This window comes from Gobio gobio, assembly GCF_949357685.1.
Source record: "Gobio gobio genome assembly, chromosome: 20".
NCBI classification, from domain to species: Eukaryota; Metazoa; Chordata; class Actinopteri; order Cypriniformes; family Gobionidae; genus Gobio; species Gobio gobio.
The window spans coordinates 33,599,173-33,671,261 of NC_137113.1; the positions used below are offsets into that span (position 1 = coordinate 33,599,173).

General features: G+C 40.3%; 3 protein-coding genes across 7 annotated transcripts in view; 1 reads left to right on the forward strand and 2 right to left on the reverse strand.

Annotated features, from left to right (window-relative positions):
- Positions 1-995: 995 nt before the first annotated feature.
- atp2a1l (ATPase sarcoplasmic/endoplasmic reticulum Ca2+ transporting 1, like) lies at positions 996-16,989 on the reverse strand. Of its 3 annotated transcripts, XR_013815403.1 has the most exons (25): positions 16,545-16,973; positions 15,310-15,327; positions 15,138-15,220; positions 13,585-13,689; positions 13,337-13,475; positions 12,673-12,753; positions 12,224-12,309; positions 11,595-11,892; positions 11,226-11,392; positions 9,634-9,722; positions 9,428-9,530; positions 9,203-9,334; positions 8,996-9,112; positions 8,481-8,699; positions 7,845-7,956; positions 7,508-7,731; positions 7,181-7,401; positions 6,150-6,352; positions 5,965-6,050; positions 5,740-5,873; positions 3,787-3,904; positions 3,584-3,701; positions 3,207-3,249; positions 2,746-2,780; positions 1,845-2,327 (listed from the first exon to the last, which is right to left on the reverse strand). XR_013815403.1 is itself a non-coding variant. In XM_079801708.1 (24 exons), exons 1-23 carry the CDS (start codon positions 16,660-16,662, stop codon positions 3,245-3,247), a joined length of 2,976 nt encoding a protein of 991 aa, XP_079657834.1. In that variant the 5' UTR covers positions 16,663-16,989; the 3' UTR covers positions 996-2,327; positions 3,207-3,244. The 3 variants fall into 3 exon arrangements, 2 of the variants coding, with proteins under 2 accessions (XP_079657834.1, XP_079657833.1); XM_079801708.1 differs by lacking the exon at positions 2,746-2,780 and having other exon boundaries at positions 996-2,327; positions 16,545-16,989; XM_079801707.1 differs by lacking the exons at positions 2,746-2,780; positions 3,207-3,249 and having other exon boundaries at positions 16,545-16,989.
- Positions 16,990-56,745: 39,756 nt separating this feature from the next.
- Positions 56,746-68,962, reverse strand: ppp1cab (protein phosphatase 1, catalytic subunit, alpha isozyme b). Of its 2 annotated transcripts, none has more exons than XM_079801195.1 (7): positions 68,651-68,962; positions 66,045-66,176; positions 65,723-65,953; positions 62,607-62,711; positions 61,266-61,489; positions 58,617-58,751; positions 56,746-58,324 (listed from the first exon to the last, which is right to left on the reverse strand). In XM_079801195.1, the coding sequence occupies exons 1-7, from the start codon at positions 68,703-68,705 to the stop codon at positions 58,208-58,210; spliced, it is 999 nt and encodes a 332-aa protein (XP_079657321.1). In that variant the 5' UTR covers positions 68,706-68,962; the 3' UTR covers positions 56,746-58,207. The 2 variants fall into 2 exon arrangements, with proteins under 2 accessions (XP_079657321.1, XP_079657322.1); XM_079801196.1 differs by having other exon boundaries at positions 57,092-58,324; positions 68,221-68,944.
- Positions 68,963-69,278: 316 nt separating this feature from the next.
- pelo (pelota mRNA surveillance and ribosome rescue factor) overlaps positions 69,279-72,089 on the forward strand; it is a 15,187-nt gene continuing 12,376 nt past the window's right edge. For both annotated transcript variants that reach the window (XM_079846162.1, XM_079846163.1), the window contains exons 1-3: positions 69,279-69,483; positions 70,907-70,999; positions 71,121-71,271. In XM_079846162.1, the coding sequence (XP_079702288.1) occupies positions 69,443-69,483; positions 70,907-70,999; positions 71,121-71,271 (285 nt within the window). In that variant the 5' untranslated portion in view covers positions 69,279-69,442. The remainder of the gene's footprint in view (positions 69,484-70,906; positions 71,000-71,120; positions 71,272-72,089) is intronic.

Genomic DNA, 72,089 nt, shown 5'->3' on the forward strand with positions numbered 1-72,089 from the left:
TTGTATTCAAAGATAACTGTTCTTGTGTTATGTGCTTATCAATTTAATGTCTTGAACTGCCGATCTAAGTTACCTTGCTGTTAAATAGTGTTTCACTATTGTTCGGATATTAATATCTGCTGCAGAGTTGATATTTACGGCCCGTTCAAATGAATGCTGGAAGAGTCATTTGCTCGGCTTTAAAATAAATAGACTCTCAAAATTCCCTATGAATTCATTAATTCATTCATTTGAGCTAAAGAGACCTGTTTCCCTTTAACATAGTCCCCTCTAAATTCTTACATATCGGTGGACGAATGAGTTAAGGTGTAAACATTAATTCTGAATTATTTATAAATTATAGTGTCATTCGAGTCTCTTTCATTTTAATTCAATTCCCCATTGAGTTATTATTTTATCAGACTCATAGCTACATTTTGTGTTAAAAATATTTCAAAATTTGTTTTATAAACACTTTACAACAGAAATGAGACCAGAACTATGCTTGTAGTCCTCATAGGCTTCATAAACTATATCTAATTTGATCATGCCATTTCTTGGGCAAAAAGGGGACGCAAATTAACAGGTTAATACAGTGGTGGGCAAAATTATTAGAACACTAGGCATCTGGGAGTCGTCTTATTGGGCCTGGATTTAGTTTCCAAGAGGACAATGACCTGAAACATTCTTCTAACTATTGCCGGAACTACCTATGACGGAAGGAATCTGCTGGAACTTTGAAAATGATGGACTGGCCCCCTCAAAGTCTGGACCTCAACCTCATCGAGCACATCTGGGGCGAGTTGGAAAATAAACTGGACAGATCTATTGTACATTCAAAGGAAAGCCTTTGGCATCTTTTGCAGAAGGCACGGGATAACATTAGTGTTGAAGTTTTCAGAGCAAATATATTGACACTATGCCAGTGAGATGTGCTGCTGTAATTGCTGCAAAAGGTGGACATACCAAATATTAAAGTTAAATGTGGAGAAGAAACAGTACGACTCACTTCCTCTGATATTTGATGGTCAGAGCACCCATCTGAATGTTTAATGAACATTATGAAATTAATTCTTGTTTTGGAGGCAGAAAAAGGTTAGTATTTTCAGATCTGTCAGGTGTTCTAATAATTTTGGCCACCACTGTATGTGAAGTGATTTTTTTTTTTTAAATGCGACATCTTTGCTTCACCAATTTGTATAGAGTTGTGCATCCATTGTGTCTTCCATGAACAGAATTCATATCACCATGCTTATAAGTTTCTCTTCAAAGCTGAGAAAAAGCTAGACTGTTTTGCAACAACAAAAAAAAAATATCCATACCTAGCTCACTCCATATGTGAGTAGCATTGGTTATGCGGTTTCAAAGAATCAAGAAATGCTTTTCTTGTAATGCTAGCTATAGTAACAGGACAGGTTTGAGTGTCATTGTTTGGTCAAATATTCTAAAAATCTAAGAACTGAAGATGAAGTGAATACAAAGTTCTGTCATGAAACTAGATGGCGCAGTCTGAGGTCCTTAAAGGGTTAAAGCTGCTGTGCTGCGGGCGACTAACAAACAACTCTTGCTTGTGTTTACTCTTGTGTACTGTATGTTCATTTTTTGTCATCTTGGCTTTATTTTTCGTGAAGCATTATTTTGCTTCGCTTCTGCAATGAAAAGTAGACATCCCCTTTTGTATCGCGTGTGTAACAGAGGCCAGCTAGTGAGGGCTGTGCAGGTAAACCCCACTCCCCTGATCTCAAGAGGTGCGATGGCGCCTGACGCTAGAAAATGCGGTGTTTAGTGTCCTTGTTAGCGTGCCGCAGGGTTCAAGACAAGGTCAGAGCTGGCAGTAAAGTGTTTATGAATTTTGGAGGCAGAGCAATGAAGAGAGGAGTGGGTTTATTTGGTTTGATTGCAAATATTAACAGTGTTCAACAACGATTTTGGGAGATTGCATAGCTACTGCACCTTTAAAACACAAAATGTGCTGTTATATGAAGAGGTTGAATGAAGAGAAATAAAAGACTATAAAATGGTATACAAACAAAAAATGTTTAATACACTTATTAGTCATTTTAAGAATAAAACAATTCATCATTCAAACACTAATTTGGAAGGGCTGACCTATATATTAATCTCTGTTCCTAAACTTAGTATTGTTTTGTTTTTCTTTGTTTTTCTTTATTATATTTTCCAATAATGTTGTGCTCTCCATTCTATGAATGGGCTCATGAGAGCTTCTGTCTCAATAGATGTAAATACTCTCTTCTCCCATGTTTCCCCATTCATTCTCTTGCCATTCTCTTCTTCGTCTTCTGTTTTTTTTCCCTCCAACATCTTTGTCTTTACACTTCACGCTTTACCTAGGAAGCACAAAAGAGGAGTTTCAATAAACAGGTCAACACTGAGCAAATATTAAGTAGCAAAACATGTCGTTGTGAAACCCTGTTCTGGGTGTCATCCACTACCTCACAACACGTATGTATCAAAATACATGCATCACGATACCATATACCGTATTCCGATATATCACAGAGCATCATATTCACATTGAAAACAATACAAAAACAAAATAGCAAGTGCTTAAAAACCTTTGTCTGAAACAAATCACAGTAAACTTTTAATTGGAGCTCAACAGCCACATTCCCTTACATTACAATACATATTATTGTACTATAAACAAATGCATTCATTCACAACACTGTATCTTGAAACTCCAAATAATATATTTGAGTTCAACATGAATTACACAAGCAAACTTGTTCGCAGAACACGATTTACCCAAATAGGACATTCCTGGATCATCCTTAATGGTCCTGGAACAACATTCCTCTCAGTTAATCAGATTTTAGGGTTATGTTAGGGTTGTCAAAATGCACACTGCATATCCACTGTGTAACATGCCATTTAACAAGTAGTTAGTTTACATTATGGAAGTTAGTTTATAGTGTATTTGATGTAAAATATAACTTCTCACTTAGTAGAAATAAGTACATTTTAAGATTTGCAATCACAGGTTGGTGCAAGCTGTGAACTAGATTAAACCCTTGTCAATGAGGAAGACACATGATAAGTTCAGCATATATTTCACAGGTACTCCATGCATGGTTAATAATTACTGACCAATGTAAAACCGCATGTTCTCTCAAAGCAACACCAACCAACCCAACATGCACAAGTATAGAGATAGACGTGTATAAAGACAGGTAAAGCACAACAGCTCTGACAGGGGTATTGGATACCTTGCTTCTGTTACTTGAAAACTGGGAGGTGGGACTGTTTAGACTAGAAATGAATAGTAGGTTAGTGGGAAATAATTGAAAAGAGTGTGAGAGAAAAGGTAAAGTATAGAAGAATAAGTGTGGGATTAAAAACTAGCTTTTTAGTGCAACCAAGTTGAAAAAGATTTATTAATAGAAAAGAATTAATAGAAAACTTTAATTGAAATTATGTTTAAGGAAGAAATTTAAAAATCAGCATAAACAGTATAACATATTAAGTTTAAATAGTATAAGTATGAATGTAGTTTGACATTTAAAATGTGTTTACTTCAATGCATGTTATTTTATAATTATGTGAATTGTGAAGAATGCATATTTACATTTGTTTGAGAACTTACCATCTATGTAGTTGCGGGCAACGAACTTCAACACCTCATCAATGAGGATAACAGGGAAAGAAAGTTTCAGTACCACCATCCACTGTTCCAAGTTCAAGGCATTCAACTTGAAAATCATCTGTAATAGGAAAAGAAAGATTGTGGCCAGTGTAGAGACAAAGTCAAATTTAAAGAACAAGATGAAATAAATGTGAGAGACGTACAGGCAGGGGGTCCACCAAGAGGATCATGAAGTGGAGGGACATGGAGAGGGTCATGGCAGAAAGGAGCCAGAAATTACTCCATGGGGGCATACGCAAAAGGGACTGGTTCTCAGACAAACTAATGAGAAAGACACAGAAACACAGAGAGGAATCCTTATTACCACCATCAATGTCAGGGTAACATTAGCTCTGTTCCAAAACCTGACAGCATTGTAATGCATCTTAGGTTCCATTAACACTGGGCAGTAACATGCATCTCCTCTGAATTTCCTTTTTTTTTATTTTAATTTATGCTGATAAATGAAAAAAAAAGAAGAAGGAAATTCAGAGGAGATGCATGTTAGGTATTAACTCTATTTTTAATGTCTATTTTCGTCATTCAAAAAGACAACCCAAAACTAGAATTCAGATATACAAACCGTAAACAAAGCAGAGTTTGCGTGCCATTTTGAATATCAATCATGCTGATCACTATCTCCATTCTAGGCAGCTCATTGTTATGAAAATATTCACAATTAGAATGCTCAGGTAATCTGACGTAAAATTTGTACAGCCTTCCGTCCTTGACTTTGCTTAGTTTCGTCACTTTTGTTTTTTTTTCACATACATTGACTTAAAACTTAACAGCCAATAAGAGCGATCTCTTTCACCGACGCTCCAGACGCTGACTCAACATGCTGCATCAGGCAAACTCCCGCTGACATGAACCCGACTAGAGCTGATGTGTGGAACACACCGCAAAACCTAGACCGACAGACACTCACAGATGACCTGACTGTCGGCTTGGTGTGTCATGACCCTCAAATGAACCAACACCCCCCATGTTTTAAATGATAGTAGTGAGTTCCAAAGGAATAACAGTGAGATAAATGCAATATTCTGGGTGGTGTGTTGTGGGAGCCTCAAAGAATATCCTGGTCAGAGCAAGGGAAATTGTTATTACACTGCACATATACTTAATTAAATACCGAAAATCTACTGCATTAGACAAAACTAATTTTAGTGATACATATAGGTTAAGTTGCTTCCTGTGTAGAAATCAGTTATGAGGAATATTTTGGTTACCATACTGCCTATAAGTTAGACTGGCGAGGAAGTTCTCTAGATTTTTAGATTCATAAGCCCTAAGGGTGCTTTCACACCTGAGCGTTTGTTTCGGAAACTGGTGCGTTTTCTCCCTTGGTTCAGTTCGTTTAGGCATACCTGAACAAGGCAATTGCGCTCGGATCCGCACCAAAATAATCGTTCCGAGACCGCCTGAATGAGGTGGTCTCTGCCCCATTGCAAACAAACTCTGGGGCGGTTCACTTGAGGTGTGAAACCAATCCGACACAATGGACGAACAAACCAAGTGGTATTATAATTCATAAAAGGAAATGTGCTATGATAGCAATAGTGTCTGATTCTGTGAGTGAGCACATTAGTTGAAGCACATCACAGTTGAAAACCTAAAGAGTCCCTCTTCATCTTAAAATGTTGTGTAACTGCACTTCTCTTTGCGAGAATGATGTCCCGATGAAGCCTTATTTGTGTGTGTCTTGAAACAATTAACCTCTAGACAGTGCTGTGAGATCCAGAGAGAGCTTGTTTGAATTTGCTGCAGTATTAATATGAATGTAGTATATAATTTAACAGCCGGAATGACTGCTTCATTCGAATTGTTTGTGTGTCTCGACGGTTAAAAATAAAGCCACAATAAGCTCAAGCAAGCGCGGAGGTAACTCTGACCAATAAGAGGACAGTTGTACTCGCATGTGGCTTACATAAACGCATTTTGGTACACTTTGAAATGTTGCCTTGTGAAAGTGAACCAAACCAAGAAGAAAATGCAACATTCTAACAAATTAAGTCCCTGTTTCTGAACAAAACAAACAATCTATACATGTGAAAACGCCCTAACTTCATGTAAGACAAAATCATATTTGATGTTATAAATTGAAGTGAAGATGTAACCTGTTAAGGGCATTGAACATCTCAATTGTGACCAGGACAGACAGAGCCATGGTCATGGGTGGACAAGCCTCAAACACCTCACATTCAACACCAGCAAAGTCCTCATTCTCTTCGTGGCACTGCATGAAGTGAGACTATAGCAAGAAGAGAAATTAGCAGGCATAAACATATAAGATAAAGAAGCTTTGATGAAAATAATAATGATATGATGGAGATATTGCTCACCAGCTGGTAGTAGGTGACATGAGGACCCTCATCATCAAACATAAACCAGTGGGCGGCAGCACCCACAGTGGCAGCACCCACATATCCTGAGGACATTCAAGTCTTTAGTAACAAAACTAGAATACTAGAATACGTACTAGAATACGAGTAAGCAGATATTCCACAGAAATAACAAAGAAACCAACCTCCAATGGCCATGTATCTGAAGAACAGCCAGCCAGAGATCAGGGGCTCTTTGGGAGAGCGGGGAGGCTTGCCCATGATATCAAGATCAGGGGGGTTGAAGCCCAGGGCAGTGGCGGGCAGACCATCAGTCACCAAGTTCACCCAGAGCAGTTGGACTGGGATCAGAGCCTCAGGCAGACCAAGAGCAGCAGTCAGGAAAATACTAAAAGACAAGAAACGAGACGAATGTCACATGTGAGAAGGGGAGTAAAAGTGCAGAGAAATTGTACTTAAGTTAAAGCACAGATAATTCAATTAATTAAACATTTTGAAATGTATTAAAAATAATATGAATTAATTAAAAATACCCCCAAAAAATGAGTGAAAGTAAAAAAAAAGTATTTAAAAATTTCAAAAAGAGGCAGAAGAGATTTTGCCATTTTAGTTTTTTTGATGCAAAAACTTTGTGAAGAATTTTAGATAACACTTTATTTTACAGTGTCATTGTTACATATGTTACATGTAGTTACTGTAGTAATAACTAGAAATTATGCATAATTACATGCAACTAACTTTAAACCAGACCCTAATCCTAACCCTATAGTTAGTACATGTAGTTACTTATACTACGCACAGTGTAAAAAGGCAGCTTAAAATAAAGTGTAACTGAAATTGGTCAAAAATGACTATTTTCTCATTGCTCTGACTATTTTTAGCAGATGATTTTACAGTAGTTTGACATTTGAATATAGTGAGTCTAATAATCAACACTTATCATGAACCGTGTTCACACTTGACTCAAGTTCATCTCACATTACTCTAGTTCACCCTTCTCTTTAATTGAGAAACGATTAAGTCGCATGACATGTACTTTGTACTTTGTACTTTTAAGTCTACATAAAATTGTAATGGATAATTTTTTTTTTTTTACCATGTAAATGTAACAAAGTACAAGTATTTTTTTAACAGAACTCAAAGTAAACATATTCCCCAAAATAATACTCAAGTATAGTAGTGAAGTATTCAAATCCACAAGGTCATGGATTCTTACCAGACGACCTCTCCAACATTGGAAGAAATCAGGTAACGGATGAACTGCTTCATGTTGTTGTAAATAGCTCTGCCTTCCTCAACAGCTGACACAATGGAAGAGAAGTTGTCATCGGCGAGGACCATCTCAGAGGCTGACTTGGCAACGGCAGTGCCAGAGCCCATGGCAATGCCAATTTCTGCCTTCTTCAAGGCAGGGGCATCATTGACACCATCACCAGTCTAGAGCAAAGATAATGACATTACTGTATCATCTTAAAGGCAGGTTTTCATGTGATATAGTGTTGTGGATGTTGGCTTGTAAAGTGCAAGTGTACTTATGTCTCACCATAGCAGTAATCTCATCATAGCTCTGCAGGTACTCAACAATCTTAGACTTGTGGGCGGGCTCAACACGGGCAAAGCAGCATGCCCTACAGACAGCCTCACTTTGCTCAGCATGGGGCAGGTCATCAAACTCACGGCCAGTGTAAGCCTTGCCAGTCACATCCTCATCCTCAGTAAAGATGCCAATACGACGGCAGATGGCCACAGCGGTACCCTTGTTGTCCCCTGAGGGTTTACAGTTGTTATTCGTTTTTTTAGTTATTTGGTGGACATGTCAGGTGTTGCAACAATCAAATATTGAAAGAGATGCCTGATGAAAGGATGGATAAAAAGCATACCAGTGATCATGATAACACGAATGCCAGCAGCCCTGCAGAGTTCAATGGAGCTAGTAACCTCTTTACGGGGGGGATCCAGCATACCAACACAGCCAACGAAGGTCAAGTCAGTCTGAACAAGACAAGGAAGTAGCAAGACAAAGATTTTATGTAGTTTAGCCTTTTCATTTAACCCATCATTCTTGCTGGACCACCATAGCTGGAGCATATTGTCGCTATCTCCACATTTCGTCATTTTAATTTTTTCTCTCTTCATAAACCAGTGCTGTTTGTCACCTTTTATGAGTTTTACAAATATTTAACCAATTAAACGTTTTTGTACAAAAAAAATGTGTTACTCCATTGGATTCTCAAACTGTAGGCAAAACCTCAATGCTTAACAAATACGGATCTCCATATTCGCCAAACAAATTGAGCTCTGTTTGAGTTAGTTTTGGTAAAATGTTAATACCGGTAATATAATGACACATTCAAGTATCTGACCATATTTAAAGTAACGATACCAACACTTTTCCCCCTAAAAAGTAACGGTTTTAAACATACAAAGGTTTCTGTCTGACAGCGACAATATGGAATGCTTTGGATGCTGGCCTCCAGCATGGGTTGGCAGCCTTCTTAGCTAGATTTGATGTTCACCTCATAGTCAGCAAATTTAGTAGCATCCTCAAGGACCATTTCCTCAACTTTCAGGGGAGTGTCCCGGGTGGCCAGTGCCAGGCAACGCAGAGTGTCACGGCCAGTACCCCACTCCTTGATGGTGGCCAGGATCTTATCCTTTACACTTTCAGACAGGGGTACACGAGTAGCACCAACACGTACATAGGCACACCTGTCAATCACACCCTCTGGTGCACCCTATTTTAAAAAAAATAGAAGAAGATTCACAAGATGGATCTATTATTAGGGGAAGATCACCATCAATATTTACCATTTTTTTGACTATTTATTTCTTAAACCCTTGCAAAAAAAAAAAAAAAAAAACTGTGATGGTACCGTGGTACCATGATGCACTAGATTAGCAATGCACCATGGTACCATATCATATACCATGGTATTTGCAAGGAACCTCCAAGAAACCATGAAACATCTAGCAACTTCCAAGAAACCATGAAACTTTTTTGAGTGAGAGACATGATGGTGAAATAGCATACCTTCACAAACATTTTGCTGCCTGCATCACCCTTGGTAGGGGTACAGTACACAGACATGGATTTCCTGTCACGGGAGAACTCCAGAGTGAAGCACTTCTTCATTAGCTGCTTAACAACCTACACGAGATGGAAATGGAAATTTGAGTTACATTACAATCAGCTCCAAGCTACATTACTGATGTTTTAGGAAGATACTCCTCTACTTACACTACAGCAAGCATTTGCTCTCTCAATCTTGGACATGTTGTTGACGTTGGACTTGAAAACATTCATCTTCTCAACCAAGCAACACAAAGCAGTTTCAGTGGCCTCACCAACCTTCTCAAAGATCTTCTTGGACTGTAACACAAAGGAAGATAACAGTTTTTTTGGGGGGACAAAAATAGATAAGAGAATAAAAGAATGAAGTGTGAAAGAGTATGTGTCTCTCACCTCATTGTAGTCAAGGGAGGAATCGTTGCACAGGGCACAAATGGTGGCTAACTCAACTAAACCGTCAATCTGACTGCAGTCAACACGAGCACCCCCCTTTGTGCTGAGAAAAAGAAGGCACTCAGATTACATTTATGATTTTAACTTGTTGATAGCCTGATAATAAAAAGGAGCATTTTAGAGGAAGTGTTTAATTGTGTACTTACACCTCACCCTCAGGTGTGTACTTGGAGCCAGAGATGTCAAAGCAGTTAAGATCAACGTGATCACCCTCAATTCTATCAATGATGAACATCTGTAATGATATACAATTTCATCTTAGTCTGAAAGTAATAATATGTCCATATTAATATAAATGTATACATGTGAAGACTTATAGGCTACTTTATGTTCAAAGGTAAAGTGTGTAATTTCTGCACCAATTGCAGCAGCCAATGACAATGCAAAAATAATGTGCTTTAGAAAAAGGCTTCCAAACATACCTACTTCCTTTTCCAAGCTGCCATTGTTCAAAATATAGTAATAGCTTCCACAAACTCTTAACACTTGGTTGGCAAACCAGACTGTTTAAAGGTATAAAATGTCATCTTAGCCTACAGGTTTGCAACTCTCATACATTTGGCCAAATTGGAAATCCTACTTTTGATATGAAAACCTCAGCTTTCAAATTGTGTAAGTTTTCAAAAAAAAGAAAAAAAAGAACAGAAATTCAAACAATAAACACCGTCCGTTTTGATGGTTTAAGCTGGTTTAGTATGCTGGTCCTTAGCTGGCCATGAGCTGATTTAAGCTTTTTTTCTTATATATATTTTCTAATATATTTTTACTATTTATATTAAAATTAGTGTAGTATTTAAGGTTAAAATAGAGGGAAAAGAAATCTCACTCCAACCTGAACTTAAAAGTTGGCAACACGAAAGTGAACTGTTGAAGTCAGCCTACTAATGACTTGTTGTCGCAGCAGATAAAAGGCGAGTAGGTATTTTTTTTCCAGAAACATTTTTGTTATGCTGGTTGAAAGCCTCTTCATATCCTGATAGCAATCATTAAGTAAAATGGTCTAAATATATTTCTATTTCTGTGGAAGGCGTAGGACCATAACATATTTGTCCTATAAGATGCCCTACCTGCCTATCAACGTATGTATTTGCATACCACCATGCACCCTGTTTGCCCAGACATCACGCTTCATAATCGTGTTTCATGCTATGCAGAGTTAGACAGACGTCACTGAGTACCACAAACAAAAAGCAGCCGCCTTTTACAGTTCCTCCTAAACCAAACAACGAGCTTATACTGGGTTCATGTGCATAACTACCATAAGTTAAGAGATGGAAACCCATGACATTCTACTGGGAGCTGTTCACATCCTCAGAATGCGTTTTAATGGCAACACTATCAACGGCAAAATGAAACTACAGCAGTCAGGTGGTACAGGTCAGTGCTCTAAGTTGTTTACGTTCATTATTATTGTAATGTTATGAAATTTAAGATGTGAGGTTGTTTAACGCTGTCTTTAGCGACACTTTGTAGACTCTGCTCTGGCTCTGTGTGCGCATTGCGTTTATGTGTTTTAGAGGAGGCGGGGCTTTGGACAACGTACTAAAGTGAGGGTAGGATCTTATGCTCTCAAAGCTAGCTTGCTTCTGCTAGCCGCTCCAAAATTGCTTACCCTACCTTTAAATTGTGACGAGTTCAAAACTGGAAAAGTTACACACTTCACCTTTAAGATAACAATATACTGTATCTGTATTAGCTTCATTATTTCTTAGTGGATGCGTGTACATGCAACACCTACTTTGGTCACACACATCTGATTGGTGGTCAGGGTGCCAGTCTTGTCAGAGCAGATGACAGAGGTACAGCCCAGGGTCTCCACAGAGGGCAGTGAACGGACAATGGCATTTTTCTTGGCCATACGTCTGGTACCAAGAGCCAGGCAGGTAGTGATGACAGCAGGCAAACCTGATGAGAGGAAAGGAGTTTATGGATGAATTAATATCTTGTCATAATCTTGATAGATTTAGAAAATAACTATGCTTCATGTAAAGTATAGACACAAGGATAAGGTTTTGTGGGCATAATGTGTTGCATAGTGGGTATTACATAATAAACCATGGGGAAAAATAAACTTTGAGATATGTGTTGCACGTGTTATCATGCTCACCCTCAGGGATGGCAGCCACAGCCAGAGCAACAGCGATCTTGAAGTAGTAGACAGCACCACGGATCCAGGATCCACCATGGACGGGGTCATTGAAGTGACCAATGTTGATCATCCAGACAGCGATGCAGATCAGAGTGATAACCTTAGAGAGTTGCTCACCAAACTCATCCAGTTTGGCCTGCAGAGGGGTCTTCTCCTGCTCTGTGGCAGCCATCTGGTCACGGATTTTACCAATCTCAGTAGATACACCAGTAGCGACAGCAACTCCAATAGCCTTGCCAGCAGCAATGTTTGTGCCCTGTAGGTGGGAGAGGAAACTAATGATTTACCCAAATAGTATTTTTTTCTGGATCAATTTCTTGTTCCTGGAACAATATTGCTCTTGACCATTAAGATATTAAGATTAGGCTGGTGTTGAGGTATGGACAACTTTCTTATCTGCTTAACCTTCCAAAGACACATCCTCTACTGGGCGAAATCGTGGTCACCAGCTTGGGTTAAGGTTAGGGTTATCATTATCTGAGAGGAACTTTGTTCCAGAAGCTTGTGTGTATGGAGGAATATAGCTAATTGGAGAGGTATAAAACAAATCTGTATATAGTTGGAAGAGTGTATTGATGAAAACTCACAGAGAAAAGCATGTTCTTTTTGTCCTGGTTGACGGCTCTAAGGTCGGGGACAACATCGGTGTGCTTGATCACACTGACAGACTCACCTGTGCAAAAATATAACAATATTTACATACAAATACAATAGAAAAAACTTGAAATAACCAACTGCATCCCAAAAAATGCAATACGAAATTATGGGGATCATCTTCCTATGATGAATATTTGTGTTACTCAAATACATTGGGATATTGAGTTCTCGATACATTGGAAAACAGAGGAACTGCTTCTAAAGTAAAGCAGCAATTATTTTTCATTAAAAACAAACTACTTGTAATGTTTTTAGTGGTAATATAGTTTTAATGTTTCGGACAATTTTGACACTAGTGGGCCAAATTGCATGATCTCACCCAGGGCCGCAAAAGGTATATTTTCAAAATCCATAGGTATAAACTGTTAAAAGCACTAACCAGTAAGGATGGACTGGTCAACGCGAAGGGTGGTGGATCGGATAGCAGTGATCCTGATGTCAGCAGGAACCTTATCACCGACTACGGAAGAGGAAACAGAGAGAGTTTTCAGTATGGAATGATAGTGGTGATTCATGACCAGTGCATAAACAAAAAGAGCCTGAAGTAAAAATTAGACCTACAGGGAACTTGAAATTACTAAAAATATATGATTCGAATATATAGCCATGGACCACAAAGATTATAGTGTATGTACCCTCTGTGCCAGTGGCAGCAATAAATCAGCAACATGATTTATGAAGAACTACTCTATCATAATGACCTAGACATGCTACCTCAAGCTATAAATGTAATGCTGTAAGTAGTTCTTTAATACACAGTGTGTAGCCCTATAATATTTCACATCTTGTAGCTTCTGTCAATCAAACTGGCCTTGCAGGGTTTTTAGTGTGTTCCAACAAAGACGGACAGCATCAATCTCACCTAACCCTAACCCCTAACCCTAACCTCAACACTCCAAACAATAATTTCAAATCCATTTGGTGTAATAGAGATACTGGATACTAGATAATGAGTCATTGGGGGTTTCTATGCATAAAGAAAATATGCAAACTGTGCAAAGTATATTACAAACTAAAGATTCAACGACATCAAAGAGTCTTACCAGACACCTCCACAATGTCACCGGGGACAATCTCCCTGGCCTTGATCCTCTGGACACTCTTTCTGTCAGAGCGGTAGACCTTACCGATCTCAGGTTCATACTCCTTCAGAGCCTCAATGGCGCTCTCAGCATTACGCTCCTGTATGACAGACAAGACATATGCTTGGTTTGCATACAGGTGCCCATGAGTTATGCATTCACGTTGTGAAAATCAATAATCAATAATAACTGTGCATTTGGCGCATTACCTGCCACACACCGACAATGGCATTGGCGATGAGAATGAGCAAAATGACAAAAGGCTCAACAAAGGCAGTTACAGTCTCTTCACCCTCCTCAAACCAGGCCAGGACCTAAAAAAACACAAATACAGACATTACAAGCCAGCACAAAATACATATTGATCTTGATTTCCATTCAGGGAAAATATTTCCACTTTTACAGCAGATCATGTTAAGACTTTTCAGCTTGGTGCTATCCTCTGAATATCCTGGTAATTATTTCAGAAGAAAAATATGTAATAAATAAGATTAAAAAGAATAAGATTCTTACATCATTAATGGAATATATTGAAATAATCTGGAGTCAAATTGTAGTACAATTTCTCTGCAACTATTTAATTAATATAAAAATTCTAGAGAAGATAAAAAAGACATTTCACAAGTACCTGTATCTGCCTGTATAAACTCTTGATTTATTGATCAGTGGCTTAAAGGCTCACTGGGCCAACCGAAAATATTATTTATGAACATGAGAAATACAATTCTTACATCATGATGCTGTTGGTTGGCCTAATTTCTATTCTTGTGCAATGCATGCATACAATAAAAGCCATCAAAACATTATTTCACAATATTGTTGCACAACAGGCCTACAGTTATATCCTCTCTCCCTTTACTTTCTCTCATGCATCTCCCTTGACCTTTTTAAAGGATAGAGTTTCAGTTTTCAACTTGAGTCCTGCTTAAAATAAACCCAGTCGCCCTTTCACACGTCTTGTGAGCACCTCAATATTTTCCTTCTAAGGTCATTCGAACAGCTGGTTGAGGCGCAGTATGGTGGGGGTTGGACATTAATACCCCCCATCTTCACCTTTAACCCTAATACCCGCTAAACCTTCCAAACATCCACCTTACAGAGTCTTTCCTGCTTAGAAAACTATGGGATAAATGACACCACTCGTATGGCTTCCTTACACAAGATCAATCAACTCTTTAGCAAACTGTTTGATGCTACATTGCAATATGTAATACTGCCATCATATCTTAAGGCGGATGCTATACTGTTCACAGTACTATGTAGACCTTTGCACATTCCCTTAACGCTAAATAAAATGGCAAATTAGCATGTGCACCTTAATAAATGACCATACGTGGCCGTGGTGTATGTTACAGCATTAAGTTCAGAAAGGCAACCAACACTATGTTACAACAGCTGTTTACACGACACACCACTCAAGTTTAAAGGGTATGTTTAAAAGTGTGTGACATGCTGTATCTATATGCTGACAGATCTGATTAAATCACACGAAAAGTGTTTGATATGTTTTGTATGTACATCACTATGACAACATACTCATTAATGTCTTTGTTGGGTATGTAACTATTTTGTTCTAAAAATGATCAGTCTTTTTTGTAATGTTCTCTTTATGTTCAATATATTTTGGGACCAAAATATTTTTTTGTTGGTGAGATATTAATATTTAGGTATGTTAACATCTCAGACATGGACATGGATATTTCTCTGTGGTGGCAGATTTATTTGCAGCTTTTTTGTAATTGTTCACTTTTACGTGACTTACGAAAGAGATGCAGGCAGCAAGCAGCAGAATTCTGACCAACAGATCTTCAAACTGCTCAACGATCAGCTCCCAGATGGATTTTCCTAAAAGGAACAGGATTTTAGTTCAATTCTTACTTAGTAGATTTTGATATTCAATTGATGACTTGTTAATATGAACATATTGAACATACCCTCCTCAGCTGGCAGCTCTGAGAAACAAAGTATAGAGAGAGAAAGAGAGAGAGAGAGAGAGAGAGAGAGAGAGAGAGAGAGAGAGAGAGAGAGAGAGAGAGAGAGAGAGAGAGAGAGAGAGAGAGAGAGAGAGAGTAAATAATTGACCAAAAAACAAGACAGCACAACAATATTACACTGGCCAATATTGTACTGTATCCTAGAGGAGCTATTATGGCATAACTGTTTCTAAATGATTTCATATGAAACATAAAAAATGAACTTGAGGCATTTCAATAATTTTGCAGACGACTGACAGGAAGTATTAGTATGGTGTATCTCACACAGGAACAACTATTGGACATGAAATGGACATATTTTTAAACTTTAAAATATGAACAGTTTTAAAGCAATGCTTACATTCCATCCCAGCTTCAATATTCATATTCATATTATATTATATTTTAATATATTTGAGTACACATATGAGAAATATTTCAATGTTTAAATAATGAACATATTCATTTTAATAATGAATTTAAAAAACGCAAACAACAACTGATATTAATAATAATAATATAAATTACAATAGTAATAGTAATAATAATAATATTAATAATAATAATAAATGTAAATAAACCCTGAACATTAATGTGAAACCTGTTTTCTAACAAGGGACATTTTCCAACACTTGGAATCATTATATTTGAATTTTACAAAGAGCTTGTGCATGCTAAATCCTCTCAGTACAAGTGGTCATGGTTTTTAAATCATGACTTTGTAATTACAGTAACATATCTGATCTCTCAGGCCAACTTCAGCCAGCACCTAAGAATTCCCTTCCCCCATCTGCTTGAAATACTGCTAATCTAATAAGACCTCTCAAATATCCAAGCAAGGCCGTTGTGCCATCACCTGTCTTTCTTCCCTTCTCCTTCTCTGCCAAAGTCTATTTTCAATCCCAGCTTCTCAGCTTCTGTGCCACAACCTGTTGATGTTCCTTGAAATGTCACTGAAGAGTCTGAACATTTCAGAATATACTAAACCATCTATTATCAAGATTGTCTAAGATCTGTGCAATTGTATATACTATTTTCGCTATTTAAAAGTTTAACCCAAAAGCTCTGTTGTACTATCTGTATGTGTCTATCTATCTGTGTGCCTTCCTAAAAAGAAATCTTTCCACCATTTAGAGTGTTTGGTTGTCTTTCTGTGAAACCCTGCATGCATCTTTAAGACATATCATTAATCTCACCATTGTAGCCGTACTTATCCAGGTTCTTCTTGAACTGATCAGGGCTAAGACCGGTGGTCTCATTAACCGAAAAGTAGGCCAGACATTCAGTCGTGCTCTTGGCGTATGAGTCCTCCATCCTGTCAGGGGTGAAGGATCTTTAGGAGTGGCGAAAGCTTAGTTAAACAGGTCTGTCCGTTCCTTTTAGTCTTTATTGCTCTTTTTGCTCTTTGTACTACAAAATCTGCCCCCCGTTACTTGGACCCCCTCCTTACAGGAGTGATGGACTGACAGAAAGAGCGAATAAATTCACACATGTGCAGAGTTTTATACTGCTGCCAGCTGCCCTATTGGTCAAAGTTGCCCATCGCCACACCCCGAAATTCCAGTCAGTTGCGTATGGCTTGGCAGGACTGAGTTATAGTCTAGGGGTTGAACGTCTTCGGCGTCTCAGACTTGAAAGTGTGGGGGGTTATTTGGTGGGCATGGAGCATGAGGGGATAGTATACGTAGGGGGTAGCACTGAAATGAAAAGTTGATCTGTTTTTGGAACATGCATGGTCAGTGGAATAATGAGAGTGGAGAAGGTGAGAGAGTTAGAATGAGTGATGGGCCAAATGGCCTCTGATAGGAGGGGGGAGTTTGAGGAGTGCTGGAGGGTTAATTTGGTACAAGCATTAGAGGAGTGTGGTTACATGGGAGGCTTAAATAAGAGAGTCTCACACTGACCACACATTGGTTTGGCATGAACAAGAACACCATCATTTCCTACGATCCTTTTCAGATCTATCTTAGCACTCATTTCGAAACTAAAATCAAGTAGTGTATCGACAGGTATTTAGCAATGTGTTCACGACTAAACACTAATCACACACTCTTAAACATACACCATATTGCCAAAAGTATTGGGACATTGAATTCAGGTGTTCCAATCACTTCCATGGCCACAGGTGTATAAAATCAAGCACCTAGGCATGCAGACTGCTTCTACAAACATTTGTGAAAGAATGGGTTGCTCTCAGGAGCTCAGTGAATTCATGTGTGGTCAAGTGATAGGTTGCCACCTGTGCAATAAGTCCAGTCATGAAATTGCCTCACTACTAAATATTCCACAGTCAACTGTTAGTGGTATTATAATAAAGTGGAAGCAATTGGGAACAACAATTAGCAACTCAGCCATGAAGTGGTAGGCCACTTAAATCACATTAGGGTCAGTGCATGCTGAGGCGCACAGTACGCAGAAGTTGCCAACTTTCTGCAGAGTCAATAGCTACAGACCTCCAAACGTTGTGTGGCCTTCAGATTAGCTCAAGAACAGTGTGTAGAGAGCTTCATGGAATGGGTTTCCATGGCCGAGCAGCTGTTCCCATCGTTGTGGGAACGGTTTGGGGATGGCCCCTTCCTGTTCCAACATGACTGCTGACCAGTGCAAAAAGCAAGGTCCATAAAGACATGCATGAGCGAGTTTGGTGTGGAGGAACTTGACTGGCTTGCACAGAGTCCTGACCTCAACCTGGACACCCATTTTTGAATGAATTAGAGCGGAGACTGTGAGCCAGGCCTTCTCGTCCAACATCAGTGCCTGACGTCACAAATGCGCTTCTAGAACACTACTAAACCTTGTGGAAAGCCTTCCCAGAAGAGTTGAAGCTGTTATAGCTGCAAATGGTGTGCCAACTCCATTTTAAACTGTACGGATTAAGAATGTGATGTCATTAAAGTTCATGTGTATGTAAAGGCGGACGTCCTAAAACTTTTAGCTATAAAGTGAATGTATGTCATGTCCATCACTCTCATAGCAATTAAATACTTTTTTATCGGCATTGACCTCACAGACAAATTAGGTTTAAGGTATGAATACAAATTCATTTGAAATCACCAACTTTTCTCATGAGATTGGGTTGGTCATGTCATTATCATCCCTGTTTTTGGTTGGCTGCCCTTCGAAACAGTTGATTGTATTTTACACACATTAAAAGTTTATTTTTTAAAAAGAAAGACAATTAAATAATTTAGAGTATGAAAGTTCTCAAGTGTCTCTATAATTTAATAAGCACAGTGTCTTTGTTTTTAGACCCGGTCAAGAGGGGCATCACTGAAATGAATAAGAAGTTCATTAATTGCAGTTATTAATATTTCCATCTGAGTATACTGAGTAACCGCCTTAACGATGCAAACATATATTAATAAAAGGTACAAGTGGAGCCTCTGTCAAATTGGTCCCTCAATAAAAAATTTTTTGACAGACTCATAAGAATAATTGTTTTGGTTTGATACCCCCACCTAGTTGATTTCTAATTGAAACATAAGTATCATGAAGAGGACTAAAAGGTACTGATGGAGAAATTCTGCATCGAATTTAGTTTTATCAGGACATTCAACCAATTCATCAATTCAACAAATGGCTTTTTTCACAGCCACCCCTTGCTGAAGACAACATATGGGCCAAGTACCCAGAACTTTCTGGTTTTCCTTGTTTTTTTTATTTCAAACCTCAAATTATCTTGAGGTTAGACACTTCATTAGCTTGATCTTGAATTTTCTTTTTTATATCTATGAACATTTTCATTGCGGATTCAGACCCCATCATAGAACAGAAACTGTGCTCGTAAAAATGACAAATGGCTTACTTTTAGCTTCTGACCAAGGCTGTATCTCAATACTAGTTTTACTTGATATTAGTGCTGCATCACTATAGATCATAAAATACTCTTAGATCGACTACAAAATTACACTGGTATTTAGGGACAGGCATTAAGGTGGTTCATATCATACCTATCAGATGATTATCATGTTAATCATGTCATATTTAAACGGGGAAAAATCGAAGATAACATCAGCAAATTATGGTGTGCCGCAAGGATCTGTGTTCAATTCAAATAAGACTCAGATGTTACTTGTTGGACCAAAAACCTGTACACAGAATCTTTTAGAATACAATTTGCATTTAGAAGGATGTACTGTTATTTCATCCTCTACAGTAAAATACCTGGGTATACCTTCGAAAATCATATTTCATATGTTGCAAAAACAGCCTACTTCCACCTCAAAAACTAAGCTATGGAACATGCTATCTCTCTCTGATGCAGAAAATCTTGTTCATGCATCCATGACCTCTAGACTAGATTACTGTAATGCATTATTAGGTGGTTGCCCTGCATCCTCAATAAACAAGCTAAAATTAGTCCAAAATGCAGCTGCTAGAGTTCTTCTCCAGGTCAAGAAAATATGATCATATAACACCAATTTTCCGTATCGATTACAAAGTATTGCTACTGACCTATAAGGCCCTAAATGGTTTAGCTCATGTGTATTTAACTGATCTTCTGTTGCCCTACAATCAATCACACTCTTTAAAGGTCCCATGGCATGGATTTTTTATTTTATTTTATAATGTATTCTGAGGTGTACTTATATTGTAAGTATGATTTTTATATCATTAAATGTCATAATTTGGAAATAAAAGGCATTTTTTCTATACTGATGGTTGCCCTCTGGCTGAATGCCCTGTTTCAAGGGGCCTGTCTGCTGTGAGACTTCAGTAAAAACGGCCACTGTTGCGATTGGCTGACATCTTTGCATTTGAAATGAGTTTTAGATCGTGTAGCAGAGGGGGCGTGGTTTAACGAGGTCTATGAGGTACGAGCCTGCCAGAGAGACGGATGGACCTGAGTACACTTCTCATCAGTTCTTTCAGCACGTCTCAGTTCAGTGAACTGTTGTAGTTACTAGCATATACTTCAGGTTATTAGTTTATTTCTAGTCGGAGGGACTATCACTCATGTCAGAAAGTTAGTAACTTTAGTAAAGTTTATAACGATTCAGTCCGATTTGGTGAACTGGTTCGACCGGTTCACTAAAAAGAACCGGTTCAAAAGAACGATTTGTTCGCGAACCGGACACCAATGGACCAGAGACGGAGAGATTGCTAACAAAGTGATATTGTACTGAGTTGTGAGAGCGCTGTCAGCGCAAGTTTATTTTGTTTGTATCTGAGAGGTCTAATAATAAACACGAGTCCCAGTCACGCCGAGCCCATCTACCTCCTTATTCTACCAACTTTGTGACACATGTAATGTACCATTACAGCTGTCGAGATGAACGAGTTTCGAGTAAGTGTTGATTATAGCATTATTTTTAGATATTTTCCTATCATATGAAAAGCGTCATTGAGTACACAGCGCAAACAAAGACACAACATCGCAGTAATCAAATGTAATCCAGTTTATTGTGGGGATAGCTGGCTAGCCTAGCCCCCTTCTGCTTAATCTCGCGCCGTGTATGGTGCCTCCGCTGTGGGCGAGATGCAGTACTGGGGGTCGGTGATGTTGAAGGCTGGCCGGTCAGTGCAGCCCGAGCTTTGGCGTGCATGAGGTTTATCTCTAAAGATGTGGCTCTGCCGATGTTGAGCAGAAACTCACGACTGTATGCACATTTTAGAACAGATAGACGCCACGAGGATGTACAAAAACACTGACTCACAAGATAGAAAACACGAAAACACCGTTCTGTCAGGAGAGAGAGAAGTCGCAGCGTGTGCACGAATAATAAAGTTCTGTGTGAACTTGAATAATTAGCTACACATCAGAAATCACTGATCACAGATCAGAAGGAACTGAAAAAAGACCTGTTTTCATTTGTACATCCAAAAACTGAGAAACTGCCAGCATTCACTCGTTCACAAGCCATGATCTCTCGAGGACAAACAAATATGGCGCTCGCATGGGCGGAGGAAAGGGAGGTAACAGTTCCTGTTATGACGTCATAACAGGAAAATTTCAGATCAGCTCATCTGAGCTGTCATTTTCTCAAAGGCAGAGAAAGATAGCCAGAACTCGGTTTACACCGATCAAAATTTCTAGCCACTTGGGGACAATATTCAGGCTAGGGGAACTCATATTAATGTTGAAAAACCTCATAAAATGAAAATTTCATGCCATGGGACCTATAAGGTCACAAAACCCCGGACTTTTGGTTGTCCCTAGAATATTCAAGTCCACTAATGGAGGGAGAGCGGTTTTGCATTTGGCTCCTAAACTCTGGAATAGATTTCCTGATAATGCTCAGGGCTCAGACTCACTCTCCCAGTTTAAATCTAGATTATAGACACATCTCTTTAGCCAAGCATTCACATAATGCATCTCATAACCTTGTACTCCAGTCACATCAGATCAAATGCACATGATTATCTTTGCCCAATGTTATGAACAGCAGCTATGCTAATTATTTTCCATTTGCTTTTCTATTTTTTTTCTCGGGATGCCCATCTCGAGCTAACTAGAGAGTATGTCAGCTCCAGTTTGGATCCAGCCCCTTATGAAGACTTCAGATGCCCCAACACCTGTGAAGAGATGACTAACTCCTGACAGGACTTCAGATGATGCAAACTTTAAATCAACATTCACCAATGCTACATTTCTATATATTATCATTTAATCATTATGTTCACAACTAATTGTTTCTGCTTTAAATTAATACATTAATACATTGGACACAGTCACCTCAACAAATCACTCATAATAAACATAAATCACATAAATTGTAATGTAGACATGCATTTCTGTAAAGCGGCTTTGAAGCAATAAAAAAAATCACTATACAAATAAATGTGAATTTAATTTAATTTTAAGAGTGAACACAAACTGTTAATTTTATGTTACATATTTCATCCTTAGTTCCCGAGTACCACTGCTTAAACTTTTAACACATTTTCTTATTTTAGGGCAAGTATAGTCATATGTGCAAATGAAACCACTTTTTAAACATGTGTCCAATGTGCTTGTTGGTTCCTTGTCTTATGAGTCACATTTTGTTTGGTTCTCTGTCTTGATGTTTCACAGATGTTCCTTGTTTGGTCATTAGTCTTGTGTATGCCATTAGTCATAAGTGGAGGAATTTCTTGGATTAAGTTATCAGGTGAATTTCAATAATGTGGCCCTTATAGTCACGGTGATATGTGAAAATAATGTATACTTCGTCATAAAAGCACAAAATTTGGTACACTTGTACAAATTGGGGCCCTGAATATTTTCAGAAATGGAGCCATCACAAAAAAACTTGTGGTCGCCATGGTAACTATTTTACTTACCAGCATAACCAAATTATGTATTTTGTATCATATCTCTCCTGAATCAAACATGATAACACAGAAAAGGTGATGTCTACACTCTAAAAAAAAGGTTCTATATGGCACTAAAAATGGTTCTTGGCTCGTAATCATAGGGGAACCTTTTTAAGTGCTATAGAGCACCAATTTTGGTGCTTCAGTGGTTCTTCAGCAGTTCTTCAGAGGTTCTTCACCGGTTCTTTGACTAAGGTGCTATATAGCACCGCTACCATATACAGAACATGTTAAGATATGGTGCTATATAGCACCAAAAGTGGTTGATTGTGACAAATAAATATTTTTGGTGCCATATAGAACCTTTTTTTTAGAGTATACCCCTATGTTTTGATGGTAAAGGATTACAATGATACCATATAAAACATAATAAACTGTTCAGGTGAATATTTAATGGTGAATTCAGTGACGTGAGAAGAAAACCACAGTAGCTGAGAACCTATGCTGAACTAATAATATCATGTCTGTTGCATGCATGTTGTGTAGAGTTTCAAAAGCTTAATCCTTTTGTCCATGTAAAGAGTAGAACATTCAATATGACCTTAGCAACATCATTGAATTCAGGTGTTCAAATCACTTCCATGGCCAAAGGGGTATAAAATCAGACTGCTTCTACAAACATTTGTGAGAGAATGGGTTGCTCTCAGGAGCTCAGTGAATTCAAGCGTGGTACCGTGATAGGTTGCCACCTGTGCAATAAGTCAATTTGTGTAATTTCCTCACTACTGAATATTCCATGGTCAGCTGTTAGTGGTATTATAACAAAGTGGAAGCAATTGGGAACAACAGCAACTCAAGAAGTGGTAGGTCACGCATAATCACAGAGTGGGGTCAGTGCATGTTAAGGTGCACAGTGCGCAGAAGTCGCCAACTTTCTGTAGAGTCCATAGCTACAGACCTCCAAATTTCATGTGGCCTTCAGATTAGCTCAAGAACAGGGCGAAGAGAGCTTCATGGTATGGGTTTCCATGGCTTAGCAGCTGCATCCAAGCCTTACATCACCAAGTGTAATGCAAAGCGTCAGATGCAGTGGTGTAAAGTTGTGTTGTTAACGGAGAAATCACGTGACCAATGAAAAACGAGGCCTCGGTTTGTGTGGAATACGACCATCATCGGTTCGGTCTGAGTGTCGCTTCGGGTTCGAAACTCGCGCCACCTTCTGGTTGTTGTGCTATTTCAGAGAAGTGTTAGGAGTACTAGAATTGTGTGTCAGAGAGTCAGAGAGTTGTGTCATTGTCGTTATTGTGGTTCATATGTGTTAGGGCTATATATTATTACATTATGTTATTATACTACAGTATAGCCTACTACATTATTACTATTAGGTTAGATAGTTTTTCTCTAATAGAGTTTCCCTCTATTATAAGGTGTCCTTTGGCATCTGCTGGACAGCACGGTTGATCATAGTATAAATAAATAATTAATGAACAGTGACAGTTGTCTTTGTCCAAGTAAAGTCAGACAGAGAAAGATACATATTTTATTTTATACCCAGGCAATGGACAAATGTCATTGGCTCAGGATTAATGGATTTGTCTGCTATTTCTTTGCACAGTAGCTAGGTGTCACTAGTGAGCAATGATGAATGAAGCTTCAGGTAATGAACCTTTTAGTGAAGCAATGGGCTGCGAGGTCTCAGTGGTTCAGGAAGCCTCCTTTTTCCATCACTAACGATAGCTTAAACTAGACTTGACAATAAACATAACATTATCATAAACGTGAAAAGAAACATGAACTTGACGTGACAAGACTAGATGCATGAGACTCTCCAACATTGGTTACAGGGTCCAATACTCATATTGTACCCATACAGAGTACTATTAATACCCAAAGACTAATGACCAAACAAGGAACACATGTGAACAATCAAGACAGATAACCAATCAAAATGTGACACAAGACAAGGAACCAATAAGAACATAGGACACATGACCAAAACCACCAATCAGAACATGACACATATAGGGGAAGCACAAGACATGATCACATGATAGGACCAGGAACTTGAAATATGGCTATGAAATTACAAAATAAAAGACATGAAAACATAAATGTGAAACAAAACCCAAAACCATTCATAGCATTCAATTTTTTCAATTAAATTTTTTAACACAGCAATACATTCCACTTTATTTTCACATTTATCTCTGAAACATTTGGTACTATTAGATCTTATTGTAGAAAAATGTACCTATCAGGAGACATTAAATAATAAAGCACTCAAGAGGTGTAGCAAACTTCACCCATCTTGTATATTCATCACTTCCGTTCTCACACACATTACATCAGAACACAACAGTTCAGACTTCCTTTTCAAAATAGTAGCCACAAAACATGTGTACCCTTCTGAGAACAGTCATGTCAGTTGGCGGGTGCTCAGGAGCAGATGGCAAAATAGACAGCCTTGCAGGGCCGGTTCTAGGCATGTGCAGGGGTGGGCTGAGCGCACCCAAACATCTACCCCCTGCCCACCCAACCAGAATTTAGGTACAGATAGTGGTAATCTGTTTTGTACGATTTGTGCAGGCAAGCTGTGTTCAGAATTTTGATGAAGGGCTGTAGAATGCCCCAACCAATAAAAAATAAAATTACCAGAAAAGTGCATCTTTATTTTACTTGACTGATTTAAAGTGTTAAATCAGACTCAATTACCTGAGCAGTTAGACTGGCAAACCCAGCCTGATCTGCCGGCGATTTGATTTCGCCCTGCAACTCAGTCTGGAAACCTGTACATTCATTTCTATTGCTTCTGTTACAATTTTGCGGGAACCAATCAAAGACTGGCTAATCCACCTGGCACGCTTTTGGCGGGTTTAACACGATGACGGATAGAGAAGCGATGGGTCGTTGCCCATTGATCATGCCTCTTGTGGTCTGATTGGATGAAGGACTATCCAATTGCATACAGAGTCATTTGAATTATGCTAGTTAATCACGCCTCTTGTGCAGAACATAATGTCAGTGTATGAATGCATATCACTTGAAACCTTGCTCTCTTTGGCTTGCTGTTAATGGTGTTAAACTAAATTAACAAGGCAAACTGTTTAAATAACAACATTGAAATAAGAATGCTCTGTTTATCTACACTATATTGCCAAAAATATTGGGACACCCCTCCAAATCCTTGAATTCAGGTGTTCAGTCACTTCGATGGCCACAGGTGTATAAAATCAAGCACCTAGGCATGCAGACGCTTCTACAAACATGTGTGAAAGAATGGGTCGCTCTCAGGAGCTCAGTGAATTCAAGCATGGTACCGTGATAGGTTGCCACCTGTGCAATAAAGTGGAAGCAATTTGGAACCACAGCAATTCCTCCACGAAGTGGTAGGCCACGTAAAATCACAGAGTGGGGTCGCTAACTTTCTGCAGTCAATAGCTACAGACCTCCACACTTTGTGTGGCCTTAAGATTATCTCAAGAACTTCATGAAATGGGTTTCTATGGCTGAGCTGCTGCATCCAAGCCTTACATCATCAAGTGCAATGCAAAGCTTGGGATGCAATGGTGTAAAGCACGCCACCACTGGACTCTAGAGCAGTGAAGACATGTTCTCTGGAGTGACCAATCACGCTGCTCTGTCTGGCAATCCGTCTGGGTTTGGCAGTTGCCAGGAGAACAGTACTTGCCTGACTACATTGTGTCAAGTGTAAAGTTTGGTGGAGCAGGGATAATGGTGTGGGGTTGTTTTTCAGCGGTTGGGCTTGGCACCTGAGTTCCAGTGAAAGGAACATACCATGACAACTTTGTCTGAGTTTCAGACGCTGTTTATAGTATGACAACAACTCAACATCAAGTCCCTTGGGTGAAGGAGGCCAAACATTAGAAATCTGTTTACGAAGTTTGGTTAGTGCAGGACAAATCACATGCAGCATCAACATCAGCAGCAGACATAGAATTACAGGTGGCAGACAGAAAAGCAACAAACTCCTCATCAACATCAGGAGCTGGAGCAACAGCATTATCTGCAGGAGAAGCAGGTAAGGGAAAATATGACAGAAAATCAGAAGATAATCACTCCACAATTAGCCGGTCGGGTGGGTCAAATCACGCTCCTCCATTTTCATTGGCCAGTAGGGCTCACCTGTTCGATGCCGCAAGCTGCTCCTGTCAACAAGCAGCTTGAGTCCTCCCGATTGGCCGATCCAAATCACGCTACTCCTTTTTTAGCAATTGATTTGGGGGGGTCTTTTAGTCAATGCATCTGGCGGCTGGCCTTTGCTCATTTGTTTTTTGGAGGAGTACTCTGGGATCGTGCCCAATTCCAAGTTGGGAGCCCTCCCCTCGGACACCAAAATATGAATGACCTTTAATCCTTATACATGACCTTTACTTATTTTATGTAAGAGTGAACTTCGGGAAGTTCGGGACGAGCATGTTCAGATAATTAAACTAACTAAACGGGATGCACACATTCAGTTAATCAGCTCAATTAGCGAGATGCAGCAGACTTACCTCTGTTCCATGATTGTTTTCCAGCATCCCTCCACCACCCCATCTCCTCACTTCAAACTATTCCTATCCCAACCTTGGATACTCTGTGTTGTATCGTGATACTCTATGTTGTATACTCTGTGTACTCTGTGTTCAGGCCAAATTCTGAGCTTGGAGCCCTTGCCTTGGACAACACTCCAAATATGTATAACCTTTACTCTATCTAATTATATGTAAGTGTGAACTTGTGAACTGATCGTTAATCATTTTGTCAGTACTGGCACTGAACTCCCATCAAATAACAAGCTCTTGCAAAGCACTGTAAAACGTACTGTAAAACTATCTTGTGAGGTGCCTGACAGCGCTTACGGAAGGCGGGCATTCACCTACTATGTTAGCTTTTGGCACGAAATTGGCTTTTATTGCATTCTCTGCATCCGTATATGTCGTACCTGTGTTAAAGTAGAAAACCCATTGTCCCCAGCGTCAATAACTCAAAGGTAATTTTAAAAAATCCGCAAGCCATGTGCTGAACAACATAGCACGAATACTGGGGCAAGGCAGAAGAAAACTCTGGAGAGGCATATTAGCAACTACCAATTTTGTGAACAACAATAATGGAAAAAGCCTAACCCTCGTCGCCAATTTGTGGTATCTGTCGGGAGTTATTAAATAATAAAGAACACGAGAAAGGAGTAGCAAACTTCATCCATCTTGTTTACTCATCACTTCTGTTCTCACACACGATAGGTCAGAACACAACAGTTCAGACTTCCTTTTCAAAATAGTAGTCCCGATACAATTCCCTCATGAACACAACACTGTTTACACATGACTTTTGGTATTGTCTACTGAAGACATTGCTCTGAGATCTTTTAAATGATCCTTTCAGGAAGACATTAATACAAGTTTTGAATGGCATACAGTAAGTGTGACTAAATGAAAGAAGAATGTGTTTGTGAAATCTCTATGAAATTATTTATTAAAAGCTAATCATGAAGGGATAAAGGACAGGAAAACTTTGAGCAGGAATATCTGTTTACTGGAATAGTTCACTATAGTTCATATATAGGCCTATATATTTAGCCTGGCTCCGCCCTCCTACGTACTTCCGCTCAATTTTCATTTTGCTTCAGTACTACATCTGGGACTGCGGTGTATGCTTAGGTTTTCCCCCGAACAATTTTTTACTGGTCCAATCAGCGAACAGAGGGAGTGGCTGAGAGCGATGACGTTGATGTCGTGCGCTAGTTTGAGTTGTAGTTCAGTAATGGCGGCGGTGAAAGATGCGAGTGTGTGGCAGCGCTGACGAATGTCCAGAAGTTAAAAGTGTGGCGAGGTGGACGAGCGAGCGAGACCGGTGTGCGTGATTGAGACACACCGGTCTCGAGTCCTCTCATGAGGGAGCACGGAGGCATATAAGGACGAGCGACACCGGTGAAGGACGAGAGAGGACCAGGCCTGGATTTTAAGTTGGGTTTTGTTATGTTTGTGCGCGGCAGTCGTCCGTGAGGGGCTGCCGCTTTTACTTTCATTTTGTGTTTATTATTTGATTAAAAGTTGTTAAACGTTCGCCGGTTCCCGCCTCCTTCTTCCCTGAACAAACAAACTCCCGTTACACGGAGCAAGAACAATCACTGCTGTACTGCTGATGTTGTGGTCCGGGAAAAGTCTTTTCCAGCTCGCTCCGTTAGTGGTGAAGGAGTTGCTGAAGCCGTCCGTCTCCCACCACCCGCGAGAAAAACCCAGGCTGAATTATCGACTTTTGACAAACACCAAGGTCATGTGGAAATGTAATTGCTGTCCGAATCCACATCTCTGAGTTTTCAAGAATATATCACTTCAAAACTCACTGTTTATATCCTTTATAGACTCTTTCAGAGCACTCTGCGGTTGCGTGAGCTGTAATTTGCATTTCTAGACTTGTATTTCTTTAAATACTGGCAAGTGTTTACAAGAGCAAAATATTTCACCACCGCTCAAAAAATAAAAGAAGAAAAGCACGTAAACATTTGAATTGGGCTGTTATTCAAGGCAGCATTTATTCTTATCATACTAAGCATATGACATTTTATTGACAGCATACAATCATGTTATGATTGCACGAGATATGCACCACAAGAGCAGCGCGTTCCGATCACAAAACTCTCCTCTCCACCGTGAATAAATAACAATCCGAATGCACAAGGTTTTATCCCTGATACTGAGGTGGTGTGCTGCTCAGTTAATGTGAGAATAAAAGGCAAACGGCGCGTGACATACGTCACGACCAAACGTTAGTGATTGTTTAGGCAGATCCAGAGTGACTCTTGGCAGATCCAATAGTTTTAAACTTCAACAGAGAACCCGCCTTCAAGGAAGTAAACGCTTGTCAATGGAGAGTGGCCAGACTCTATGTACAAATGAAATGTACGAGAGTCTGGTAAAACCAGGCTACTATATATTGTGAACTATCCTTGAATGATGCATGAATATGTTTATTTAGGAATTTCCACAGCTAATGGATTAAACTCTGATTCACTTTTGTAAACAATCAAACACACTCTCGAAACATTAGTGTTGCTTGATCCTTGTCTGTCCCTTTGGCTTTTTCTTGTGCCATTTTAAGTTGTTACCATACCATGTTGAGATGGTAATTTATCTCCATGCGCTCCACGCTCCATGATTACATGTGACAGAACCAACTAAAGAGTACTCTGCTCACTGTAAAAAAGTAAAATGTACTAAATCAAATTAGTTCTTTTCACTCAAATATTACGAAAGTTGAAATATGAAAGTTCAAGGTACCTAATGGAAAAAACTGTGAACTCAATAACTGATAATATTAAATGAATTATTATTTTGTGTGTTTTTGCACAAAATTAATACAAGAGATGTGTTGGTGTTTAATTTTCTGTGTATGTTGGGATTTATAGAGGTTTCTGTTATGTTCCAGTTTTGGAGGGGTTACCACTACAAAGCCTCAAACTTAAGCACAACACACTTACAACATAATGTTATCGTCAAAGAATTGAGGAAAACGAATGGCTTAAATAAACAAGGGAGATCATTAACAGAACAGGGAACAGGTGTGTAACTTGATTAGAAACCATAGCAACTAACAATGAATGAACAGGGAAAGGAACAGGGAAAATAATGATAATGAAACCAAAACACAACATGGAGCAGAGTGGAGTCAACAGAAATGGAGCCAAGGGACTGAAGGGAGCCAGAGGAAGTGGTTATCATAGGCAGCGGAGGCGGGTGAGGGAGGCTGGGTGGGACCATCAGAGACAAAGGAGACCTGGAGCTGGGGGGTGTCAGGGTTGTTGTATGGGTGAAAAGGAGCGGTTGACAATATACCGGAGACATCAGACCAAACCTAACAAACACAAGCACATGGCCAGAAATGACAAAAACACAACATGTGCTACAAGAGACAAGACAGACATGTGACATAACCCCTTCCCTGTGGAGTGGCTACCAGGCGCTCCACCAGAAAACACAAACACTTAAGGAGGACACTTTGGGACAGTCCATTAAGTCCTAGAAAGGACCAGGGAGGGAATGAGGCACCAAGGCTGGTCCGGCCAATCAAACCCCAAGCAGATGACCAGAGCGGGACAGGAGGGACTGACCAGGGCGGGACAGACCAGGGCAGGACGGACCAGGGCGGGACGGACCAGGGCGGGACGGACCAGGGCGGGACGGGAAGGACTGACCAGGGCGGGACGGGAGGAATGGATCAGGCGGGTTCCGGAGTCTTAGGAAGCCAGGGTGGATCAGGCGGGTCCGGATTCCTGGCAGGAAGCCAGGGTGCACATGGTTCAGGGGGCCAGGGTGGCGCACACAGTTCAGGGGGCCAGGGCGGCTCACACAGTTTAGGGGGCCAGGGCGGCACACCCAGTTCAGGAGTCCAGGGCGGCGCACACAGTTCAGCCATATCTAGACGCTGGTCAGTGGCCGGAGCCATCTCTGGACGCTGGTCAGTGCCTGGAGCCATCAATGGATGCTGGTCAGTGGCTGGACCCATCAATGGACGCTGGTCAGTGCCTGGAGCCATCTCTAGACACTGGTCAGTGGCTGGAACCATCTCTGGATGCTGGTCAGTGGCGAAGAGCAAAGCATCTGGGCGGCATGGGCAGGGCAAGGCGCCTTGGCGGCGCGTCTGGGACGGCAGCAGTCTTCGGGACAGTCTTTGGGCAAGGAATCACCACTGTCGGGTCCTCCCGGACCACCAAAGTCATGTCCTCATGGATCACCGGCTTTGAGACCACCACAGTCAGGTCCTCCCGGACCACCCGACCTGAGACCCCTGAAGTTGGTTCCTCCGGAACCACCGGACCTTGGACCCCGGAACTTGAGAGAGCGGCAGGGACCCTCCTCCTCCTGCACTTACGAGAGCGAGGCAACATGGCGACAATCGCTACCGCTTCTCTAGTCGTCTCTGGAGGTACTCTAGCATCTTCAGCAGCCTTGGGAGGAGCTGCAGCATCTCTGGCTGCCTTCTCCACTTGGCGAGCTTCAAAGGATATGGAATCCAATCCTCTCATCACCACCCAATCAAAAGGCTCATTCAGGGCATAATTAAAAAGGTCCTTGAGAGCCCCATCATTAAGTCCCAGACCCTCCGCCTCGCTGCTGAACTCAAGGGCAAACCTCCTTATCTCCATCCCCTGATGTCGATGTGAACACAAGGCCGTGAATTGGAGCATGCACAGGTAGCGAAGACACGGGACAGTGGGGGCTAGTGGATGAGATGAGCTCTTCTTCCGCTGAGTCCTCATATTGGCTGGATCGTTATGTCAGGGTTGTTGTATGGGTGAAAAGGAGCGAGGACTCAATTGCAGGAAGAAGGGTGGCTTTATTTAATAATAAAATAAAACAAAACAAAGAAAACTACCCACGAGGGGGAAAATCAAAATTATATCACATACATACACAAGAAATCCAGACACATAAGCAAGGGAGGGAAACCGACAAGGAACAGAAGACATCAGACAATGATCCAGCACAGGACTGCAAACACAAGGAGATTATAAAGGGAACAAACAAGGCAGGTAATGAGGGAAAACAGGGGGGGGGCAAATTAACCAATAATCAGATAACAAGATGGGCAGGGTTGACAATAGATCGGAGACATGACATCAGACCAAACCTAACAAACACAAGCACATGGCCAGAAATTACAAAAACACAACATGTACTTCACAAGACAGGCGGGACCAGCGGAGACACAGGAGATTTGGAGCTGGGCAGGACTAGCGGAGACGGAGGAAACTTGGGGAATTATATCTTCCAATCCATCACTTAATAATGAAGAAAACTGGCACAGCTCACCCCCAGCAATGGAAGTATGGGCAGGGCTCTACGCCCTCATACACCACTAATATGACCACCTCGATGGACATTGGTGCTGGATCACGCACCTGATCAGTCTGTGGGACACGGGTCTCTGGCTTTGTGGTAGTCTCGTGTAGCCAGACCTTCAGACTGACGGCGTGCATCTATAAATTATTAATTCAAGAACCTTTTGCAAGTTTACTGCAACAATGGAGCTGCGAACTTCACATACTTTTGAAAAACCAGCATTTAGTTGATCCTGGTAAGCTCTCTAAGGAAGTTCTTCTTCCATGGAGGGGGTTTGGCGACACAGCATTTGTTTCTGGCGGACCATTAAAGAACGCAACACACTCGTCTCGCGAACATCCTGTAGAATTCAACCAATCAGATGACAACTTCGAGACTCCTGAAGTATTTCCAGATAAGTGTGCCATGTGAATCAGACGTTCAGCCAACGGTCCGTGACGTCTGAGGCTGAGACTAGCTTTATGGTGGCTTGGTCTCCTAGGGCTAAGGCATTTGGTCCGTGGTGGGCGTAGCTGAATTCTGGCTAGCCTTTGGGTCTGGAGTGGCCATTGGCCTCATCCGTGAGACAAAATTGTAGCGTTTCACTGGAAGTTAGCTTAGTCAATTTGAATTTAACTGCAATTTACAATACTATTTTTGAGTAGTTCAAAGTTTAAAGTTATACTAACTTAATCTTTAAGTTTGTTATCTTAAAAAAAAACTGTTTACCTATTTTTTTAATTTTTAGTTCTGCTCATTTATTAGGGTTTATAGTGTAGATAATCTTCCTTTTTCCATTTCCTTTGCACCAGGAATTTGTCACTGAATGTCCCAGCTCTTCCACCTTTTCAACAACCATCAGGAGGCTGACACCCTTTTTGTGTGTGTTGTCTTGCCATGTGTTCAGAACACTGCATCTGGATCTTGACACTTCTGTTATAGCCTGTTTTCTGTTGCAGGTGTCAGAATCCTGCAGAATCTTGCTAAATGGTGTGCATCTCTGCTGTAGGTGCATGGCTTCACTTTCAGGTTCTTTCTTGCTTCTGTTAGTCCTGTCTGTTGCCTTTTTCAGTTTAAGCAATGATAATTAAGCTGCTCTTTTTGATTTACGTATTGTGAATGGTCTCTTGATATATGGTTTTTAATATTTTCTCTTGATGTACACAATACTTTGTAATTATTATTATTATTTTAAATAGACTAGTGTGCATCATGCCACTATTAAAGAGAAGCCAGAAAGATTAGGAAACTAATTGTGGCAGACAGAAGGAGGATGGGCTTTAATTCAAAAAAATCATTGGTCAAACAGGTTGGACGAAACTGTATAATTATGAGAGTTATGAGTCAGATGGTTAGATGTACAGCTGACATTTCGGCTTTTTTGTTGACGGGACAAGTGAGAGAACACTTTTGCCACATGTGACAGTGTCCTTTCTCTACACATTTTTGAGAAATTTGGACTATGTGCACACAAGATACAAGCATATATCGTTTTATAACTTTTTGTCACCATGGTCTAGTGTTGTGCAAATAAGTTTTTTCAGAACATTACGATGGTGGTAAAATTATTTCAATAAACAAAAAATAAATACACACTTGTTAGCTGTTGGTGGCCATGTTTTTATGTAGCTCAGTCATATTTAAGAATATGTTATGATGTCCAATAAAGAACAATACCAATTTTCAATGCCAATAATCACATGGTTGCAACATCATTAAGGATATTCTGTTGTATAAAACCCCCTATTGGTGAAATTATGACATGACGTGCATCCTCAGAAAGTCCTGTGATCTATGTGTTTCAAAGTTTGTTAAGTTTGGACGTTTTATTTAAGAGATATAAGTTAATTAATGAAAAACGAGCAATGCCAGACAGTTTAATTCACTTATATTTTCACAATGCTTCAATGAATCAAACTTCTTTGAATAACTTTTTGCCAGCACCATTCCTAGATGCTATTTGCAAAATTTGGTTTGAAAAAGAGAATTCAAAATGGTGGAAAAATGTATAACTTGACTTGAGGGGGTATGTTTCTAGCCCTTAGGATTCAAAAGTTCCCTTTCGTTCAGTCACTCCGACGTACGTCAGTGACTGACGAATGGGGGTTTCGCCTAGAAGCCAATTACCTTCGATGTGTTTAACAGCGCCCAATGGCGTGCCAATGCCATGGGCAATGCGGAATTTGCATACGTAACTCCGCCCCACCGCGTGGGTATATAAGGAAGTACGCTGGCAACATCGCATTATGTTTCTGCTTTGGAGCCAAGAGTACCTCTTCACTCCTTCAAGCCTTCAACTGAGTCTTTGTCAGCCTTCGAGACGAGCAGCTTTCCAGAGGCGTTGGATCTACGGCGCGTTCCAGTGATCGCATACTGCCTGCCTGCTGATCTGCGCAGTGGTCCGTCTGACAGCTGGTATGTGGTCCCTGGGCGCTTCGGCGTCTCTGCGAAGCTTCCTCTCTAAAAGAGCTTACACGTGGCACGTCCTTTTCAGGATGTCTCGCCCGTGTACTTCTGGGTGTGGCCGGTCGTTGACTTCCTTTGATGGGCACGATCTCTGCTTGGTATGCTTGGGCGTTCAGCATGCTCAAGCAGCGTTCGTGGATGATTCATGTTCCCACTGCGGGAACATGACCATCGCGGTTCTGCGGTCTAGACTCAAAGACCTTCGTACTGAAGTGAGAGTCCCCTCTACCACACCCCGATCTACCGCGCCCCCCGGGGCCGGTACTTCGGCTGGTGGTCAGGGTGACCTGAGGGTTAAGGTGTGGAACAAAGCCCCGACGCTCATGCCTCGGGCCACACCCCCCTCTAGCGTTCCGCAACCCGTGAGTGTCCAGGCTGAAATCGCGGGGCCAGCTCCGGCTCCCCCGCGCATTTCGTTTGGCGCTCCGGAGGATGATGCGATGTCGGTCACCGCATCACAAGGTGGGCTCGAGTCCTCTGAGGATGACGACTCGGCTGTGCTGCCGCCTTCGGGCGCGCAAGCATTGCCCGAGTCAGACTCAGAGCTGACAGCCATGTTGTCTCGGGCAGCCGCGAGTTTAGGGATAGAGTGGAACCCTCCGCCCTGTCCCGAACGCTCGCGGCTCGATGATTGGTATCTGGGGGCCCGCGCTGACTCACGTCAGTCCCCGCCCTCAATACCTTTCTTTCCCGAGCTGCATGAGGAGATTGCCCGGTCCTGGAAGTCCCCGTTGTCTTCCCGTGATCGGTCTGCAGTCTCCTCCGCCTTCTCCATCCTTGATGGGGCCGCGGCCAATGGGTACACTGGGGTCCCCCAGGTTGAACGTTCTGTTGCGATGCAACTGTGTCCTCAGAGCGCTTCGACCTGGCGAGGTGATCCTAAGCACCCCTCCAAAGCCTGTCGATTCACATCAACCTTGGTGGCGAAATCGCACAGAGCTGCGGGGCAGGCTGCCGCCTCTTTGCATGCCATGCCGATCCTACAGGTCTACTAGGCCAGGATCCTCAGGGACATGCACGAGGGTGGAGTTGATCCGGGGCTCTTAAATGAGCTGCGTGCCACCACCGACCTCCCTCTCCGGGCAACGAAGGTGACCGCACGCTCCCTGGGTCAAGTGATGTCCACAAATGTGGTCCAGGAGAGACACCTGTGGCTAAACCTGGCCGATATGCGGGACATCGAGCAGACACGTTTCCTCGATGCCCCCATATCCCAGGCTGGCCTCTTTGGCGGAGCGGTTGAAAACTTCGCCCAACAGTTTTCAACCACCCAGAAGCAGACTGAGGCTCTCAAACATGTACTACCCCGGCGGCCAGCTGCTGCTTCCACCCAGCCGCCGGCACAGTCGCCTCAGCCTGCTCGCCGCCGAGGACGCCCTCCTAAGGCTCCCGCCCCTCCCACCCGGTCCCAGCAGCAGCCTTCACCCGGGCCGGGTCGCGGAGGAAGCCGTAGGAAGGCGTCCAAGTCCCCTCAGGCCGCCCCGCTAAACGCCAGGCCAAGTGGCGCTCCTGAGACGGACGGCTCAGGGATGGGAAATTCTTTCGAGGAGATGGTAGCAGGACCACTCCTTCCCCCGGTCGACCTGAAGGACGCCTACTTTCATGTCTCCATCTTACCTCGACACAGACCGTTCCTACGGTTTGCTTTCGAGGGGCGGGCATACCAGTACGCGGTCCTCCCATTCGGGCTATCTCTGTCCCCTCGCGTCTTTACGAAGATTGCCGAGGCAGCCCTTGCGCCCCTACGGCAGCACGGGGTTCGTATCCTGAACTACCTCGACGACTGGCTCATACTGAGTCACTCTCGAGAGCAGGTTTGCGAACACAGAGATCTGGTTCTCCACCACTTAGCCTGTCTGGGCCTTCGGGTCAACTGGGAGAAGAGCAAACTCTGCCCAGTGCAGAGGATCTCTTTTCTCGGTATGGAGATCGACTCGGTCGCCATGTGCGCGCAGCTTACGAGCGAGCGCGCGCAGTCTCTGCTGACTTGCCTCCGTCAAATCGAGAGCAAGAGTGCGGTTCCACTGAAACATTTTCAGAGGCTCCTGGGGCATATGGCATTGGTAGCCGCGGTAACGCCGCTCGGATTGCTACATATGAGACCGCTTCAGCACTGGCTTCGCGATCGAGTCCCGAGATGGGCATGGCGGTCTGGCACGCTCCAGGTCCAAGTGACCCGGGCCTGCTTACAGACACTCACTCCGTGGTCGAACCTCAGTTTTCTACGGGCCGGAGTGTCCTTAGAACGAGTTTCCAGGCATGTTGTTGTATCAACAGATGCCTCCGCCACGGGCTGGGGTGCCATGTGCAATGGACAAGCAGCCGCGGGCTCCTGGACAGGACCCCAGCGCAAACTCCTGCATGTCAATTGCCTCGAGTTGCTGGCAGTACGGTTCGCCCTGCACCGCTTCCGAGCGTTGCTGAGGGGTCAACACGTACTTGTCCGGACAGACAACACGGCCACAGTAGCGTACATCAACCACCAGGGCGGTCTACGCTCCCGCCGTATGTCTCAACTCGCCCGCCATCTCGTTTTATGGAGTCAGAAGCACCTGAGGTCCCTTCGTGCTATCCACATCCCGGGGGTCCTGAACCGTGCAGCCGACGAGCTCTCACGGATTCAGCCACTTCCTGGAGAATGGAGACTCCATCCCCAGACGGTCCAGCTGATTTGGGAACAGTTCGGCGACGCACAGGTAGATCTGTTTGCCTCCCAAGACTCTTCCCACTGCAGCCTGTACTATTCCCTGTCCGAGGGCACGCTCGGCACGGATGCACTGGCGCACAGCTGGCCCCAGGGCCTACGCTTGTATGCGTTTCCCCCAGTGAGCCTTCTCGCACGAGTACTGTGCAAGATCAGGGAGGACAAGGAGCAGGTCATGTTGGTCGCCCCGTATTGGCACGGCCAGACCTGGTTCTCAGAACTGCTACTCCTTGCGACAGCCCCTCCCTGGCCTATTCCTCTGAGACCGGACCTCCTCTCTCAGAGACGGGGCACCCTCTGGCACCCGCGTCCAGTGCTCTGGAAGCTCCACGTGTGGCTTCTGGACGGGACGCGGCAGGTTTGAGTGGCCTGCCACCTACGGTGGCCGCCACCATCACTTCCGCTAGGGCAGAGTCTACACGACACCTCTATGCGTTGAAGTGGAACCTCTTCGTCACCTGGTGCTCTTCCCGCCAAGAAGACCCCTGGAAATGCCCGATCGGGTCCGTGCTTGAGTTTCTCCAAGAGGGGCTGGAGCGAAGGCTGTCTCCGTCCACCCTCAAAGTTTATGTGGCCGCTATATCTGCCCACCACGATCTCTTGGAGAACAAGAAGGTAAGTCAGCACGACCTGATCATCAGGTTCCTGAGGGGGGCGAGGAGACTGAATCCTCCTCGCTCTCCTCTCGTTCCCTCTTGGGACCTCTCAGTAGTCCTAAGTGCTCTGCAGAGGCCTCCCTTTGAGCCTTTGCGTCGGTCGATATTAAGTATCTGTCGATGAAGACGGCTCTGCTGACCGCATTGGCCTCTCTTAAGAGGGTCGGGGACCTACTGGCATTTTCGGTTGACGAAGCGTGCCTAGATTTCGGGCCGGCTAACTCTCACGTGACCTTGAGACCCCGGCCTGGATATGTGCCCAAGGTTCCTACCACTCCCTTCAGAGATCAGGTAGTGAACCTGCAAGCACTGCCTTTGGAGGAGGCAGACCCAGCCTTGGCATTGCTCTGTCCAGTACGCGCTCTCCGCGCTTATGTAGACATGACGCAGTGTTTCAGGACCTCAGACCAGCTCTTTGTCTGTTATGGTGGAGAGCGGAAGGGAAGTGCTCTCTCAAAGCAGAGGTTGTCTCACTGGATAGTAGACACCATAGTTTTGGCATACCAGCAGCAAGGCCGACCATGTCCCCTTGGTGTGAGGGCACACTCCACCCGGAGTGTGGCCTCCTCTTGGGCTCTAGCGCATGGCGCCTCGCTAACAGACATCTGCAGAGCTGCAGGCTGGGCGACACCCAACACATTCGCCAGATTCTACAATCTCCGAGTGGAGCCAGTGTCCGACTATGTACTCGCCCCCCCGAGGGGCCGGTAATGGGCCAGGCTTAGGTGTCTTCGCTTGCTCGCCACTCCACTCCACGGACTGGATACGTGCGATATTTTCCTCAGGTGAGCTCTCTGAGAGCCCTGAGCTCCTCCAGCACTGTCGACGCCGACATCAGTTCAGTCTGCCCCTTCGAGCCCAGACCCTCATGTCCGGCCAGGTGCCCCGTGTGCATGGTTCCCTCCGGCGACCCCCACACGAGTATTTCCACCGTAAGCCTCCTCAGTGAGCAGGTGTCTTTCCCTTGGCAAGCCCTGCCACCCCTAGGGTTAAAAATCCACCTTCGGCTGGTACCCTAAAGTTCTTCCATATGCAGCCCACAGCGGGTCATATGTGTACTCTCTAAGTCCTCCCCACGGGTAGGCATCTTTGGCATTCCCTCACTGGGATATGCTTCCCAGTGTACCTTGGTAATCCTGTGATAAGTGGGAGTCCTACGGCCTTAAGTGGCGGGATCTCACACTTACGCAGGGCACTGGACGACAGCTGAGTGGCGCGGTTATATTGGAACCCCCATTCGTCAGTCACTGACGTACGTCGGAGTGACTGAACGAAAGGGAACGTCTCGGTTACGTATGTAACCCTCGTTCCTTGAGGAGGGAACGGAGACGTACGTTCCTCAGCCACGTCAGCTGTGCTGCTGGAACGCGGAGTTCAGATCTTGGCTCCGCAGCAGATACATAATGCGATGTTGCCAGCGTACTTCCTTATATACCCACGCGGTGGGGCGGAGTTACGTATGCAAATTCCGCATTGCCCATGGCATTGGCACGCCATTGGGCGCTGTTAAACACCTCGAAGGTAATTGGCTTCTAGGCGAAACCCCCAATCGTCAGTCACTGACGTACGTCTCCGTTCCCTCCTCAGGGAACGAGGGTTACATACATAACCGAGACGTTCCAAAACACAATTTATCTTATTATAGCCCCACCTGGTGTTGGCCAGTGCAGCTGAGTAGATGAGCAAGTTTGGGAAAATCCTACCAAGTTTGGGGTCTCTAATATTTACAATGTCTAATGCCCATCCACTTTTATGGCAGAAAAAAATTAAAGAAGAAGAAAATATTTTCAAACTAATTATCCGACCCCATTGGCATAAACTCACTTAATTTTGATAAATGTCTCAAACAAATTCTTATCTTATCACATTTTGCATTACAATTAAATGGATCTTGGTTTGAGAATATTTTGATATTTTAATGGTGGAAAACAAGTCAAAATACTGAAGAAGAAAATCATTGCAGTGTGCAGTTTGTTTAAGGGATTTATATTCTGAATCTGAATTGTAAGAATGTGAAAGACGATCATATGTCGACTCTTGTACTATGGCTAATACATTTTTTTTAAGAAAGCATAAAAAACACCATCAAGACCATGAATGCAAATGTCATAACCTGCAAATTATGCATTTGAAGTATTCCCCATTTTAATTGGAAAGCAAGGAAAGGCTATACTAAGCATGGTTTAATAGATTACTTTCACCCACCCAGACATGCGCCTTGAGTTCCCCTCACATGCATAAACATGAAACTTGTGGCCTTATGGCATGCGGCGAACAACTGTGCCAACTGCCGAAGGGTGTAAAAACACATTGAAGAAATAAATAAAAGCATAAACAAAAACAGCTAGACAGTAGCAGTCTTATGACATCTTAGATTCCTGTATTAGTTAAATAAACAGAATCACGGTTTTATCCTTGTGTGGATTATTCCATAATGGGGCAAACAACTTTGGCCTGACACATACTTTACTACTAACTACTACTTACTACAACTTACAGTATACACTATGTATACCATATCATATAAAACATGTATCCAGAACATACTGTATCCCAAAATGCTATGCGCTCAATTTCACCTTTCATTTCCAGAGTGACAAATGACAATTGGATTAAAATGGTAAATGATCTTATGTATTTTTAGATTTGGAGGCTATGTGCTGAATTAATGTATTGTGATGAGGTCATGTGAAACAGTAGTATTCAGTGTACTGTATCCTGGGCAGCACTCAGTAAGCAGCATGTATGCGTTGCATTCTGAAATAGCTAAAGACTGAAATAGCGATTAAAAGTGAAGGAATAGATTCTAGACCGCACTGTAGAGGTTAGGTTATTTTATTTTTTACCTCAACAACAATACAAGTGCCACCACAAATGCAGATATTACCACTATTCTTACTATTCTTGGAGTTTCCCTGATTCACAGCATTCACAACTCCACTAATTAAATAATTCTCCTGTGCATATGCCAGATACAAGTCACACATGTCTACAAAATGTAAATTGACAAGAGTTAGGATTTAAGCATGATAAATATGAGATATAGCAGCTCTGTGTCCTGACGGCGTAGCTCAGCTGTTCTAAGTCAGCAGAAAAAGGGAACACCAGCTTAAGCAACTCTAAATGTGTCTGTGTCAAGTTGTAGAAGGTGACTGTAAGGGAAAGGGAACAAGAAAAGTTCATGGTGTCCTTACTCAACATGAATTCATTCAATTAAGTACAAAAGAACATGTCCTGGTTATTTTTCACCCCCAAATCAAACAGATATGGTAAAAAAGAAATTATATTTTTTATATAAATGAAGCCTATTTTTAGGACCTTTTTTTGCATTGTGACATTTGATAGATGAGAATGTGAGAAAAGTAATAAAAATCACCTCTGAGAATAATGAAAATTACACAGTTGGCGTGTAATCTTGCTTGTATGTACTCATATATATCATAACTCAGCTTTTTGAATTGAGTAGATTGTATTTGCAAGTTAGCATGTGGTCAAGCGGAAAATACTGGAATACATAAAGAATAAGATGTACTCTGTTCATGGAGTGTAAGTGTGACAGAGTAAAGTAAGATAGATGGATTGGTTACAGCTAATCCCCTGTGCTGTTAATGCTGGGCAGGGAAGAGGATAGTCTGTCCAAAGAGATATTGAGTTAAATGTCACTGGGTTCTCGAAAGGAAAGCTACACACCCGCCCCCTTTGCTATAATCATCGAGAGTGTGTTGCTTGGACAACATAGAAAGCATTGACACATATTGAAGACTCCAAAGGGCTTTTCACACTGCTCTTAACTATTTGTTTTAACCCAATGTTTCACACTTAAAATTTTGAAAAGAGCTTATCACTGCCTTTAACCCTTAAATTTCCACCCAGCCCAACTAAAAATGACTAACTCCGTACACTAATGTACACTATTTTGTGATCGCCTCAGTGCCCTTTAAAGGCACACTGAAGTGCCTTGAAACATGCAGTGTTATTCAGTGTGTTGACATAAGGGCGGGGACATATCAAGCAGCATTTCATTTATGGGTGTCTCTGCAACTACGGACACTTTTGAAAAAAAAAAAAAAAAATCTGTCAATAAAATACAGATTTTAACCTGGAATGTTTATTTTTTATGGTTTTCATCTCTTCTTACAAAATGTCCTGACCGCAACATTACAGTAACGTTAATTTTATAAACTTTTCGTTTTTAATTTCTACATTTACATAAATACTTTCAAGATTTGTCCATTTTTGTAAATACTGATTAAATAATTTAAAATTAGGGGATTTTATGATTTTCTTTATGCCATGAAAAATTTACGCCAACCTTAGATATTATATTGTTTTCATATAAGCCATATATTTAGATTTTTATGACATATATTGTCATTTGTATGTGTAAATCATCTCTACTGAAGTGTTAAAATAATTTTTGCAAACAAAAATCGGATTAATAATTAAAATAAATAATTGCTGCAGTAATGACGGTTTGTGTCAGTAAGGACACAATGTAAATGGCATGTTAATAATGTATTACCGTAACAATAAAAACAGTAACAGACAAAAACAGAAGGCATTTTGTAGAGGTATAGTAGAGGTATTGCAGTAAAGAATGGGTCAAACTGATTTCATGTTTCAAAAACTAATATTAATTTCTATTGTAACAACAAACTAATTTGAGTTCAAGTTACACTTCAGTATTTTGTTTCGTCCTCTGGTTTCTTTTGTTTATCCTCCATTATCTTCTTTTCTGATTAGTCAGTTGGGAGACACTCTTTATCTGCTCATTTTCTTTTTATCTTGTTCATAACTCTTAATTTTTGGCATTTTTGACCCTTCACATTCTCTGCATTACAGTTGTTTTATTGCAGATGGATTTGGTATCATATATGGTTGTAAAAATGGATTGTTTATATTTAGTTTGCAATATGATCAGTCACAGCATTAAAACCTGCTTTGAAACAATCTGTATTGTAAAAAGTGCTATATAAATAAAGGTGACGACATTAAAACCACCTGTCTAATATCACATCTCCCTCATGGTTCCTAAACAACTCCAATATGTCAAAGCAACAACTCCACAAGACCTCTGAATGTGTCCTGTGGTATCGGGTTGTGAGGTGGGGCCTCCATGGATCAGATTGTTCATCAAGCACATCGCATAGATGCTCAATTGGATTGAGATATGGGGAGTTTTGAGGGTGAGGCAATGCCTAGAACTCTTTGTCATGTTCCTCAAACCACTATTGAATCATTTTTTACAGTGTGGCAGGGTGCATTAGCCTGCTGAAAAAGGCCACTGCCATCAGGGAACAGCACTATTGCCATGGTCTGCAACAATCTTCCGATAGGTGGTACGTGTCAAAGTAACATCCACATTAATGCCAGGACCCAAAGTTTCCCAGCAGAACATTGCCCTGAGAGTTGTGGTTAGAAGGGGTACAGCAATGATAGGAAGTGAGGCAAAATCTCACAATAAAATAACAATAAATAAATTTGCTATTTACCAGATGTGCTCCCAAGACGCCGAATCCATGTGGACGAAGCGCTGATACAGTATTCAAATTTTTTACGTATGCAGTAGGGGTGTGACGGTACACAAAACTGAAGGAACCTCGGTTTTGAAGTCACGGTTCGGTACGGGTTCGGTACAGCAGTTTTACAAAATAGTGGTTTACTGAAAAAAATATTGTGTCTGTCCTTAAATGAATTCAATTATAACTAAAAGTTTCCCAAAAATAATACTGTAAACTACAGGGAGCCCTTACTTGCACATTACTATAGTATAAAGGTTAACAACAGAGCCAAAACTCAATTGCTATTTATTTTTGCCAGAGCCAAAACTCAATTGCTATTTATTTTTGGATAATAATCAACACTCAAATAACATATTGTATGCAAACATGTAAACTTCACATAAGGCAGTTTTAACATTAACTTATAAATCTAATAATAAAAGTTTTTTCTCCAATTCGTTGTTGAAATATAATCATTTATAAACAGTCGCTGTCATTTTCATGACAGATTTAAAACATACATTAAATAATCCAGACATCAGTAGCAGGTTAAGTAGAATTAATAAAGGCTAATATAGTGCATCTATTTAGTGAAAGAGTTGATTTCTCCAGTGAACTAACAGCCTGTGGACACTGAATGACTTGCCTAAGGTAAATGTGATGCTACGTAATATTGTTCTCAATCCGTTTTAACATTGACGGCTTTCCGCGGTTGAAACACTGAGCGATTACACAACATATGATATGCTTCCTCGACACACCTTAAGATATTAATTCATGTTTATTCTTAAGGAAGATATGTTCTTGTTCACACACGGCATTTATCATTTGAATTTCGTGATAATGGACTGAATACTTAATATGTTTGCGTGGGAACTGGGATTGAAGTATGTTGCTTGCTTAAAACAAGCCTAATGTTAACATGTTAAAGATTGCATTCAGACGCGTGCACCGAACCGAAAGCCCTGTACCGAAACGGTTCGGTACGAATACGTGTAAGTTACCGTTAAACCATACAGCTAAACACGTCTCCGTGTGGACGGGGCCTAAATAGGGAACAAACAAGGCAGGTGTATAGCTTTAGATACCATATTCATAACATATTCATACTAAAAGTAAAAAAACCTTTTGATTTCATAGGAACTTTAAAAGTCATATGAAAATGGTGGCAGGCTTCGGCTCCTCCCTGTATTTTAGTCTGCATATTCTTCAATCCGCAGCAGCACATCACCAGCGCCAGAAGCAGAGGACAAAGTGTTGGCAGTCATTTATTGATTGTTATCTGCATCTATGTAGTTCTTTGTCATAAATGCAGTTTACATAATATTATGCGGGAGCAATACAAAAAGGTTTCCAAACCACTCTAAAATCTGGGTTTATTATTATTAATATTATAAAGGTAACACTTTAATTTAGGGTCCAACTCTGAATATTAACTAGTTGCTTATTAATTTGCATATTACTAGGACATTGGCTGTTTATTAGTACTTATAAAGCACATATTAATGCCTTATTCTGCATGACCTTATTCCACATTCCTAATCCTACCCAATACCTAAACGTAACAACTACCTTACTAACTATTAATAAGCAGTAATTATGAGTTTATTGAGGCAAAAGTCATAGTTGATAGTTAGTTAATAATGAGAATTGGACCCTAATCTAAAGTGTGACTCTTATACTTATACATATTCATTTTATAATAAAAAAAGAAAATAAAAACATAAAAGGGAGTGGAAATGCAAAATGAGCTGAGTGGTCCTCTGCAACCATTTACTATAGTGGTAATTTCATGTCATTTTCATGTTAAAAGTGTGTCTGTTTTCCACTTCCTCCACTAAAGCATGGCACATTTTCCTATCTCCATGAATGAGAATGAGATATATATATATTAACCACATATTGCTGCCAATCTAGACAATTACAGTAATATAAGGCTTGTCTATTCTTAATGAATATTAATGAATATTAGTTGGTTATTTAAAATGATTAGAAATTATATCAGTAATCAGGTACTGAGTTGATGGTGTAGAACCTACTGTATTGTTCACACCCTACAAACATTATATTAATTTTTTTTTTTTAAATCATACCCTAATTAGGGTCTGAGTCCCCCTAATATTGAAATACAAGCATCTCCCCTTATGACCCTACTTTTGTGGGGTTAAACCCAATATAGGGGGCTGTGCTGGGGCTTTTCAAATTTCTGACTGGGCTATAGCCCCTGCAAGCCCTCCCAAGCGGCACCACTTTTTTTAGATCAATTCACACTGCACCCACAGACGGCAACAGACACTTAGTCGGGTTTTGTAGTATTTTTTGTTTGTTTTCACCGATTGAACATGTTAATTCGGCAAGTATCAGATCATGGAATGTATGAGAAGAAGTGGCGTACCTGGTGATTGTCTACATTGGTCAACGTCGGTCGGTGCAGTGTGAATTGGCCTTAAGAGGACCAACAGCGTGTACACGCAAAGTTTTAAGAATGACAACTGCTTTTAAATGTGAAAGTAAATCTGTTAAATTATATAGTTTTGTGTGTGAATCACTGCCAAAATTGTGATGAGTGACAGTCATAATCATAGCAACATTTTGGCGTCTCACCATGGCTATGAAACATGAAACTTGGAGCTGGTTCCAAATGGCATCTTAGTTCACCTAAAAATTTTAATCAGCCCATGATTTACTCACCCTCAAGTCAGGTGTAAATGACATTCTTCTTTCAGACAAATAAAATCAGAGTTATATTAAAAATCTTCCAAGCCTTATAATGGCAGTGAATTGTTGCTACGTTTTTGAAGTCAATAAAAGTACATCTATCCATCATATAACTGCTCCACACGGCTCCGGGGGGTTAATAAAGGCCTTCTGAAGCGAAGCGATGCATTTGTTCAAGAAAAATATCCATATTTTAAACTTTATAAAGTAAAATATCTAGCTTCCGCCAGATCGAGAAAAAAAAAACGTAACTGGTGTGCAATGTCGTCAGACGCTATGTAAACATTTTAAACTGCGAGAGGCACCACACTTTTTCCGTAAGTTGAATACGGAAGGCGATCTGGTGAAAGCTAGATAATTGACTTTATAAAGTTTAAAATATGGATATTTTTCTTACACGAACGCATTGCTTCGCTTCAGAAGGTCTTTATTAACCCCCTGTGTGGAGCAGTTATATGATGGATAGATTAACTTTTATGGACTTCAAAAACGGAGCAACAATTCACTGCCATTATAAAGCTTGGAAGAGCCAGGACATTTTTTATATAACTCTGATGTTATTAATCTGAAAGAAGAATGTCATATACACCAAGGATGACTTGAGGGTGAGTAAATCATGGGCTAATTTTCATTTTTGGGTGAACTAACCCTTTAACCCATGTCAGTCTTCCTCCGATTCCACACTTTAGTGATGAAAGCACTTTGGCTTTCGGGTAGAAGACTGGTAGAAGCTGTGGAGCTCGCCTCAGTTTGGGTTTGGCAGAAGTCATTAAGTATTTGATACAAGAGCATTGGTGGAGACATAAAAGCAGGTAAGCACCATGGACCCTTTGTTTGCTACAGTAAAGAAGGCAACTTTCTTGATAGATTTTATTGATAGACCACATGCTGTGGTTTAGTGTGGTCGTTATTTATTTTCATTTTTAATTGACTGAACATTTACATTTAGCAGACACTTTTATCCAAAGCGACTTACAACTGAGGAATACAGGAAGCGATCCATCATGAAGTGGCGAATAATCACAAAAAGTGCCTGAAATACTATGTTTTGGATATTGCTTAGAGTAGCATAAGCTAGAATAGGGAGGGAATAGAGGAAAAAAGGAGGGAATTTTTGTTATTTTTAGGATGAGGTTAAGTGCTCACGGAAGAGATTTTCAGCTGTCTTTCAGCATTCCAGATGGAGGTGGGGAGATGTTCCGCCAGCAAGGAACAGTGAACGAAAATGTTCTGGAGAGTGAAAGCCTGAACAATCCTCTTGGATCATTCTTAGATTGTTAAGTTGAAAATCCATAGTGGGAGTCCATTCCTGCTCCTGGAGGGCCAATGTTCTGCAGAGTTTAGCACTAACCTGCCCCAACACACTTGCCTGTAAGTTTCTAGTAATCCTGGAGATATTGATTAGCTGGTTCAGGTGTGTTTAATGAGGATTGGAACCAATGTAAAGCCAGCTACAGACTTACAGGATTGCGATTTCGGCAATCTTATAAGATCATTACAAATCAAACTGTACGATATGGATCTAATAAACCTGCACTGTAAAAAATACTGTGCCCGTTTTACTCAATAAAATTGAGGCAACTATTTGCATCAGCTTTTTGAGTATTTTAAACTCATTTTATTTGTGTTTATCCTATTAGACTTTGCAATTTTTTAACTTGGACTCTTAAGTAATAGCAACTCAATTTTATCAATTGAGAAAATTATAGTTTTAAGTATATCCAATATAATCTTTTAAGTAATATTTACAAATGTCTCCTTGTAAGCCACACATTAAGTTACTTTTTTTCCAAGCTACTTTTTTTAATATAAATGTAATTATTTTCTACATTTTTTTTAATTACCTTGAAACAGTAAACCAGCATCTCAATACAAAACATTTATTCACTTTAAAATGACAATGCAACAGTGCAAAACACAGTAGCTTATTTTTTCCCCTTTACATAAAGCTGACTTCAAGTAAAAAAACGTTATGTACTACAAGAGGTAGCAACAATATTTAATTTTTGTATAACAATTTTTTCAATGAGCATTGGTCTGTTTAACCCACTGAGAACAGTAATTCAGTCATCTAATTAAAACAATGTATCGAACAATGTTAAAAACATAAAGTTCAAATACATCATAATTATTACATAAGCTGATAAAAAAATTATCACAGAGAAAAGTGAACACCAATTTAAAGGGTTAGTTAACCCCAAAATGTAAATTCTGTCATTAATTATACACCCTCATGTCGTTCCAAACCTTCCTTCATCTTCAGAAATCCCAGAGCTCTCTGATCCCTCCATAGATAACAATGTGATGAACACTTTCAAGGCCCTAAAGTATAGGAAAGACATAATTAAAATAGTCCATGTGACTCCAGTGCTTCAAATTTAATGTTATGAAGCCACGAGAATACTTTTTGTGCGCAAAAACAAACAAAAATAACGACTTTATTCAGCAATTTAGCTTTAGCCTGTTAGCGCTATAGCCAAGCCGTGTAATTCAAGGCAAATTTAAGTATTTATCAATACAAAAATGTAGCTTTATCCTTGCTATATTTAAAGCATCAAACCATTGAACAGTTCATATTTAACGTCATTCTTACCTTTTTTCAGTGTCGTTGGGTTGCCAGCAGTGCAAATTCAGTCCTGTCACCCATCAAAATGGCGTCTGTCATGAACATTTGTGTTTTTGCAACAGCCAAATCCACTTGTTTAGACTTTTACTTAAAAAGTATCTCTAAAAGGCACACATCTAAAAAGCCTAGTAAACAATACTCAAGATAATACATGCACCATTTAATTGTAAAAAAACATGTGTTTACAACATTATATTAAATAAGTTACTCAAAATATTAAGTAAACTACCAAACATAGATTTATTTGTTGAAAATATAGATTTTTTTTTTTTTTTTACAATTACAACCCCACAGAGTCATTTTTCCCAGTGTGGGTATACATGTATGGAAACTGTACGATGATGACACCTATTGAATTGTAAGTTAGTGCTACTGATAATCAAAGAGCAAAGTGAATTTTAGTTTTTATGTGCGCTGAAAAAAGAGGAGGAAGCGAAAGAGGAGACTAAACTGCGGCCATTGCTAGGAAAAAGAGACTTGGAATGTATAATATTGCAAATGAAGCTTGAAGTAAGTAGTTTTAAGTTTTAGCACCATGTTGCGTGATCAATAGGCCTACGCCATTTCATGTTGCATTTTTATTGGCTTGTCAGTAGATGTAGGTCATAGCACCAAACACCAGTGTTGGGTAAATTACTTTAAAAAAGTAATTAATTGCTAGTTATTACATCTTCAATAGTGTAATGAATTTTATTACTTTACAAATTACTCTCTCCAAAAAGTATTTAATTACTTATTACTAATTACTTTCTAAATCCTATATCAACCTCGACTACACTTAAAAAAAAAAAAAAGGTTCTATATGGCACCAAAAATGGTTCTTAAAAATGGTGTTATATAGCACCAATTTTGGTGCTCCAGTGGTTCTTCGACTAAAGTGCTATATAGCACTGCTAACTAAGGTGCTAGCAGCGCTACCATATACAGAACATGTTAAGATATGGTGCTATATAAGACCAAAAGTGGTTCCTCTTTGATTAGGACGAAGAACCATTTTTAGTGCCATATAGAACCTTTTTTTTTTAGAGTGTAGTTAAGTGATTCAAGGATAGACATGAAATGGCTCTTTTAATTAATTCAAATAAATAAAACTTCTTATTAACTGACCAAAGTATTACAAATGTGAGAAGGATACATAAAACTGTGCATTTTAAAGTTAGACTTTAAATTTTGATGTTAATTCCACTATTGTATTATATATGATTGTTCTACAGCACACAGTATTTAGTTCAATTACATCAGAAGTAACTGTAATGAAATTACAGAATAATCCCTTACTTTTCAGGGTTGGTAACTAGTAACACCCAACACTGCCAAACACAGAGATGATCATTCTAAATTTTTGACAGTCAGAAAATGTTTGCAGGCTACCATTGGTCACAAGACCCCAACAACGGCCATCTTTGAACCCCTCTCTATGACGTAGGACCACTTTTTAGGAGCCACAACCATAGAAATCGCCACGATTGATCCTCTTTCATCTGAGACATCGCAAAATTGTTCAATGTGTGCTGGGCATAAGGCTGAAAAATTCAAAGCTGAAAAATGCTGCCTCTGCGGGCAGTATACGGAAGTAGGAAGTCAACAAGGCACATTTGAATCCAATCCTGGATGTCACATCCTGTCTGCTGACATGCCTTCATCTCATTGATGCATCCTTCACTCCCTATTGATATCCCAAAATATTGCATTCGATTCCATGACAGATGAGCTAAACAAATAAGCAAAAAACTGAAAATTGCGGTTGTTGGTCAGTTTGTATAAATGTCTAACTTTTCCCACTTTTGATGCTATTTCTAGTGAGAAATTACTATTGCAGTAATTTAATATTTGGCATGAATTCACTAAAAGTCAAGGTATGGCAAGTTCTCATGATGTAATTTAATTTAACAATACCACGTGTGACAATATCAACTCAATTAAGTGTAGAATGACAGAAGAGAGAAAGACAAACCGCACCAAATGCATCACCAATTTAAAAATAAAAAATAATCACATTTAAAACAACCTGGCGGCTGCTGATATATGAATGAATTAATAACAAAAACGTCAGTTCTTACCTTATGAGTCTACAAAAAAAGCACATTTTTAATTAAGGTAAAATGGATTGGTAATGAAAATAGATAAATGGCAGTAAATAAATATATACTTGAATAGAGGAAAAACCTTGAAAAACCTGGATAGAGGTTGGACAGGGCCAAGTGCTATAATAGCTCCACCTAGTGTGAGGTCACCATGATTTTGCCAAGACATGTTCCTGGATCAACATCAAACCAACATTCCTGTCCGAAAACATAGTCCTAACCCTATCCCTACCCCTAAATGTAACCCAACCCATATCTTATCCATAAAATTAGAGGGAAATGATAGATAAATATGAATGGTGTAGAAGCCAGACCTGATTAGAATGTTACATATAATCAGATAGAGTAAAGGTTATGCATATTTGGCGTGCTGTCTGAGGGGAAGGCTCCGAGCTCGGAATTTGGCCCGAACCCAGAGTACCCGGAGTAGGCTGGGATAGGAATAGTTAGGAGTGAGGAGATGGGGTGGTGAAGGGATGCTGGAAAACTGGTGTAGGACAGAGTCTGTTTATATACAGTGCTCAGCATAAATGAGTCTGAACAAATGCAAAATATCTATTTTCTTAATGATCACTAAAACAATTCATGGAAAGATGGCAAAATTGAAATTTATTAAGCATATACTTAATACAAACAGAGAAATATATGTCATTAATATCTGTACAATAAGTAAATTAGCCAATTTTGTTTAAATGAAGGATTGCAGAAATGAGCACAAAAAATGTAGAAAATTCTAGTACTTAGTATGTCCTCCGTAATTATATATTGTATACTGCTCTGAACCTTTTTGGCACAGAGTGTACAAGTTCATGACAAGTTGTCACATCTGTCCATTAAACTCCTGAATGATGACCTCCTTAAATGTCCTGATCTTTAATGGGGAGTGTTTCTCAACTCGTCTTTACAGACTCCCCCACAGATGCTCAAGAGTGTTAAGATTGGGTGAAGGTGTCCACAGAAGGTTTTTCACCTTGGGAGAATGCATATCGTCATTGTTGAAAAAATGTCCAACTACACAAGTAATGAGGAGAGGGTAGCATCTTCTGTTTCGAGTTTTTGTATTACATCACACAGTGGTGTGTGAATTCATGACAGCATTGATAAAGCACAACTCCCTCACACATTTAGTACTCTTTCATCCCTATATAAGAGCTTTACTACCACTGAACTTGTAGGAACCAGGCACTTCTCACTGTACTCCTCCTTTCGCAACACCATAACATTTTGGATGCCGTTAGATCCAAAAGGATTGACTTGGTCTCATGAGACCAGAGTATGGATTCCCAAAAGTCTATATTTTGTATATATGGGCCCTGGAAAAGGCTAATGGACTTTATTGTGCTTTGGCTACACTATAGGTAGTTCCAGTGTGGACAACCATGCATGTCACTTCTGCAGTCTTACTGTGTGAGCTAAACAGTCACTCTTTTCATAGATTTTGCTGGCTCTGAGACACTCTGGTACACTATATTGCCAAAAGTATTGGGACACCCCTCCAAATCATTGAATTTAGGTGTTCCAAATCACTTCCATGGCCACAGGTGTATAAAATCAAGCACCTAGACATGCAGCCTGCTTCTACAAACATTTGTGAAAGAATGGGTCGCTCTCAGGAGCTCAGTGAATTCAAGCGTGGTTCCGTGATAGTGATCTGTGCAATAAGTCCATTCATGAAATTTCCTCACTACTAAATATTCTACGGTCAACTGTTAGTGGTATTATAACAAACTGGAAGCAATTGGGAACAACAGCAGCTCAGCCACAAAGTGATAGGCCTCGTAAATTCCCAGAATGGGGTCAGCGCATGCTGAGGTGCACAGTGCGCAGAAGTCGGCAACTCTCTGCAGAGTCAATAGCTACAGTCCTCCAAACTTCGTGTGGCCTTCAAATTAGCTCAAGAACAGTGCATAGAGAGCTTCATGGAATGGGTTTCCATGGCCAAGTAGCTGCATCCAAGCCTTACATCACCAAGTACAAGGCAAATCGTCGGATGCAGTGGCGTAAAGCACACCGCCACTGGACTCTAGAGCAGTGGAGACGTGTTCTCTAGAGTGACAAATCATCTTCTCTGGCAATCTGATGGACGAGTCTGGGTTTGGCGGTTGCCAGGAGAACGGTACTTGCCTGACTGCATTGTGCCAAGTGTAAAGTTTGATGGATGGGGGATTATTATGGTCTTGGGTTGTTTTTCAGGGGTTGGGCATGGCCCTTTAGTTCCAGTGAAAATACATCAGCATACCAATACATTTTGGACAATTTCATACTCCCAACTTTGTGGGAACAGATTGGGGATGGTTCCTGTCCCAACATGACTGCGCACAGTGCACAAAGCAAGGTCCAAAAAGACATGGATGAGTGAGTTTGGTGTGGAAGAACTTGACTGGCCTGCAGAGTCCTGACCTCAACCAGATAGAACACCTTTGGGATGAATTAGAGCGAAGACTGCGAGCCAAGCCTCCTCATCCAACATCAGTGCCTGACCTCACAAATGCGCTTCCAGAAGAATGGTCAAAAAATCCCATAAATACACTCCTAAACCTTGTGGAAAGCCTTCCCAGAAGAGTTGAAGCTGTTAGCTGCAAAGGTTGGGCCAACTCCATATTAAACCCTACGGATTAAGAATGGGATGTCATTAAAGTTCATGTGCATGTAACGGCAGGTGCCCAAAACTTTTGGCAATACAGTCTATTTCACCCGCTCTTTGTCTAACAAAAAAATCACTCACGGAAAAAATCACACATGAAAGCTTAAAATGAAGGCCTTATTATCTCAGTGGAGCCTTGTCTCAAGTCTGTTACTTTTGCTGTATTTTCACACTTAAAACAATGATTTGGTAATCCTCTTGTACCACTTTCCTCTTTTGGCAATTACATACCATATGTTCTCCACATGTTGGCTTGGGCTTTCTACAGGTCTTCCATTTCTCCTACAATTTAAAGACTCACAGGGCGATGAATTGGAGAAACTTGCCAGTATATGTGAGTGTGAATGTACGTGTTAAGTCATGTGTTGGACTGGCAGTCCATTGAGGGTGTTTCCTACATTCTGGCCGAGACGCTGGATAGACTAAAATAACTGTTTTCTATAGGAATATAATTTAAAATGTAATTTATTTTTGTGATGGCTCCAATCTTCAGTGTCACATGATCCTTCAGAAATCATTATAAAATGCTGATTTGGTGCTGAGGTAACATTTCTTATTATAATCAATGTTGAAAAGAGTTATGCTGCTTAATATTGTTGTGGAAATGCTGATGCTTTTCAGGCCTCTGGTCAAAAATCCTCAGATGACGCAAAATGATGATATTTCCATCATCGGAGGATTTTTTCCAGAAATAAAACGCATAATTCTCTCGTCTCAGGGGGATATGAGGGGGGAAAGTACCATAATTTGAATATTCTACCAGGTTTCTACTCATTCAAAGCTTAATGCTAAATCACTGAAGTAACCCTTTAAAGGGGTGGTAAAACACATTCTTTTGAAGGCTTGACTGTGTTTGTGGGGTGCACTGTAACGTGTTCATGCTTCGTTTAAAAAAAAAAAATGGCCTTATTTTTCATATATTTGACCTTTATTCTACACTGCTCTGTCCCTCCTTGTAAAACGGTATGATGCTTTCCGGGTTGTATGAAGCCAGTCCCTCAAAAATACGCGATGGGCTCAGATTGGTTAGCTGGCCCAGTGTGTTGTGATTCGCTAACCGCAGTGCACGTTTGTCGGAAACGTCACGCCCCTTACCTTTACCGGAGGCTGTGCTGTGGTCAGTATTAGAAACAACGGCGTCAATAAAACCATATGAGCCCGAATCAGACCCAGAACATTTGAGTGAAGATGATCGAGCAGAACCTGTTCAGTCCTCAAGAGTAAAGACTGCGGATCTATAATGATCGCTACTGAATGGCACTTTAACTTTTGTATTTTTAGAACGATTATGGCCAAATATCTGTCGCAAGAACTAACCCAAAACGAACACTAAGCACTGGCTTTAACTAGTTAGCCAAATCACACACAGAACCATGTTTAGCATGCCTGTAGATAAACAATACATAAAAGCTCTAATCAAAGAATCATTTACACTAATGCCAAGTTCGCTGTTGAGATTTAAACGTTAGTGTTTGTAACGTTAGGTGTTCGTCGGATAACGTTAAGTATGAATGAGCATTTAACAGACTGGTTTGCAGAACAGCGTTGTCATCTGTTTACTTCCTTGCTACAACCTATTACAGGAAAACACATCGATGAAATATAAATCAGACTTACAGGTTGTGGCCCGTAAACAGCTTCTGTTTGTAAATCCAGCTTTCAGGACAAGCCGTTGTGCATATCCTGTATTGAACTCGCAAAGTTTGTGGAAGTTGTCCTCCATGAAATGTGCAGCGCGCGCGTCGTGCATCCACGCACCGGCAGTATTTTTTTCACGCAGCTGACGTTGTGCAAATCCGGCATTGAAATCGCGAAGACGGTGGATGTTTTCCTCCGTGAGATGTGCTGCTGGAGCCCCACGCGCGCCTGTTCCCCATCTCAAACACAGGTGCATATAACATGCTGTATGTTAAACGCTCTGCAACGCACCCCCGTCCCAAGGAAGGCTGAACAGAGCAAGTGCCCCAGACCTGCAATCCGGATGAAAATAACAGCGCTTCCTTGGCATCGCGGCAACAACACTCCAGCCTAACTATACCACAACAGCGCCGCGATACAAAATGGCCTCACCCCCCCTTATTTAATATTCTCGGAGGAGGGGTTTATGTAAATATTGAGCCTGTTGATGTCACCAACCCTGGAGGAATGTCTGTAGTCGCCTACTGGCCGTTTGCTGTAGTTCTTAGAAACTGATTTCATTAAAAGCAAATATCTCCCTTTGCTTTAAACTTTGAACGTTGTAACTTTGCAGATGTTGTTTATGCTCAAGCAGCAACATTACACGCTAGCTAAAGTTAGAATAGTGAAATCGTGGTTTACCACCCCTTTAAATGTATTAAAGCATTATGAAATAGAAATCTTTTGTAGCAATATAAATGTCTTCACGGTCACTTTTGACCAATTTAATGCATTCTTGATGAATAAAAAATCTTTATCTTACCAAAAATGTTTAAAATGGTATAATTGTTTCAACAAAAATGCTAATCAGCAAGAAAAAAAAATGCAACCTTGATAATGTTTCTTGAGCAGTAAATCAGCATATTAGAATGATTTCTGAAGAATCACTGAAGACTGGAGTAATGATGCTGAAAATTCAGCTTTACCATCACAGGAATAAATTAAATTTTTTAAATGTATTAAAATAGAAAATATTTTAAATATAATATATCACAATAATACTGTTTTACTGTATTTTTGACTAAATAAATGCAGCCTTGTTGAGCATCAGAGACTTATTAAAAAAAATGATAATTGTGTTTCCAAACTTTTGACAGGTACTGTATAGTGAAACAGCTGCTTGGACATTAAAAACAATATAGCACGGGACTTGATTGGATCATTTACGTTTGCTATTACTGGGATCTCATGCAAGCGACTGGTTGTCCCGCCCTTACGACAGTAGAAATGTCAAGTCCTTTCAAGAGAGAAGGGAAGTTATTTTGATTACAAGAGCACTTTTTTTTTGATTGTGTGCATCTACTATAAATTATAAATATTCCATTTAAAAATGTATTTTTGATTTTATGGTGACAGAGTGAAACAACCATTTGTGCACTGTTGCTATTTTAACATTTAAATATCTTACTGATTGTTCTGCTAGCAACTTATAAAAACCAATCATGTTCTTTTCCTAACTGTAATATTCTATTGGTGCAAAACTTATCAAGAATAAACTTGAGCTTTAATTCATCAAATGAATAGAATGCTGCAGGGATGATGTGTTTTTGTAGGCCAAAACCCACATCTTAACACACTTCCGTCACATGACCTCAATGGTTTTGTCTTTTGGTATTTTATTCTAGCTCACAGTTTTATACTGACAGACTATTAAGTACGCATATATTGCATAGTATCTAATTAGTGATCGTTTTCTATGCTAACATAATAGTGTAGAAGCTAATCAGAATGTACTGTCCAAATCTCTGTAAATCCAGTGTCCTAACACATTAATAGATACAAAATAAAAACTCAGAATTTGCACCAGATTCTCACTTTATTGGCTAAATTCATGACTACTAAAAAAGAAAAAGTCCTTTTGACAGGAAAAAGTGAGCTTTGCAGTTAACAAATTGGAACACAGCCACAATCACTCAGTGAACAGTGCATTTCTGCACATCAACAGCGATGGCACCCACGTTGCAGACATTCACACTTGTTATTATTTGCACATCGTGCATGATTTCAACCTAAAAAAAAAATTGTGCTACCCCACCCCCAAAAGAAATAGCCAAACAGAGCATTTCCACAGGCCAGGCTAAATACTACCTGAGTGTGCAGTTTGAAGAAGCAAAGGATGCGCCAAAATAGGTTTGTGTAAAAATGTGCAGGGTGCCGTCAATAACTACTGTAAACAGACACGCACTTGGACGAAGCTTCACATTAAAGAGACTGGCAGTGATTTGCACAATCACCTCCATTCAGATTGCTTTAGAGGGGAATGGAAAAGTCTGTCCCCACAGTGGGGATAAAAAGCTGGACCCTGAGGCTTGGTCTGACGAGAAGGGTGTTGTAGGTCCAATAAAATGGCCTAAAAAGGATTATCACGTTATGGCTGGAGACGTGAAGATGTATTGGAAGAAAAAAAAAGAAGAAAAAAAGTCAACCAGAACAGCTAAAAACGCAGTAAAAGGTGCGCAGTTACTAGAGAATAAAAGAAAAAGAGAAGAAAAACCCTTGCACACAAACTCGCACAACAAAACCATTTTCACATACAAACCGACACACTTCACAAGGGCATTTCAGTCAAGCACACATATATGACCGCTCAGATTCCCAGCAGTCTCGTCTTGGAGACGGCTAAAAAAAAAGCCCTGCACTGATTTGGTGTTTGGAGTTGAAGAGGAGAAGGAAAAGGAGAGGTAGAATGATGGACAGGATGTATAGGCGCGTTGCAGTAGTTGATGTTATTTCTTGGCTTTGCCGCCCTTGGCTGCGTTTCGTGGAGGAGTTACAGGTCTACCAGATCCAAATCCTCCCGCACCACTATACGACAGCATCTTCTTCTCCGCTGGTTTCAGAATCTGGCAAAGCAGAGGGCAGGTAAAATGAGTAATGAGGCCAGGCTTGGGGATCTATTGAATACTCATGATATATTCAATATTTTGTTGTCCATGTAAATAAACCTACATTAGGTTTGCAATCTTGTCATGGCATGCTCTTCATAAGCTAAACTCTCATTTACAGTGCATACGGTATGCAATATTCAGTAGGAAACTTTGTTTCCAAAAACATGAATTTTGTCTAAAGGGGAGCAGTTTGCATCCCTGGTTAGTTACTAGTAGTAAAAAAATGTAAATAAGAGCACAAACAAACCTGAAATGAGCACATCAGGGTCTCGTCAACACTCATCATAGCACCTGCGTTGTCAAACTCTCCGCAGTAGTTTGGAGCGGAGAAAAGTGTAACTAACTGCCTCTTAGCAAAGAACTCATAGCCATCCTCTACCACCTGTTCAGACAGCAGAAGATTTATGCTTCACAAATGCTGTACAAAAACTTGACATACAAGAATGCATCCTACTCAATTAAAGGGTAACTAAACCCTAAACCAACTTTTTTTAGTTAATGATTTGCAAGACTGGGGCTTTATTAGTGCTGTTCATTGATTCGAGTAAATGTTTTGATATTTGGGTAGAAAGGGTTTTAATTCTACAATATATGGTGTAAAAACGTCTGAGTGCTGCCCTCTTAAGGTTGAACGGTGGCTACTGCAGTTGAATTTTCCTATTGTTGGTCATCGTGACGCATGTTGGCTCTTCCAACGGCTCACTACCCACACCCCTGACACAAGCTCACCACACCCTAAGAAATGTTTTCCTGCATTTGATTACATGAGAACAACTTCTCTCCAGTATGAACCCTCATGTTACATGAAGTTTAAAAGTTACTTATACTACAGGGCCGTTGAATGCTTGAATCTGATTGGCTGATGAACGTTCTGAGGTGTGCAATTATTTTCTGGGAAACGCACAGCGAACATAGTTCCAGGCAGCTCTCTTGACCGCATTACAGTTCCATATCACTTTGCATAGTTAACTGTAATAACGGAAATTACAAGACTAAAAAAAACAACAACATAACAGACGATTAGAACGTTCATCAGCCAATCAGAGTCAAGCATTCAACGGCCCCGTAGTATAAAGTGTAGCAACTTAAAGGGTAACTTCAGTGATTTAGCATTAGGCTTTGTATCAGTAGAAACCAGGTAGTATATTCAAATTATGGTACTTTCCCCCCTCATATCCCCCTGAGACGAGAGAGTTATGGATTTTATTTCTGGAAAATTCATTCAGATGACGCAAATATCGTCATTGTGTCATCGGAGGATTTTTTTGGCCAGAGGCTAAAACTACAGCCACTAGATGGAGCTGTTCCGCATGTTATCAAACCACCCATAGGGGAGAGATCTCACTCACAGAATGTAAGATACAGACGGCCACACGGACATTCATAATAACGGAGCGCGGTGGAGAGTAAAGTGAGTGTTTCAACTTTTCAATGAACTCCTGTGATAGTTTAGCTTCCATATGCGATCTGAAAACGTGCCAGACTGGCGCTTAACGTTACCTCAGCTCTTCTTGATGAAGGAAATCTGACACTGCTGAGGAAATCTGACACTGCTGCGTCTGTGCCGTGACTTCCGTTCGGCTCACTCACACTTTATTGAAAAGACACGTTCAGTTTTTAATTGTAGTGTTTATTCTCTAACTGAACAAAATGATTGTATTACTATGAAGATCAAAACGACGGTGTACGGAGTGGCCTCGTAGGGCAGCGAAGCAAGTGCATTCTGGGAGTTGTTGTCTTTCATCCACGAGACAAAAATACATTTTCTGTCTTCTCATTCTAGAAGGCACCAAATTCAAAAATAATTTCACATTTCTACTGCATACATGACCCAGTTTAAATACAAAGCTTGATGCTAAATCACTGACGTTACCCTTTAAAGGCTACACATTAAATTTTTTCACTAGCGAGGTAATAACAGCGCTGTTTAGAGACGCACAGAGGAAGCCTAATTCACACAAGCTCTCTCTCTCTCTATGTCTCTGTCGCTCTCTTTCTAATAACTTCATTAATAACTGCAGTAGAATGCTATCAACGGCTCAAGCCTCCGTTACCAGCTTTAAAATGACGTTTCGGAACTAGCAAAAGAGCCGTTGGATGAGACGCGGAAGAAATAGTCCTACTCACAACAGCGATTTAAGTTAAAAAACCGGACGAATCCCTTTAAATATATCATCGGATCGATGTCTTGAGCTGTGGTAACCATAGTATAAGTGGAATAATTGACTCAATTCAATTATTAGAAAAATAATGCACACCCGAGGTGTAACGCCACTTCCCGTCGTTACCGCATCACCACCTCAGGTGTGCATTATTTTTCTAATAATTAAACGGGCCGTCGTCAATTATTCCTTACTTACACAATGTGTATCTGATAGGAATAAAACTTGTCCAAATATAATGGAAAGCATTATTATTGCCGCTTACATAGACATCAGTGTGTATTTTCCAAACTCTAAATGTATGGTTTTGCTGGTACTTGTGTATTTAAATGTCTGAAACCTAAAATAACACCGAAAAGTTGTTGTTGTATATGACAACACACCAACCAGCCAACGAGCGAAAGCACATTTGAATTCAGCAGTTGATCATGTGATGCACTGACCGTTCTAATCACACCGGTGTGATTGTACGATTCAGCGACCATGTATACAGCACCAGTTTCATAATTCCAATTTATAAAAACAGTTCCAAACATAATCTCTGGTGAATATTAACAAGGCGTGAAACTTAAAGTGACAATGGGTAAATTCCAAATTCCTTTCAAACGCTTAGCAAAACCGTTTCCGCCATTCTCTTACTTCCAGGTCTAGCCTCCCTCAACTCTTCACCTTTTCTTTTTTCTTTAGATGAGTGAATGCAACAATGACAACATTCAATGGACTAAATTACTTACCTGGTGGGCCCGGCAAATGAGGTCCATGTCATGTTTGTGGAGAAACTTGGCCACAACATCAGACCCAAAGGTGAAAGAGACACCGCGGTCATTCTCTCCCCAGCCCATGACATCTTTATCGGGGTCAGCCCAGAGCAGATCGCACAGCAAACCCTGGTCGGGAACATCTGTGGGCCTCATCACACGACGAATCTGTTCCATAGATTGCAGGTCAGGAGACAGACCTAAGAAAAGAACCATACAACTGCCGTTTAGAAGTTAATTCACACACACACACTTGTAAGCACATGAAGAACTTAAAGTCCACCATTCCTTGACTATTTCACAAACCTGTTGATGTGATAAATAACATTTTACAGGAAAATAAGCTATTATGTGCTTTCCAAAACAGAGCTGTAAGCTGAAGAGCTTGACACTAGGGTCAATTAGTGAGTCCAACCATCAACTAATCAATACTAACTACTGGTACTTACAGTCTTCAATGTGGTTGACCAATCTTTTTTTATTTAGAATATATATTTTAGTTTGAATATTTATGTGTATTACTTAAGACAATGTGTTAAATTGTGAAATTAAAGGACCATTCACACTGAACACAACATGAATGTATAAAAAAAGATTTATTCACATGTGAACAGACCTTTTGCTGTAACTTTTACCAAAACACACCACTGCTTTAACTACATAAACCCCTGTAGTTAAGAATAACTGTAGATAATTAAGATTGGGTTGTGCAATCTTGCTTTTGGTGAGCACAGAACATTCTTTAAAGCTGCTTGAGTGTGTGGTTCCAGAGTTTGTCCCTAAAGTGGTTTGTAGTGGCCCTAAAGGAGAAAACTTTTCAGGTCTGAACAGAGAATCTTTCCTCCTCTTGTGTACCAGTTACTTGTGGTGTTCCCTAAGAATCCATTTTAGGTTCTTTCTATAGACGCTCACATTTAATTTGCAGAAATTAATAATTTCATGTGTTCGTTATGCTGATGACTCTTAACATTACTTTCCTGTCAGACCTGCGCTTTAAGAATTATGCAACATTTTAAATTCTAAGTAAATATGAACATTATTGCTATACAAAAGCAGTAAGGAAAATGCTACATTTCATAATTTTCAAAATGACAAAATTATTCCCTGCAGACAAGTTGATGGCGATTTTGTAACAGTCTGCAAAGTTTCTCTAAACCTCATGTAGACATTCCAGAAAAATTGACTATTAGAATAAAACAATTAGCTTCAATTATGAAAGTGCAGAGCTGGTCTTAAAATATGAGAAACACTAAGAAAATTTCCTTGAAATTACTCCCTCAAGACACAAAAAAACGAGTAAAAAAAAAAAATGCATACCTCCATGACAACAAAAGATCTTTTCATCCACAATAGCAGCTACTGGTAAGCAGTTGAAACAGTCTGTGAATGTCTTCCAAAGCTTGATGTTATACCGCCTTTTACCTGCCAAAAAAACATGTGCATGTTCAGACATTTTAAAATATAAATGCATTAATCTTGTGTACTTTGAGAGCAAAATTAAGAGCCCCAACGCCTTTTTGGCAACCAAACTGAACAGAGGAAAACAAAGTACCTGGACTTTAAAGTGCATTGTTTTTTAAATGTATAATAATACTAATCTAGTATTTTATTCTAATATTAATGTTATTCTATTAGTTAATATTATATAGTAATATCAGGTCTTTAAATACTTTTCATTAGACATATGAAAATGAAGCGAACATAGGAAGGTTGCATGTTGGATGAAGGTTGCATGCAAATGCATGTTAAAAATGATGACAAAAAAAGAAAGAAAGTTGCCAAATATTTTTTTATGATTTCTTTAGAAAAATGGGAACTGTATCCTATAAATTTGAAATAGGCAGTGAGTGATTTCTCCCATTTTAAAAAATAATATAAAAGTATTCTTCCCTTTTGCAAAGTTAGACTGGAAAAAATCAAATGGTAGCGGCTAGGGCTGGGCGATATGGCTGAAAACTGTATCACGATATAAGGGTTTCATATCGGTCGATATCAATAATTATTGATACGTTTTATGACCCATTTAAAATAAGGACCAGGAGAAAAATGTTTTACATTTAATAATTTTTATTTTAAACTTAACCTTCCTCGGATTATAATCCCTTCAATTATAAATGCAGAAATGTCAACACAACCATGGAAAACACTCAAATAGTTAAAATATAAACACAAGTCTAAAATCACAATGAACACTTAATTATCTCTTAACATTAAGGTGCAGTGTTATTTCTTTGTAACGGTTACCGTTTAGATGCTTTGTCATAAGGCACTGTTGCAGAGCAACATTACCTCCCCATGTAGTTTCAAAGGCTGAATCCGAAATCGCCCCCTATGCCCTTAAATAGGGCATTATTTGAGGGGACAGCCATTTGAAGTGGTGTCCGAAACCATAGTGGACGTTATTGAGTGCACTCATTCTATCCCACTTTGCACCGCAATAACAAGTGTACAGCCGATGTACACACAGCGCCTGTCCGAAATCGCTCACTTGTTTTCATTCACTCCTTCAATACCCCTTTTCCACCAAAGCAGAGCTAGAGCTAGATCGGAGCCAGAGCCTAGTTTCAAATCGGTTCTTTGTGTTTCCACACCCAAAGCCCCAGCTCAGAGCCAGGAAAAGTGGTTCTTAAGTAGCACCAAAACATTGCTGGGCTAGAACAGGGCTAGAAGTAAGAACCGATTACGTCAGGCGCTGGGAGCGGGGTCAACAAGACGAACACAAACTGGAGATCCGCCATTTTTGAAATAGCAGCTAATGGAGCTAACAGCTGCTGCTCGTTTGTAATCTCCATCTATACAAATTACGGCGAACTGCATGAATGCGTTGGATTCGCTGTGTTTTCGTTGGGTTTTGATGCCGATGTAGGATCGTAAAGCCATGTGAATCAATAGTAACGCAACGTTTGCTTTGTTGATGGAAGGCTTGTTCGCAGCGGTGCTGTGCAGAGACCGATCACCGTACGATAACGAGTCCAGCGAGAGCATATGTCTCCTTATGCTTTTGATTCACTCATGCGTGTTTTTTATATTATATTATATTATATTATATTATATTATATTATATATATATATATATATATATCATACGTGGATCGGTCTACGCAGTGATGATGCATCTCGAAAAAGCCTGGTGTGTTTATGTTTCCCGCAAGCCTGGTGTTTATGTTTCCCGCTGCCCAGGGTTGCCAGGTTTTCACAACAAAACCTGCCCAATTGCTACTCAAAACAAGCCCAATCGCGTTCCAGGGGGGGGATTCCCCAGTAAAAATCACATTTCGGGGTAAAATATGTGTTTTTTGGCATGGTTCCCTACTAAAATTCGCATTCCCGGGGCTAAATATCACATAATTGGGGTCGCTTCATCCCGCGGACATGAAAAAACAGCCCGCAGCAAAACCACAGACTTGGCAACATTGCCGTTGCTGAGAAAGATTAGACGTATTTAGTGACGGAAGACATGGCTCTGTTGTGGCTCTCAGCCGTGGAAAAGCAAGCGGTTCTTAGAAGGCTCCTCAGTCGAACCAACTAAGAACTGGGACTAGCTCTGGCTCTGAATTAGCTCTAGCACTGCCTTGGTGGAAAAGGGGTACAAGTGAACTGTATGACTGTGACCAGTCTTGGTGGGGACGACGGTCAGACTTATAAAATCCAAAAAACTGCCATACTGGCGAGCTGACTTTCCTGTTTTATCAACAATTTCCTCGCTAGCTGCGGCACTCATTTTCCACTTATCACTCCACGCCGGTTCTGTTTACTGAAGAATGAATCCAACACGAGACAACGATATGGCGTAACCAAACCTGATACAGTTACCTGATTGGCTGTTAGCCTGTCACTCCCTACGTTGCTTAGTTACCACAGAGTGAGTGCCTTTGTTCATGCAACCAAACTTGCTTCACGACCAACGAAGAAAAAAAAAAAAACGTTTTATCGAACGCATTTTTTATTGATATCGATTACGTGTCTATCACGATACATATCGTTAACGTTTTATCGCCCAGCCCTAGTAGCAGCCTATCTGTACCAGTTTCTGAATATTTACTGATTTAAATAAAAAGTAAAACAAACTTTTAGCTTTTCAAAAACTAAATTAAAGTAACGAATTACGGTGTACGTCGGCAGTGTTGTCTGAGGATAGGGGAGGGGCCCAGGTAGACAATATAATCTTATATTGATAAGATATTATTTAACATATTGTCCAGCCCTAGGTGCGATAGAATCCCCTCCTTGTAAACCATATAACATGCTGTGTAGTGTTCTCTATAAGAGAAAAATGCTTATGCAATATTTATATTTTAAATTGTTATATTATACTTTTTAAGCTAAGCTTTGTAACTCCTTGTTTTACACATTGTTTAATGTCAAATTACAGATTTTAGGTTTCTTCAGTGAAAACATGTCATACCATCCACCCATATAAAAAGCATACTCACATTCATCATAAAATCCATATATCCTGTTGATGGAGGCACATTCATGGTTTCCTCTGAGAAGAAAGAAGTTCTCTGGATATTTGACCTTGTAGGCAAGCAGCAGGCAGATGGTCTCCAGTGACTGCTTGCCTCTGTCCACATAGTCTCCCAGAAACAGGTAGTTACTCTCGGGAGGATATCCTCCATACTCAAAAAGCCTGAGCAGGTCATAGTACTGACCATGAACATCACCTGCAGAAAGAGAAAGAGTTATATTTTTAAAGCTGGCTTCATCTGAACTATTTAAAATCAAAACACAGTGTAAGGTTTAGCAGAAACTTACCACAAATCTTGAGTGGTGCCTCCAGCTCCAGCAGTATCGGCTGGCTAAGGAAGATTTCCCGAGATTTTAGACACAATCCACGAATCTCATTCTCAGTTAACTGAACATTTTTACCAGGTCTTGAGCCCTTCACTGCAAATTAAGGACACAGAAGGTTAACCTTACTAGTGGTGTAACTGCTAAAAATATGCATAAATGCATTATGAATACATACATATTTGTTTATGTATCTGTTTGTGCGTGTAAACAAAATCTCTTTCAAGGAAAGTCTGTTCACTCATGGCCATATTTGCAACTATCTACCTGAATAGGGAAATCCTGAAATGTCAAACTACTTGCCACACTCTAGGGCTGTGCAATTAATCGAATTTCGATTTCGATTTCGATTTTGCCTCCCAACGATCACCAAAATAGTACAATCGAGAAAAAACGATTATTTTGCCTTGCGTTCTGAATGAAACGCGCACGCGCACATCCGCCCCTCCCGAACCCACAAATCTCTCTCAGGTCGCGAGACTCGTGTGCATATCATCCGCTGGAATGTAAAAACTCGGCGCGAGTAAAGATGGCAGAAGGAGGGCAGTTACAGCAGCGTTTGGTGAGCAAAAAAGGCAAAACCAACTCCGTTGTCTGGGAACAGTTTGGCTTCGAGGAATCAGACGACGAGCAGAAACATGCTAAGATTTGCTACATGGCAGTGGCTGCAACGCAAGGGAACATCACGAATTTGTTTAACCACTTGAAAATTAAACAGAGTGACCTATGACAATCTAATAAAGAAACAAAAACTGACGAGAGCAGGGGTGCAGTGTAAACGTCCTTTTTTCCCCTAATATTTTTCAAATAATTCTCTCTTTGTAAACTTTGTTCAATGCATGCGAGATTGCGAGTGCTGCCATATGTTCGAATATGACCAGTCGTTTTCACCGTCATCACCCGGGTTTAGTGCTTTAGGGTTTAGGTTTAGAATGAGAAGCCGCGCGCGCTGTGAGAAAATGTGTCTCTGTGCGTTCATCCGAGAGCGCGCAAATATTGAGTTCTCTTTCAAGTCTTGCTCTTAAACGGACAAACTCACACAAAACGTATGTCAACATGTCCATCTTGATGAGTATCTTAGCAGACATAGTCTGTATATGCCTTAAGTGAACTTTATACAGTCGATAAAGAAGACGCGAGGTCTTAAAGGGGCAGTAGCCTTTACTGCTGTCTGTTTAATGTCAAACAACAAAAGACAAGGACATCACTCACCGCTCTTGATTGAATAGCTTTTGTAAGTTTAATAGGATTAATCTTTAATTTATGCACTCAAATATGCAATGTTATTTTACATTTGATACATTTCTGTACCTGAAAACTAATGTTAGACGTACATGAAAAGCATAGCCGAACCATATTGTTGATCTTATTTATTTGTGGTTATCATTTTTACGTGAATACTTTTATACTTTGATTCGAATATGTTATATTATTTATTTTAATAGTTCAAAAAGTACAACAAATGTTACAATTTCAATTGAATTGTCGAAAGGTGTATTTTTAATAAATATAACACATTCCCAAAGTCATGTGAAATAATCGTGTTACATAATCGTGATTTCAATATTGACCAAAATAATCGTGATTATGATTTTTTCCATAATCGAGCAGCCCTACCACACTCACATTGAAATAACATATAATGCAAACTGTGTGCCGATAAGATGCTAAGTCCTGTAGTGTGAAACGTGTTTTGACCAGTGGCGTGCATAGACCTCTATGGGGGCAGGGGTGAAATTGTGTTCCGGGAGCGATACGACTGAAAAGGGCACTTTCATGATTAAAGGGGCAGGGGCTCAAGCCCATTTTTTAGCAGTCGCAAGGCAAATACTTCAAAATAAGTACCTAATTATGAGAGCATGCAATTTTGGATTTCTGATTCTTCCAGTAATAAAACATTTCATGCCTTATATATATTAAAAAAATATTATGTGTGATTGTCAATTTACCTAGATTTGTGCAACGCCGTTTCCCCAGTTTCTGGATTCTTTGACCCATACAATAACATATCCATTTACATTTCTGTTTGATGTGCTGACTAACAGTTTACTCAGATTAAACACATTTATTTCCCTTGATTTTAACTAATAAGCATGTATCAGTGTTGGGCATATGAAAACACCATGGTGTAATAACGTACTATTTCTCATCATCAAGAAGGACTGTTGATGTTACTGTCAAAGGTATTTCTTCCATCTCTATTTGTCAATCATGTAGCTGTCTGTAGAGGGGGGCTATAATCTGGCAGGAAGTCGAAATGTAGCACAACACTGCACTGGTGACATGTTTGTGGCTTCCTCCGTTCCCGAACGCGAAGATTGACGCACTGCGCATGCGCTGAAGTTTTGCTCGGATTATATGTATTAAACATGGAAATGGTGCAAATAAATATTTGAATTGGGTTGATAGTGCTACGTATTTATACATAATAATACAGAGCTACATGTACATTCGATTGGAGATGATAATGAACACCAATACAATCCTACGCTTTCAGACGCTTAGCCGTTATTAAACATTAAAAAACGACACAGTTTGTAATAATAATACAAAAGAATAAAGCATATTACCCTCCAAAAGACGCTGGATGATCGAATCGATGTTTAATTTGTCCGATTCAGCCATTTTGTCGCTCGCTGGAGATTAGCCGGCTAACAGAGCCAGGAACAAGATGACCGAGGAATCCGCCCGACACAAATACACGATAATCGCTAATAAAATTGTCTTTATGAAAAAATCCCACTACTGATAGTATTCCTGAGTTTGTATTATAATGTTATTGCCGCGAATGGTCCCTTCAGTAGATCGTTGTATGAGGTAAACTAGCACCACGACCGCTGAATAGGAAACACCATAGGGGCGGGACAGACACTAAAGCGGGTGTCTGATTGGTTATTGTCGGCTCATGACGAGGGCTTCAAATACCACATCCGAAGAGTCAATAGGACAATATGTGTGTCACTCTGTTCCCATATTTAATTGTTAATAAGCACATTAAAATCACAATCATCAGTGTATAATCTCAGATTCACAGTATACATTTAACCCTCGTCAAGATAGCGATGTAAAACTTTTCTCAGGTTAGATGGATTGCTAATAATTAGTCATAAAATGTACTGAAATATAAAAATCATTCGTTCGTTCAACCTACGGAAGTAACCAAAGATAGAAATAACTCAATGACGCAATCTATTAGCCAATGACGCGCTCAGAAAGCGACCGTTCGAATCGTCTGATTCATTCTAAAGTGGCAGAATGTGCCAATGCTGATGCGGAAACGTCACCAAAACCGACGGTTAAATGGAGTAGGACACTCGCAATCAAATATGTATTTTGTTTTTGAATAGCTAACCTCTTTGACCATGAAGTTGGTTCATAAAGACATCGAGAAGGATAATGCCGGGTGAGTGTTTGAGAGCACATGACTGTGTCTATCTGTACAGCACTTTTGGACATCATGTTGTGCGCTTTCCGAGTCGAGTGCTGTGGCAGTACCATGATGCAGTTATGGTATCATATGACAAAACCTGGGTACTTGCAAACAAAACAAAGTGACAGAAATGGATACACGTATATCCACTTGATTCAGAAGTGCGGGAAGATTTTAGAGGAAGGATACCTTTTTATTTACTAAAACATTACCAAGTACCGAGTTACATTAACAAATACCGCAAGTAATATAGTTTTGTATAAATATTTAGCATGTTTTTAAGTTTTTTTTTTTCATATTTATTTGTTTTTTAATCTTTATATGGTGCGCTTTCTGAGTCGAGTGCTGTGGCAGTACCATGATGCAGTTATGGTATCATTTGACAATACCCGGGTACTTACAAACAAAACAAAGTGACAGAAATGGATACACGTATATCCACTTGATTCAGAGGTGCTGGAAAATTTTAGAGGAAGGAACACTTTTTATTTACTAAAACATTACCAAGTACCGCGTTACATTAACAGGTACCGCAAGTGATATTGTTTTTTAATGTTTATATGGTGCGCTTTCTGAGTCGAGTGCTTTGGCAGTACCATGTTATGGTGTAAGTTATCATGACTATCTGGGGGTGCTTATTTGGTATACAAACACAAAAAGTGACAGAAATGGATAAACATAACCATTTGATTCAGGGGTGCTGGAAGATTTTAGATGGAGACATTTTTATTGTACTAAAACATTACCAAGTACCGAGTTAGAATAGCAAGAACCGGCAGCGTATTTTTTTAATATTTTTCAAGTGTTTTTTTTTTTGTTGTTGTTGTAATTTACGTTTTAATCTGACCTTTAACGTTTTAGCATTTTTAAAAATGTTTATATCGTTTTTATTAATTCTTAGTTTTAGATATTTTTGATCATCAGGTTTAATGACATGAACCTTTTTTAATTATTTTATTTTTAGTTAAATTATGCCAGAGTGCTCTGTCTGACCGCCTTAAGTATTTTGATGTATTTCTGATTCTTGATTGAGTCAGAATATCGAATGCTAAAATTACATAGTGGGCCACGGTTTTTGGGTTGACCCATTTGAAAACATTTTTATTGAATTGAGGCCAGACTTGCTTGGACACAAGCAAGTATATATTTTAGTCTGACTCTCACCATGAAATCACTACAGTAGTTAGTATAATTACATTAATACAAGTAAAGAAACAAATCAACCTTAAATATGTTATTTATCATCATTATTTAAGGGTAAGAAACAACATTTATGATACTATTCATATCAGATTAAATACTTGAATGTCAGAGTCTATAGCCTTGGGCAGGGTGTAACAAGACAAACATGAATATTTCAGTTGCCAACTATTTATTTTAGATTTCCTTCTTTTAGTCAGGTGACACTAATACCTGATGAAGCAGAGGATATGTGGCACACATACAACCTGCTGCAGGTGGGCGACAGCCTCAGAGCTTCAACCATCAGGTCTGTTTCTCTTTTTTCCAACCACACTAACTTGTCTTTTTCCAGTTTTGGTTTATCACACTTAATATCAGAGATTTTGCCCATCTGTTCAATGATGAAAACAATCTGATGTCACAAACAGGAAAGTGCAGACGGAGTCCTCCACGGGCAGCGTGGGCAGTTCACGTGTGCGTACCACACTGACTTTATGTGTGGAGACGATAGACTTTGATTCCCAGGCCTGTCAGCTCAGAGTCAAAGGAACAAACATCCAGGAGAACCAGTATGTGAAGGTCAGTGAGCATTTATAATGGTTTAGTCCTTTTTTTTTTCATATTTCAATGGCATATTTTCAAATTGCCCGATGGCAATTTATGATACAAATAGGGATGGAACGATTACCGGTTTCACGATAAACCACAATCAAATGTACTGATGGTTAGTATTATCGTTTAAAATGTAATTATCATTAAAACTGTTTGATTATCGATTTTGAAAACTCGCTGTAAATCCTGTCCAGTCAGCATCAGTCTGGTTCAGGCGCAGTGCGCAACGTTGTTTTTTGAACGAGAAGAAATGGCAGAAGGCAGTGACAGCTCTCGGGAGATTTTTCAGCCTTCTAAAAGGACCAAATCTGAGGTGTGGTCATATTTTGGCTTTTACAAAAGTCCTGAGGGAAACCTAATCGAGGATGGTCACCCTGTCTGCAGAACATGCAAAACGAAGACGGCAAGTTGCATTTGAATGAAACAAGAGAGCGTGTCCGTTATGATGCATGGATGCGTGCTGTTATAATGCGTTGCTATTGACGATGGTCATTATAAGGTAGGAAATGCCACAGAATAGAATTTTGCTTAAAGTACATAAAGAGCGACTTGTTTTATTTGTTGTTTGTTTATTTTCAAATATAAAACTTGTTGAAATGTTTTCAGTCATCTGTTCTTTTTGAACACTTTAATCTCATTTTAACAAAGCCGTGATAATATTGATAATCGTGATAATTTTGGTCACTATAAAGGTGATATGAAATTTTCATCCCTTAGATGCAAACTGTGTGCTTAAAATATATGACTATAGCTTTGCTCCTAACGTATAATTTATACTTTATATA

Excerpts from the sequence above, each read along its gene's own strand:
- atp2a1l (XM_079801707.1), bottom strand. The coding sequence starts at position 16,662 with ATGGAGGACTCATACGCCAAGAGCACGACTGAATGTCTGGCCTACTTT. Across the intron at positions 9,531-9,633 it reads TACACACCTGAGGGTGAGGT|CACAAAGGGGGGTGCTCGTG; the intron begins GTAAGTACACAA and ends TCTTTTTCTCAG. Across the intron at positions 3,702-3,786 it reads TCTTGGTGGACCCCCTGCCT|ATGATTTTCAAGTTGAATGC; the intron begins GTACGTCTCTCA and ends TTCCTATTACAG.
- ppp1cab (XM_079801195.1), bottom strand. The coding sequence starts at position 68,705 with ATGGCTGAATCGGACAAATTAAACATCGATTCGATCATCCAGCGTCTT. Across the intron at positions 61,490-62,606 it reads GATCTTTTGTTGTCATGGAG|GTCTGTCTCCTGACCTGCAA; the intron begins GTATGCATTTTT and ends TTCTTTTCTTAG. Across the intron at positions 58,752-61,265 it reads TCATTTGCCGGGCCCACCAG|GTGGTAGAGGATGGCTATGA; the intron begins GTAAGTAATTTA and ends CTGTCTGAACAG.